This window comes from Aphelocoma coerulescens, chromosome 20 (genome assembly GCF_041296385.1).
Source record: "Aphelocoma coerulescens isolate FSJ_1873_10779 chromosome 20, UR_Acoe_1.0, whole genome shotgun sequence".
Lineage (NCBI taxonomy): Eukaryota > Metazoa > Chordata > Aves > Passeriformes > Corvidae > Aphelocoma > Aphelocoma coerulescens.
The window spans coordinates 13,536,814-13,604,150 of record NC_091033.1 but is presented as its reverse complement, the minus strand read 5'-3'; the positions used below and the strand labels follow the sequence as shown (position 1 = coordinate 13,604,150).

The 67,337-nt window shown below is 46.1% G+C and overlaps 6 protein-coding genes across 11 annotated transcripts; 4 read left to right on the top strand and 2 right to left on the bottom strand.

Moving 5' to 3' along the window:
• The first annotated feature begins 618 nt into the window (after nt 1-618).
• On the top strand, nt 619-5,618 carry FAM210B (family with sequence similarity 210 member B). Its single transcript, XM_069034134.1, has 3 exons — nt 619-779; nt 2,275-2,447; nt 3,498-5,618. The coding sequence occupies exons 1-3, from the start codon at nt 651-653 to the stop codon at nt 3,712-3,714; spliced, it is 519 nt and encodes a 172-aa protein (XP_068890235.1). The 5' UTR covers nt 619-650; the 3' UTR covers nt 3,715-5,618.
• A 422-nt stretch (nt 5,619-6,040) lies between these two features.
• Nucleotides 6,041-11,301, bottom strand: AURKA (aurora kinase A). Of its 2 annotated transcripts, none has more exons than XM_069034133.1 (9): nt 11,261-11,301; nt 11,023-11,110; nt 10,082-10,364; nt 9,450-9,549; nt 8,639-8,830; nt 8,278-8,416; nt 7,782-7,930; nt 7,035-7,209; nt 6,041-6,745 (listed from the first exon to the last, which is right to left on the bottom strand). In XM_069034133.1, the coding sequence occupies exons 2-9, from the start codon at nt 11,074-11,076 to the stop codon at nt 6,560-6,562; spliced, it is 1,278 nt and encodes a 425-aa protein (XP_068890234.1). In that variant the 5' UTR covers nt 11,077-11,110; nt 11,261-11,301; the 3' UTR covers nt 6,041-6,559. The 2 variants fall into 2 exon arrangements, with proteins under 2 accessions (XP_068890234.1, XP_068890232.1); XM_069034131.1 differs by having other exon boundaries at nt 11,239-11,296.
• Nucleotides 11,302-11,565: 264 nt separating this feature from the next.
• CSTF1 (cleavage stimulation factor subunit 1) lies at nt 11,566-20,374 on the top strand. 2 transcript variants are annotated; one of them, XM_069033998.1, is made up of 8 exons: nt 11,572-11,657; nt 11,939-12,370; nt 13,114-13,275; nt 13,970-14,165; nt 15,425-15,702; nt 16,539-16,736; nt 17,225-17,615; nt 18,898-20,374. In XM_069033998.1, the coding sequence occupies exons 2-8, from the start codon at nt 12,251-12,253 to the stop codon at nt 19,155-19,157; spliced, it is 1,605 nt and encodes a 534-aa protein (XP_068890099.1). In that variant the 5' UTR covers nt 11,572-11,657; nt 11,939-12,250; the 3' UTR covers nt 19,158-20,374. The 2 variants fall into 2 exon arrangements, with proteins under 2 accessions (XP_068890098.1, XP_068890099.1); XM_069033997.1 differs by having other exon boundaries at nt 11,566-12,370.
• Nucleotides 20,375-21,759: 1,385 nt separating this feature from the next.
• On the top strand, nt 21,760-40,695 carry CASS4 (Cas scaffold protein family member 4). The gene is made up of 6 exons (XM_069034088.1): nt 21,760-21,899; nt 31,763-32,170; nt 35,327-35,431; nt 36,368-36,517; nt 37,032-38,369; nt 39,825-40,695. Exons 1-6 carry the CDS (start codon nt 21,855-21,857, stop codon nt 40,236-40,238), a joined length of 2,460 nt encoding a protein of 819 aa, XP_068890189.1. The 5' UTR covers nt 21,760-21,854; the 3' UTR covers nt 40,239-40,695.
• A 1,055-nt stretch (nt 40,696-41,750) lies between these two features.
• RTF2 (replication termination factor 2) lies at nt 41,751-66,772 on the top strand. The gene is made up of 9 exons (XM_069034123.1): nt 41,751-41,856; nt 42,807-42,901; nt 43,000-43,093; nt 43,278-43,417; nt 44,556-44,634; nt 60,649-60,762; nt 63,658-63,712; nt 63,799-63,891; nt 65,571-66,772. The coding sequence occupies exons 1-9, from the start codon at nt 41,788-41,790 to the stop codon at nt 65,753-65,755; spliced, it is 924 nt and encodes a 307-aa protein (XP_068890224.1). The 5' UTR covers nt 41,751-41,787; the 3' UTR covers nt 65,756-66,772.
• Nucleotides 49,068-57,586, bottom strand: LOC138121095 (beta-1,3-galactosyl-O-glycosyl-glycoprotein beta-1,6-N-acetylglucosaminyltransferase 7-like). 4 transcript variants are annotated; one of them, XM_069034301.1, is made up of 6 exons: nt 56,670-57,586; nt 54,175-54,478; nt 53,579-53,674; nt 51,814-52,844; nt 51,289-51,384; nt 49,068-50,527 (listed from the first exon to the last, which is right to left on the bottom strand). In XM_069034301.1, the coding sequence occupies exons 4-6, from the start codon at nt 52,787-52,789 to the stop codon at nt 50,301-50,303; spliced, it is 1,299 nt and encodes a 432-aa protein (XP_068890402.1). In that variant the 5' UTR covers nt 52,790-52,844; nt 53,579-53,674; nt 54,175-54,478; nt 56,670-57,586; the 3' UTR covers nt 49,068-50,300. The 4 variants fall into 4 exon arrangements, with proteins under 4 accessions (XP_068890402.1, XP_068890403.1, XP_068890404.1 ...); XM_069034302.1 differs by having other exon boundaries at nt 54,378-54,478; XM_069034303.1 differs by lacking the exon at nt 54,175-54,478.
• Nucleotides 66,773-67,337: the final 565 nt, after the last annotated feature.

The following is a 67,337-nucleotide window of genomic DNA, read 5'->3' as shown; positions in this document are numbered from 1 at the left end:
GGTCAGGTTGGATATTGGGAAAGGTTCCTTCCTCAGAGGGTGCTGGGGCACTGCCCAGGCTTCCCAAGGAATGGGCACAGCCCCAAGGCTGGCAGAGCTCCAGGAGCATTTGGGAGCCCCCAGGAATGCCCAGGGTGGGATTGCTGGGGTGTGAATTTCTCCTCTCTCCGTTTAGAAGTGCTTCCCCCTCGCTGCATCACTCCAGTTCCTGAGGGAAGAATCCTTCTCCTTTGTAGGGGATTGCTGGGCTGTCCTGCGCTGAACATGATTCTGGCAGGTCCCTTCCAACCTAGAACAATCTGTGACTCTTGGGGCTATTTACAAGTGCCTGGAGTGACATGACATGGGGATAAAACTTCAAAATGAAAGAGAGAACGATTAGACTGGATATTAAGACGAAATTCTTGGCTGTGCGCGTGCGGACACCCTAGCACAGGTTGCCCAGAGGAGCTGTGGCGGCCGCATCCCTGGAAGTGTCCAAGGCCAGGTACCACAGAGCCGTGGACAGAATACATCCCTTCCTCACGGCCGGGACCGCTGCGGCTTTAAGGAGGCGGTCGGGGCGTGTGCCCGGCCCATCGTGCGCGCTCGGGAGGCCGGGCCGGTGCCGCCCCGGTGCCGCCCCGCTGCCGTGTGCCGGCGGTGCCGCCATGTATCGCCTGTGCCGCCTGTCCCCGCTGCTGTCCCCGCTGCTGGCCCCCGTCCCCCCGCGCTGCGCCCCCCGCCCCGCCTGGGCCGCGCTCCCGCCGGGGCCGGGCCCGCGCCGCGCCGCCGCCAAGGTACGTGTGAGGGCTGAGGGGCCGCCTGCCGCGGGGCTGCGCGGAACGGCACAGAACGCCCCGATCTGAAAGTGTTCCTCAGCTTTTTGGAGGTGTCTTTAAATTTTTTTGGAGGTGTCTTCACCTCTACTCCCTCGCATCCCCATGGGATCATTAAAAAATCGTGTTTATCCCGGGTTTCTGTGGGAGCTGGTTTGCACCTGCTGGTGGTCGCATTGTCAGTGTGAGCTCTCCGGGATGTCTCGTCTACAGTTTAATTTCTACGGCTTAATTTGCGGCGTGGTTTCTGCTGCCTCGTTGCGAAGCATCACGGGGTGTTTTAGATATGTTTTCATGCTTTAAATCGCATAAATGATGCGAATAAAATCGGCTTTTTAGCTGAAATATTGTAGCAGAGTGACATGGAAATAGGCAGCAGCTTTACTTGCTAAGCTGTACATTATTCCGTACATGACTCCCCTGGGTACTCCAAACAGTATCTGTTGAAGTGGTTCTTTTTTAACGTTTTGCTTCAATACCGTTCCTGGTGTGTGAGCCTGGGAACACGGGTGAATTGGAATGGACTTGGAAGATCAGAACAAGCGGGTTTTCAGTCCTTATGATCCATCCATAAGACCCAGAGCTCATGAGTCACAAAAGAAAAATCTAAAATTATCCATTATGCTTGAAAAATTTAGATACAAGAATCAGGAGATGTTTTATTGCTGTCAGTATTTCTTCTCTGGCGAGCATGGGGGGTTTCCAAGGGCTGCCTCATTGCTACCTTCCACTGATGTCTTTTCAGATTGCTTTGGCGTATGGTTTAGTATGAAGTTCTGCGCTTCAAATGTACCCAAATAAAAATCTGTCAATGACTTCTACTGTGACAAACATTTTCAGTGCAGTTGGACTCTTGACACCAGCCCTGGCATGTCCCTGCAGTTGTTGTCTACACTGTGGCAACAGAATTGCTTGTTCCTGTCATCGCTTGCAGTTCCCGGTTCTTCCTTTTATCAGCTCATCCATTAAGGGTGATTTATAGGAATTTAAACGTTGGATCACTTCCATCAGGGAGCTGTTACTAAGTGGTACCGGTTGGGCTTCCAGTGCCACTGGCTGCTTAGCCCTGGAACAAAAAGCTGTGCTCCAAGGAGTCGCTGGGTAAAGCTGAGCAGTGGGTGGAAGCAAATAGCTCTGACACCTCAGTCTCATGTCTCAAGCAGCTGTGTGGGTGTGCCTTGGCACACATTTGGATAAAATAATCTGGTTTTAATTATGAAACTTGAATTGTGTAAGAATTTATGCCAAGCTCAGTGCATCCCTTTGACAGGAATAGTTGGGAGAAGGGAGCTTGCCTGGGCTCTGCCGCAGCATCTGCTGTGCTGATGTGGAAGAGCAGAAGTGAGTTACTGTCTTCCCAAATCACTGTGTGCAAGACACTTCAGACTGGTTCAACTAACTGCAATATGATCTTGTGCTTAATGCTAATAAATACTTTTAATTGTTTTCTTTCTAGGATGCACGTGAACCCCTCAAAAAGACAGCCACTGATCCCAGTGCTGAAAACAAGAAACTCAACAAATCCCAGCAGCTGAAACAAGTTTTTAAAGAATATGGTGCTGTAGGAGTTTCCTTCCATGTTGGAATTTCATTAGTATCTCTGGGAATCTTCTACTTGGCTGTGTCAAGGTGAGGTTTGTATAGCTGTCTGCCACCTCTGGGTAATGGTAAAAGTAAAATACATTTACCGTTGTGCTTGTCTCTGGCAGGAGACAGGCACCTTATGCCTGCTAGATCTATAGTCACCTCCTGAATTTTGAGTATGGATGGGTCCATAAATGGACCTGATCTCCCATCAGGCATGAGACAAGAGAGCTGTACAAGGTCTTTTTGCACAGGTTCATCAGCCGTGAAAACAGCAGACACAGCACCAACATAACTGACTGGGCAGAGAATGTATTTGTTTTGCAGATATCTTTTGTTCTTGCTTGGTCTGGAGAGATAGAGCCATGCAAAAGTGCTGGGGCCTGGAGATAAACTTTTTTTTTCTGGGTGTTGAACACAGTTTGTGCAGTGGAACTGCAGAAAACAGCAGCCACTAGAACAAAATTACAGGGAAAATGTAACAGAACTGCACGGGAGTCAGGCGGGGAATTTTGTGTGGGGCTTTGTGGGAATGCATCAGTTACATGAGGTGTTCCAGCTGAGGAGACAGGGGAATGTGTTGTTTCTCCAAACATTCCCTGCTGCTTATTCCTGACTCCAGTGGGGAATATGTGAATGCCTGATTCCTCCTGCTCACTACATTGTGCCACAGGGTAATAACATTTTTTTTCCTTAAGGTATTGTTGAATCCCTGATGAAATCTGCTATGTCTATATTAATGAATCTGGTGGATAATGCTCATTGGAGATCTGTAACACTTCCTTCACTTGCTAGATTTTACATAATTTGTCATTTTGTGTTAGAACACTAGGCCTAACAAGAGGTACCTCGTTTGGTTTGCATTGGTCTGTGCTTAGGTGATAAATTTCCCCAAGACACAGAATAGAGTTGAACGTAAAATTTGGGAAGATGAAGTTCCAATAGAAATTCACAGTAACCTTTGAGAATCACTATGCAGAGAAATTTTCTCTCTAAAGGCTGAGTTGGAAGCATGATACATTAAATTCCCCGAACGAAAAACAAGCACTTTCTCTTTTCTATCTCAAACTAAAGCACTCTTCCCTCTTCCCGCAGCGGTGTGGACATGAGCGCAGTTCTGCTCAAGCTGGGCTTCACGGAGGCCTCGCTGCAGTCCCGGATGGCAGCTGGCACCAGCACCTTCGTGCTGGCCTATGCTGTGCACAAGCTCTTTGCCCCAGTGCGCATCAGCATCACCGTGGTGTCCGTGCCCTTCCTCGTCCGCTACTGCCGCAAGGTCGGCTTCTTCAAACCCCCTGCCTCCAACCCCTGAGCCCTGCCTGGCTTTTTGTTTTCCAGTGCTCCACATCCACGTAGCTCTTCAGGTGCGAAGTTTAAAGGACTTATTTGGGTTCAGGGTGACCTCGTTTTGCGTTTCTTACTTGGGCTTTCAGGTAATTGTGAGAAGTGCTGTCCTTGTCTCCCTTCCCTTTTGCCACTTACTCTTTGGAAAAACCTGTTCAAATGGGATCTGGTTTGCACTTCAAGTGGGAATATAAATGCTTGACAAAGAGCATAGTTCTGGGTTTTTATAATCCAGCTTTTTGAACCTTTTTTTTCCTTTTCAAAACAGAGTCATAGCACTCATTTATTACTGTGTAGCTGAGAAACAGTGAGATTCTCTTTCCAGTAGAATAAACAATATCTCACTACAGGGGTAGTTCTCTTGATAAGGGTATATATTGGAATCTAAAGTGGCAGGTGGGTGTTTTTTTGTTAGGAGAGGCTTTTATTATGGCCTCTCTTGCAGTATAACACAGGCACTGAACTCACTTAAGTAGGAATACCCATATGATGGATTATTGCACAGTCATAATTGGTTTAGTCACCAATAGGTGATGGACTGTTCTGAAACTACATGTAGTGCTTCCATATTCCAAGATTTTATTGTCTGAAAATGTGCTGGCTAGGAGCCAGCTTTACTAAAGTCCTTTTTTTTTCCTAAATGTCTATAGACTCAGAAGAAATCCTGAGTCTATTGAAGTCACTGTAACCAGAATTACCTATGTGAACATACTCCAAAGAGCATCAAGGCAGAGATAAGCTGGTGATGGTTTAACTTTGTACTGGAAACTTTTTTTTTTTTTTTTTAAATCTTAAAAGTAAGCCCAGCAGCTTTCTGCTCCTGTGGGTGAAACTCAAATTGCACCTGAAGTCCAAACATTCCAATTTGCAGCTTCCCAGGAAGAATTCCTGTGCTTTGGGTGAAGACTGGTGAATGCAGCAATGAGGGGGTTTTGCCTTTCCTTATGGGGACACTGTTATGTTAGAATGTATCATCCACCATCCACATTCCACCTTCCAGTTAACCCAAAGACTGATCCCAAAACAGATAAGTGAGTAACACTGGGCTAAGCCTGGGTTTTGGGCTCAGGCCTGTGCTGCTGTGAGTTTGAGCCAGACCTGGGGGTGTTTGGGACCTGCTGTCCACTCTTTTCACATTATCTTTGTGCTTGCACTTACCCCAAGGTGGGTCTGACACATCTGCTCATACAGAGCTGTGATTTAAGTAAAATAGCAGGAAGATAGCCTGATGCTTTTGATTTTTGCTAAAATTTAATGAAGAGAAAGGAAGGAATTGTGGAGTTTTGATGAGAGTTGGCTGAGGGAGGAAAGGAGGAGCAAATAAGCTCTTGTGATGAGCAGCTGCTTGCCTCCCCTCAGCCAGAACATTAAATTGCACCTTAACTCCTTCCCCCCACAGGAAGGCCCAGCTTTCCTGTGTACCAAGGGTAAGAATTCCTAAATAACTCTTGAGGCAGCCTTGTGTACTTCAGCTAGAATCATTTCTGAGAAGTTTTGTCATAAACTGGATAGAGAAGGAATATTCAGAGCTTCTTTTTTAAAATCCTGTGTAAAGCTGAACTCTTTCAAAATAAATGTACCTAAAAGTCAGTAGAAGGCACCAGCACTCAGCTAGAGTTTTCTTGCTGTAAAGAAACAGCTTCAGATAAATTATGGCCAGACTTCTGATTAGTTAAGATAGATATGGTTGTATAAACTACTGGCAGTTTGTTTAGATGAATTTTTTTGCAAAGTATATTTTAAATTAATTCAAGAATATATTTTGAATTCTGGAATCCTTACTTGTAGAAGGATCTTTTTTAAAATTGTTTATAAAATAGCCAAGTCTTATAATGAAAAGACAATAAATTGCTTTCTCTTAGTTTGCTTGAAGTGTTTTACTGGAAAAGAGTTGGTCTCATTATTTTGGTGGCAAGGGGCCTGACCCTTGGTCCAGTTTAAGGAATGTCTTACAACATCTGGTGTTGTTACTTCCTGTTACACAACATCTGAAAGGATTTCTGAAAGGGCTGGAAAATATTATCAGATGGGAGATCTTTGAATAAATTCTTTGGAAAAAGGACAAAGCAGGCCAAGCTCAATAAACCAACCAGGTTAAGTAGTAACACATTTGGTACTTACCTGGTAATCCTAAACTGGGCTTGTGGGATAGTAAATGAGTGTGTGGTACCAGCACTTTGAGCTTCTTTTTTGACAGGTGGGAATTACACTTGTGGGAATTCACCTCTGGCCCCAGGAGTAGTTCAGCTGTGCTAGTGCCAACCAGTGCCCACAAGGAACCTCACCCTGCTGGGTGCAGTATGAGAAGTCTTTATTTTACAAATTGAGTGCTCACATTTAAAACTAGAGACAAAAGCAATTGCCACATCATTTCAAGAACACTTGAGAAAGGCATTCACCTCGCTCAGTTTCAGGTTACACCACAGGTAGGAGACCCTGAGCAGCCCAGGGAGGGAGGAGCAGGCATCGCCAGGATATTGCACTGTTCAATAAGGCAGAACAACAACTTCTCTTGGTGGAACAACGAATCATTTTCAGCACAGACCACAGCACAGGAGCCTGCAACAGCTTCTTACGTACATCAACAAACCTGGCCCACATGGAACTGGATTTCAAGTACATTAAATATTCCCCAAGCTCCAGCTAGAAGTCAAATAATTTGATGCTGCAATTCAAGTGTAAGACATCAGCCAACCCAAGGATTTGCATCCCAATTGCCACTAGATTCCAAGACCTGCTTTTCCTATTGTAAGCATTACAGTAGTCAAAGTACAAGGCTCCTCTTGTTGATCCCACAAGTCACCCTCCTAAAACTATGTTTTGGATGGGGCAGCACCATCACTCTTCTTGCTGCTGGGAATCTTGGTAGAGTTTGCTATGATCCAGGGATGGAGAAGGACATCCTTCAGGGGCAGGCGATGGAAGGGGTTATGCTTCAGGAGCTTGGAAATTAAATCCCTTGCACCTTCTGTTACAAATGGAGGAAACTTGAATTCCACCTAAGGAGAAAGGACATTAAAAATTACACAGAAGTTCTTTAGCAATAACCAAACTATAGAACCAAAGGGCTCTAATCAACCTCCAAGTTACACCTTGAAAGCTTTGCCAGCCTTGCAGGCCGTGCATCTTCTGCTTATTAAGATGAGACCAAATAATTTCATCATAATCCTGGTTCCTCATAATTCACAGGTTGTAGAAGTATTTGTGTATTGTGTTTGTTTTCTTCATGCTTCAAACTTAAACATTTCTAGAACTAAAAGCACAACCCAGATAAGCACTGGCACTTACCCTGGAAATAGCTCTGTAGGTTTCCTGATAGGTTGCTGCTTCAAAAGGTGGTTTCCCTACAAGGAATTCATAGCACAGAACTCCAAGGCTCCAAACATCCACCTTTTCATCATGTGTTCTTCCCTCAATCATTTCAGGAGGCAGGTAGTCAAGTGTCCCACAGAGAGTTGTTCTCCTGAAGAAAAGTCCAAATTAATCATTGATGAAGATAATTATAGGATCTATTTCAAGAGCCAGATAAAGACTAATGCTGGCAATCATCTGCACCTCAGTGCACCCACCTGAATGGGCTCAGCACCACAACAGCTGGGAAAGAAAAGCCAGCAAGACATTTTCTACTTCTCCTGAAAGTATCTGTCCCTGCAACTAGTCTTAGCTCCTTTCTTCACCCCTTCAACACCTTCTTCAACTTGCTAGAAGAGATCTGTTCCTCCTTTGTCGGGTGCAATTTCACGCTCTCTAAGAAATAACCGAATTGCCAGTGTAATGTTTGAGTCCAAGTGCTGGTTTGTCGTCTCAGGGACCATGGTAACCCTGCAGTAAACTACATCTCTTTCAGGGTCAGCAAGGTTTGACCTAAAAGTCAGGATAACAACATTCCCACACCAGTTGACTGTTAGGACCTCTGTTGTAGCAGCATTTTTCACCAGTATTTTAAGAAGTTCACATGTACCTCCCTTCTACAACTGTGACACAAAAACTAACACTGGCTACAGGAGCTCACTGCACAAGAGACTGAATTCTCACCTAGAAGATGGAGCATGCACAGACCACCCAAAGTCAGCAATTTTTAACTCTCCATTTGATCCAAGCAGCAGGTTCTCTGGCTTGATGTCTCTGTGGATCACACTCTTGGAGTGACAGTACGAGAGGGCATCTGCAAGTTCTGTGATGTACTGGGTGCAGAAAGAACAATCTTTAAGCCACAATGGCATTGTCACCTGAGTTTATCTGGCTGCAGCACAGCCTTTTTGAGGCATAATTATTGTTTTAAGTTAAAGCAATTATTCCTTAACCCTTGAAGTCTGGCAATACAGGCTGTGCCTTGCAATATTAAACAATTCCGAACATAAATTCCTGCACAGCACTAAGTCTTCCCAATTATTCCCTGTCCCTATGCCAGCTAGCAGCTAAGGAATCTCAGTTTCTCCAGCAGAATACAGAACGTGATCTGAAGAGCTGGCACTATCCCACAGATATCCCAGATACACAGGGTAATGGATAGGAAGCTGGAACAACCTACAGTAGCAGTTCTTGGCTCATCAAACTTGGTGAGCTTCTGAAGTTCCCTGTAGACTTCTCCACGAGGTGCATGCTCCAGGATCAGGTAGACTCTTGTCACATCATGGAAGTAGCCATATAATCTGAGAATGTTGGGGTGCCTGCAAAGAGATTTCAATGTTCTTCTGAACCAGGTGTTTGTCCAAAACCTTTAATTTCCTTGTCCTGCTCCCCCCTTTCAAGGCAAGCATGGGAATTTCATCCCATAAGTGTTCCTTCACCTCACAACAAAGAAATCTTATCATAAAGGGGAAACCTTATCATAATCAAGGTTACTTTATTTGGATGCAAACAAAGCAGAGTATTTAGTCACTGCATTTTACCTAAGATGAGACTGTATTTCCACTTCTCTTCGTAGTTGATGTTCTACGCCAGCTTCCTCGAGTTGGGTTTTAAAGAGCACTTTCAGTGCAAGAATAAATTTGCTCTGTTTTTCACGCGCCAGGTACACATTCCCAAATTTTCCTTTCCCCAGAGGACGACCAATTTCAAAATCATCAAGAGACCATTGCCTTCTGCAAGAGGAAAGTTAAAAGCTGGATAGTTGTGTTGGCTTTGACTCAAATTTATAGTTTGTAACATTCCTGTTCAAAAGATGCTTAGGGCTCTAAACTAGACTTTAGTCTGTAAGAAAACACCAAGAGAATAAAGTAGGCATTGAGATTTTTCAGAAGGAAGTTCTGAAAGCTATTTTCCTTGTTCCTGAAGCTTTTGCAGACACTACACCAACCACACTACTACAAAATGAAATCGTGTTTGCCAAGCTGGGCTCCTTTAGATACTCTTAACCCAGACACATCACTAGGGCATGGCAAAACAATTTAAAGTTGCCATAAACAAATCCAGTTTCATCCCACATTAGACTCCAGCCTCCTGCCCAGATGAGGGAGGCTTTGTTTTCAGGAGTACCTCTCATGACTGGGGCAGCAGCTATCAGTGTTCTCCCATGGGAAGAGCTACTCTGCATTTTGCAAAGCTTTCTTTAGATTACAGCAAGTCCTTGTTCCTGACAAATTGCCAGGTCCAAGGCAGCTTTCCTTGTGTTGTGCCTGCAAAGCGTGAGGGTCACCAGGCTCCACAACCAAGGGAACTCCAGCAGGGCTCAGTTGTCTAGAATTTAAGCATAAAACTTACTTTTTAGTCTCTTCACTTTTCTTTTTAGGCTCTTCAGTTTTCTTCTTAGCAGGCTCTTCAGTTTTCTGTTCAGAGGTGCTCTCAGCTTCAGGGATTTTTGCTGTATGCAGAGAAATAAATCAGTTTATGAACCAGACCCACAAACACAACACAGACACACACAAAGGAGCAAATCAACCCCTGTGCATCATCTGAAGCAGCTTTTAGAATACATTCAATGACATTTTATGCAACCTATCATAACTGACTGCTAGGAAAGGAACAGCACTGGCAAAATGTAATTTTAAAAGCTTTCTGAAAATAAAAACCCATGAACTCTCCCCCCAGAAAAAAAAGTATTCTTGTACATGAATCTCAGAAAAACCTGTAAGGTCTGAGTGCCAATTATATTAACTCCCAGCTGGCTGCTGAGCACCTGGAAGTTTTTAACAGCATATTGGCTCTAAGTGGTTAATTTAGAGATAAATTCACAAGGATGGTGCAGTGGCACCGGAGGTGAACCATGTGCTGCTCTTCCGTTTGGGGGCACAACCAAGAACTTCCCTCCAGGCCTGTTCCCAGCTCAGCAGCAGCTTTAGGGAGTGTCCTGAGTGTCACAGCTGCACACACATGTAAATCATCCTCAGAATTACCAGGTCCTGCAGCCTGGGGAGGTTTTTCACTACTCTTGCTTGCAGCCTGAGGCCTCACAGGGGCTTGCTGGGGCAGTTTGGGTCGGAGCTGCTGCACTGTTTGGTTACTGGACAGTTTTTGGGTTGACAGTACAGGTTTTTGGGATTGTACAGGAACTCGCCGGACAAAGTTTGCAGGACACAGAACACGTTGTGCTGGAGCTCCACTGGTCAGTAACCGGCTCTGGGCTGAATGCTGGGACACAGGGACACGTTTGGGGCCATCCCCAATGGGATTTGCAACCTTCAAAGAGAAATGATAACATGTTAATTGTGCAATAGCACACCAGAACCTTTACAGCCCCATTCAGGATGGCAAAACCACACAAAGCATATTAACAGAAACACTAAAAATCACGTATTGATAGATTAATTAAAATGAAATTTTGTTTATACTGTTCCAAAACCTTACTAGCTCTACTTGGTTTTATGTTAAAATATTGAGAAAGCACCTCTGTTTCTAAATAGAAAAAATATATAATCAGGGTGATCTTGGACACTGCTGCACATGTGTGTCAATAGTGACATATGCACAGTGCTCGGTTTTAAAACCTGTATCTAAAATAATTTGATTATACACCCTTGCTTACTCTTTAAATGATCTTAAGTACTTAAATTATAAGGAGGCCTTCCCCATTTAATAAGACATACTAGTATTAATAATAGTAAATAAAGAAAGTCAGCTCTGGGCACTGTTTTGTCCAGGAGAAAGCTACTGAAAAATAAATTACTAATTTGAAACCTGTAGCGAATGTGCGATAGGGGAAACGCAAAAACCGCCACTCCCTGGAGAGACCAGGCCTACAGAATTCTAATGGCCAACTCCCGGGCATCGAGACCAACGATCCAGTAAAGGAAACTGCTTAGGAAGACGAACATAAACCGCGCATTTCAGGCTTTACCTTGGCAGCGCGGCTGGGGTACGCGGCATGGTTCTCTTTCATGTTCCTGTCCATAGCGCCCGAGCGGGAGCGGCACGCACGGCTCTGCCTGCGGGCGAGAGGGAGCCAACGGCGGTTAGTGGCCGGAGTACAGGAGGTCTCAGGCCCTTTATCAATCACCACCCTTTATCGACAGCGATCCCTTATCAACACCCCCTGCCCGCACGCCCATCGAACCAGGCCAGGCCGCGCCGCGCACCGCGGGCCCGCCACCTCAGGGCCGCTGGAGCTGTTTGAATTCAAACCGCCGCGCCTTAAGTACCCCTTTAAACCCCCGCCGCCCGCCATTGGCCGCCCTCCCGCGGTCCGCGCACGCTGATTGGCTCCTCCTGCGGGCGGCCCGCCCGCCCATTGGCTGCCGGGCGCGCTCCGCCGCGCCGCGAGGGGCGCACGCGCCGCGCCCGCCCGTCCGCCGGCGTTGTCGCCGCGCGGCGCGTTACGCACTTTGCGTAGCGCCGCGCCCCCCGGCGCGCGCCGCCCGCGCACTTCCCGCCGGCCGAGCCGCCGCTTCCGCTACGCAAATCGCGTAACGCGCCGCGCTCCCACCTGTGGCCGCCGCCGCCTCCGCTCCGCCCCGCACCCGGGAGCGCCGCCAGGTCAGTCCCGCTCCCGCCAGACCCCCCCCCGAGACACCCCCATCCACCCCCGGGCAAGGCCGGGGAGCCGCGGTGCTGCCACCGCGCGTGGGGCCGAGCGCGAGCGGGGCCATTGTGTGGGTGCCCCCCCGGACGGGCCGAGCAGGGCCGGAGCCTCCCGGTGCGTCCCGGCCGAGCGGCCCCGGGCAGCGCCACGTGCCGCCAGCGCTTGAGGGCGAGTGCCAAGTGCGAAGGCACCGCCCGGCCCGGCCCGAGCGACGCGCGGACCCCTCGCGTCGCAGCCCCCGACAGCGCCCAGACCCGCGCGGCTCCCGAGGAGACGCCGGGACAGCGGGAGCGCGGCCGGTCAGCGAACGCGGCCCGTGAGTAGCGCAGTGAGCGCGGCGTGAGGCGCTGCTGCCCCGCAGCCCGGAGCCCCCGGGTCCCTGCGAGGCGCCGCGGAGCGAGGAAACTCCAGTCGGCACTTGGGGCTTGTGAAGAACTGCGATCCAAGGCAACTTTTCACTGTCTCCGCGGTGCTGAAAACAAGAGCGAAGGAGACCCTGGTTGTGTGTGTTGGTGTTTACAAGTGGTTCAGGATAGGTAAAAAGAAGATGTCGGGTCGCCGTGTCGCTGCAGCGTGTGACAGACGACAGCTGCCCCGGGGCATGGGGAGCATGGCAGCCCCGCTGCTCGACCCGCGCCCGCTCCGGCTGCCCTTTCTCGAGGCTGACGTGAGTAGGACTCGGGGAGGGGACGGTTTGCGCTGGGGACGGGGCCGGGCCCGCCCGCAACGCTGGACAGCAGCGCCAGCAACTTAATTCCCAGCCCGTTCACGTCGCCGTGTTTGGGATCCGGGGTCTGGCGGAAGCGGCGCTTCGGAGCTTTGCGGCTGCGACACAAAAGAAGCCCCGGGCTCCCCCCGCGCCCGGTGGCGGCCGGGCCCGCGCCGCTGCCCCGCCCGCGATCCCGCCCCGAGCGCGGCTCTGCGGCCTCCGCCAAGGCCCTGCTGCTCCGGGAAGGGGGAATGGGAATGGGGAGAGGGATCCCCGGAAGGGGGAACGGGAGGATGGGCCCTCGGGATCCCCGGAAGGGGAGGAATGGGGAGAGCGACCCCCGGGATCCCTGGAAGGGAGAATGGGGAGCGGGACCCCTGGAAGGGGAGGAATGGGGAGAGCGGCCCCCGGGATCCCTGGAAGGGAGAATGGGGAGCGGGACGCCCAGAAGGGGAGGAATGGCCAAGAGGGACCCCTGGAAGGGGAGGACGGGGAGAAGGACCCCGGGATCCCCAGGAGGGGGGGAAAGGGGAGGGGGCGCCGGGACCCCCTGAAGCGGGGATGGGGATCGGGACCCCCGCGATGGGGGGGGGGGGGGGGGGGGGGGGGGGGGGGAACGCCCGCCTCCCCGTCACGTGATGCGCGGGGTGTGGCGGTCACGTGACGCCGCCCCGTTGTGTCGCCCCCCTCCCCCCCCCAAGAGCCGCCTCCCATCGATGTGCGGGCGCTCGATGCAGCAGCCTTCGCGGAGGAGCGTCCTGCGGGCCCGGCCGCCCCCGCCGCTGCCGCCGCCGCCGCTCGATGCGCTCCGCGCTCCCGCCGCCATCTTAGGGGCAGAGCGCGGGCGGCAGAAGGAAGGCTCGGTACGTACCGGGACCGGCGGGGCCGCGGCTCCGCCAGCGCCCGCCACAGGGCTGCGGGCCGCCCGCGGCCGGCGGGAGGGCGGGGAGGGCGCGGGGCCCCCGCAGGGAGGGCGGCGGGGCCGGCGCGGTGCTGTCCTGCGCGCCCCGTGCATCCATCCATCGGAGCCCGGGCCCGCCGGCAGCACCGGCTGGGTCGTTTCGCTCGTGCCGCAGCTCCGCTGCCGGCTCTGGTGCTGCTTAGCAGAGTCCGGGGCGGTTTATGGCGGAGATGTTCATTTACATAGCCAGCAAGCGCAACAGGTTTTTCCTCCTCTTTTCCTTCCCTTTCCCCTCTCTTTTCCTCCCCCGTTCCCTCTTCCTTTCCTCTCTTTTCTGCTCTCTTTTCCTTTCCTTTTCTTCCTCTTTCTCTTGCCCTTTCCTCCCCTTTCTCCCCTCTTTTCCTTCCCTTTTTTCCTCCCCTTTCTCCTGCCTCTTCCTGCCCCTTCTCCCTTTTCCTCTCTTTTCTCCCACCTTTTCCTCCCTGTTTCCTCCCCTTTCTCTCCCCTTTTCCTCCTCTTTCCCCCCCAGTTTCCTCTCTCCATCTCTGCTTTTCACCAAAACCACAGCAACATTTGGTGCCTGTACTGAGATTTGTTCCAAGGTTCTGGTGGTTTCATGCAACTCTCTTGTATGTGATTTTTGTTCTTCATTCCAGGCCCCCCCAAGGCAGTCCCTGCTCACAATGTATAGGACAAAAGTCAGTTTGAAAGACCGTCAGCAACTTTACAAACTGATAATTAGTCAGCTGCTCTATGATGGATACATCAACATTGCCAATGGCTTGATAAATGAGATCAAACCACAGTCTGTCTGTGCACCCTCTGAACAACTGCTGCACCTAATTAAGTTAGGTAAGCTGGAATCAAAAGCTGACATAAAAGTCTAGTTTCTAAATCCCCAGTGAATTAACAGTTGGTGTCACTGGAAAGACACCTTTGATGCAAAGGTGGTGTCTGGTAATAGCACAACACTTGTGCATTTGGGTACAGCCTTTGCTTCTGTGGGGGTTTTTGAAGGGCATTCCTGTTTCTTTAGAAGCAAACCAGATCCCCGAGTGTTGCCCAAATCTGCTTGAACTCCTCTAAGGACACTCAGTGTCCTGGGTGAGTGGCAGCTTTCTCAAAACATCCCAGTAAATGGGAACACTGAGCCCACAGATCTGAGGGAAAGCGTTACCTTCACAGTTCTGCTGACTTTAGAAGTAATTATTTCTATCTGGTTGTTCCTGACAGGGTTGGAAAGGGAGCAGGTCCTTCCATTGGCAATCTTTGCTGGCTTTTATCAGTCCCCAGGAAAGAACTTCACAGTCTGGGGCCTCAGCAGGGCTGTCACCTGTTCTCTCCCTGTACTCCCTCTGGAAGTGCTGCAGTGTAGGGAAATCAGGGAAAACCCCTGAGCTGCTGTTGGAACAAGCTGACCAAGTCCTGGAAGAGCTCTGGCCATGACACTGTGCGTAACTCAGCTGGTTCTGCTGCCTGAGCTAGCTGAGTTCTGAGGGTATAAATCTGTGAAGCCTTGTGTCTGTTTGAAATATAAGTTTTAGACTTGAAATGAGCAGATGAAAGCAGCAAAAACATCAGCACTGGGCTGAAAACTCTCAGTGTCTGCCCTGTTGCCACTTCCAGTGCTGAACTCTCTGGTCTGTGGCTGCATCCTGGAAATAAAGATAAAAATCTCTAAAGTGGGTTTGAAGAACAGCAACATTTTTCCCTTGCAGTGCTGGGATAGTTTGGCTTCAGTGCCATAAAATAGGAAAAGAATCAGTAATTGCCTTTGGGTTTTTTGCTTTAAAACTCAGGTAATGATGTTGGGGCTTGTTGCTCCCCTGTGAAAAGCTGACCAGAAGCCTGTCCACAGCCAGTGACTGATTCTCAGTGCATTTATCAGCACTTTCCAGTCTCACTGGGGTATTCCCACAGTTAAGGAGGAGCTGTGCCTGCCCCAGCGCAGCCCAGCTCCCATTCATTCCTCCCCAGTGCTGTGTGACCAAACCTGCTCTGCCAGCTCAGCTTCACCCTCAGGGCTGCCTTTCCCAGAACCTTCCCTGGAGCCGTGGCAGGGGCTGAGGAGAAGGGTCCCTGCCCTGAAGGCGTGCCCTGTGTGTCCCCAGGCATGGAGAACGATGACAGCGCTGTCCAGTACGCCATCGGCCGCTCGGACACCGTGGCACCGGGCACCGGCATCGACCTGGAGTTCGACGCCGACGTGCAGACCATGTCCCCCGAGGCGTCCGAGTACGAGACCTGCTACGTGACATCCCACAAAGGGCCCTGCCGGGTGGCCACCTACAGCAGGGATGGACAGTTAATAGCCACAGGGTCAGCGGATGCCTCCATCAAAATCCTGGACACCGAGAGGATGCTGGCCAAGAGTGCCATGCCCATTGAGGTAAGGGATTGGAACCACTCTGGGAGTTGTGTTCATGGCATGCCCAGCAAGGTAAGGGATTGTCATACTGGGAATTCTGTCCATGCCATGCCCATTGGGATAACTCGGGAAATGTAACCACTCCGGGAGTTCTCTCCATGCCATGCCTGTACCTTGTGGCTGCCTCAGTGGGTTGGACTAAATACCTGTCTCAACATATTCCCTACTCCAGCAGCTGCTTGTAAAGTCCTGTTGAAAGAAGAGGAACCAGGGCAGGGACACTGGTGTCACTCCTGGCAGCAGGGAGAGAACTGAGCCAGAAGTGGCTTCTCCTGGTATTGTCTGACCACAGTTTATGCTGAACCCACCTGTGGCCTCTGCAGCCCCCACGGCCACCCATGTTTCCACTGGGTATTTCAGAGCTGTTTCACACACTGATTTGCTTCATCTTTCTCCAAGGCAGTTAGCAGGTGGCAATGAAAAGTGGGATTTTTTTTTGCTCGGAGCACACACCAAATGGTCAGCAAAGAGCTGCAGTTTCAGTGCAGCTTCTCTTGATTGTTCCAGCAGTCAGTGTTTTGCTTTGGGCTCTTTATGAAGGTGATGTTTTCTTGCACCAGTTCTCTGCCACTGAAACTGCTTTGTCCTTGAGCTAAGTAGTTTTGACCTTCATAAAGACACAGGGATCTTACTTGTTGACATGTAAAGGGCCTTCATATAATGAAGGGAACAGACTCTGTGCCTGGTCGTGTCAGAAAGGAGCTGCTGTTCATTCACTCTGGCAAGCCTAAAACCTACTTTTCTTGTCAAAAACCTGCTCTATTTTCCAACAGCAAGATGTTAAATGTTCTTTGTAGGTCATGATGAATGAGACAGCCCAGCAGAACATGGAAAACCACCCGGTGATCCGGACTCTGTACGATCACGTGGATGAAGTGACGTGTTTGGCTTTCCATCCAACAGAACAGATCCTGGCATCTGGGTCGAGGGACTACACACTTAAATTGTTTGATTATTCAAAACCTTCTGCTAAAAGAGCCTTCAAATATATCCAGGTGAGATACTGTTCAGAGCAGCCACAGCTCAGATGTTTGAGTGCTGAGGTGTTGTGAGCTGACCGGTGCCTCAGGGGTTAGGGGTGCAGGGGGACACAGGTACAACAATGGCAGACATCACAGACATTGTGTCTTGAGTTTGTGCATCATGGACACCTGTATTTAAATTCGTGCCAGTCAGCTTTTTGTTCATTAGACCAACTCTAGTATTAATAACTTGGAAGTTAATTTTATTATCTTTGTTTTGGAGGAGCATTTGGGATTAGGTGCTGGTGGGCTGGGGCGATGTGATAGCCCAAAAATGAGGGGGCACTGCAGGCTGCTCTAGGACAAAAGCTACAATGCAGCCACAGGCAGCCTGTCCTTTCAATCCCATTATTTTTGCTGATAATTTCAGTAGTATTTTAGCATTTTAACACCACCAGCACTGACCCTTCCATTTCAGATTTTCTCCTCCCTCACCCCACTGTGCATATTTAATCCAACAGGAAGCAGAGATGTTACGCTCCATTTCTTTCCACCCTTCTGGGGATTTCATCCTGGTGGGGACCCAGCACCCAACATTACGCCTGTATGACATCAACACCTTCCAGTGCTTCGTGTCCTGCAACCCCCAGGACCAGCACACGGACGCCATCTGCTCCGTCAGCTACAACGCCAGCGCCAACATGTACGTGACGGGCAGCAAGGACGGCTGCATCAAACTCTGGGATGGGGTCTCCAACCGCTGCATCACCACCTTTGAGAAGGCACACGATGGAGCTGAAGTCTGCTCTGCCATTTTTTCCAAAAATTCCAAGTATATCTTGTCCAGTGGGAAAGACTCTGTAGCTAAGCTCTGGGAGATATCCACTGGTCGGACGCTGGTGAAGTACACAGGTATGTAGCAGGTGACCTTCCAGCCTCCTTTTCCAGGTGCTGAGCCATGGCAGGGCTGGAAATGTCAGAACAATAATGATTCCTAAAGGCAATGGAGAAACTGCTGCTTTGAGGATAAATTACCCCAGATTTTTGAAAACACTTCCTGTAGACTAATTCCAGAAGAGAAGCTGTGCTTCTGTGTGTCAGTGTAAACGTATTTAGTCTGGAGAAGTTTCTGACATCATTACTCCATTGTTTTGGAGGGAAGTTACCACTGAATTAGGGAAAAATAAGAAACACTGAACCTACTTCAGGGCAGTTGATTTAACCATTAACTCTTGTGGCTCTATAGCCATTGCAATACTCTGAAATGTACCTACAGCTGGTTTGTTCCCTTTTTAGTGTATTTTTTTCAAGTTCGCAGTTGTGTGCGAGGTAGTCATCCTTGGAGCATGCTGACAGTGCCATGCTTGGATCTCATCAGGATTTAGGGAATAATGAAGGCTGTGGAAGCTTTGCATGTGACAGCAGCTGTGGAGAGCCTTTGGGGTCAAGCACTGATGTGCTTAAGCAGTAGGAGCACAAAAGATGCCCAAGATTGGTGTGTGTCCGCTTTGGGGTTTGTAGCTCTCTTTGCACTCCTGCTCCCGGCCAGCAGGGAGCAGCACTTTCCCGGGAAACCTGTGCGGGATCCCAGGTAGGATTTGGTGTGTGCGGTGCACTGTCAGTGTCTGCATAGGAAGCACATTTTATCTGAGGGTATGGCCAGGGCAGGTCATACAACGTGTGCCATGTGATAATACACTGGAAATTCCTCAAGGATCACCAGATTCTGTGGGTTCTCCTCTCTGTGCTCTTTCCCCTTGGTCACAGCTGAAAGCCTCAGGCAAAAATATGAGGCAAAAATGCTCTTAAAGGCTTGGACTTGGCACAGCTGCAGTAGGTAGTTTTAGAATATATACATGGACACCAGGAGGAATTTCCTCATGCAGAAGGTGGTCAGGCCTTAGCAGGAGCTGCCCAGGGAGGTTTGGAGTCCCCATCCCAGGAGGTGTCCAAGGAGGGGCTGGATGTGGCACTCAGTGCTCTGGGCTGGGTGGGGATGGGTCACAGGTTGGACTCAAATCTTTCTGGTCCTGTAACTACAAAAGAATATTCATCCCTGCATCACTTGTTGCTTGTGGAAGTGGTTGGAGAGCAGAGAAAATACAGCTCCTTGGTAGAAAGTTGATATTTACAGAAAATTATTCTTAGGCATTGAAAACTTCCTAAAAGTCACTATTTTGCTGCCTTTATTTAGGTGCTGGCTTGAGTGGCCGCCAAGTACACAGGACTCAGGCTGTGTTCAACCACACAGAAGATTACGTGCTGCTCCCAGATGAAAGGACCATAAGTCTGTGCTGCTGGGATTCCAGAACTGCCGAGCGCAGGAACCTCCTGTCCCTGGGGCACAACAGCATCGTGCGCTGCATCGTGCACTCGCCCACCAACCCCGGCTTCATGACCTGCAGTGACGACTACAGGGCCAGGTTCTGGTACAGGAGGTCCACGACAGACTGAGGAGAGCTTTGCAAGCAGAGCTGCTGCAGCCCTGTGGGACTGTACTGCCAACAGCTGCCTCCGGGGAAGCCGCGCTGGGCCCGGGCTGAATTCTGTCAGACGTGGCAGGAGATAACAAAATACTGACGCTCTTCACCCCACACTAATTTTTTTATTAGTGTGCGTGGTTTAATTTTTTAAGTCATCTCTAATTGTACTGAAGGGAGGGGGGTGGAGAATAAAATGATTCTGGCAGGAAGGGCTAAGCTTGTTCCCCTGCCTTTCTGAATCACACAAGGGATAATGGGACTGTGTCTTGCTCAAACTGGGCAGAAGGAGCCAGTTCTGCTCTGAGTTGTGTTTGTGCAATCCCACTGAACTGTGCTGGAGATCACACAAAGAGCAGCAGAACTTGGTGCAGATACGTTAATGAAGCCTTAAGCTGCCTTCAGCCACAATTCATTGTTTGTAAAGCTCTGGTTTGTATCTTTCAGTCTGGGGTTTTGGTGAATTCTTTTTTGTGTTTTTTGTTTATTGGCCAAGTGGTCCTTCAGTTCTGAGTTGTGCCATAAGAATTCAAACAGGATTTTAAACTGTTTAGATGAATTCAAGAAATGGTCTTCTAGTTCTGGTGTTAAAACTCAGATTTCATCTCATTTTGAATTTACCTTAACAAGTGGGACCTCAGAGTGAATTTCTAATCGTTTTAAGGAATATCCACATTGCAACTAAAATGTGACAGTGCTGCTGCAGGTGAAAATGAGAATAATTTTGCCTTAGAGACCTTTAGTATCCTCTCAAAGAAAGAAACTTGTGCATCTGAATTTTTGTGTATGTACCTCAGAAATGTCACTGTTCCATTTGACTGAGAAACATTCATCTATATCTGTTACACAGCACTTGAATTACATTCTTTTTTAATTAGTCACAAACCCAGTGCCCATCGTTAAGAAACTGTGCTTAAAACTTCTCTAAGTTGGAAAATTCATTACTTATTCTCCCAGAGATCTGCCTGAGCAGAGCCTTAAACTTGTTCTTGGAGGCCTCCTCGTGCAGAGCTTTTGGGCATCACAGCTGGGAGCTCCTTTGCTCAGAGCTCAGCACTTGCCTTCAGGAGGGAATTTAAATGTGAGGTGGTTCTTGCTGCTGGATTAACTTCCCATCACACTGAGGAATTGTCAAGGGCTGGTGAGGGTACAGGTTTTGTCTGTATTTAAATAAAGATTGCTTTTTAAAAAGCTCTTTGATACATAAAGAAGGGATTGTATTTGTTTTCTATATAACAAAAGAGAAGTGGATCAAATATGGGAGGCTGGGGCTTTGGGGACTTGGGAATGATGAATTTGTTGTGTTACACCTGAATCAGGTGCAATTACAAACTCCAAGTGGAGAATGTGGGATGTTCTTTTTAAAAGAATGAAATTTCATTTTCTCTTGAAAAGCTCCCTGTATGCAAAACATTTCTGAGGCTCAGTCCTCTTTGCTCCTCTGCCTCTGAGTTTCTGACTCTTCAGAAGCGGTGGTGGCAAGAGATAGTGGTGCTGGTGGCTTTTTTGCTGGAGAAACAAGGAGAAGCAGAGCTGGAGGGAGAGAAAAGGGTAAGTCCTGACACAGTCACTGAGGTGATGTGGGGTGGGTGACAGCAGTGCCTTTTTTTCTTTTTTTTTTTTTTTTTTTGGTGCCACCTTTTTTAATTCTGCTGAAGCACCTGTCCATAATTAATGCACTTGTTCTTGGTGTTTGGAATCTACTTTTAGAACCCTCTTTTGGTGGTTTACGTGTTTTCAAGCACGGCTGTGGTTGTGAACAGTGTGTGAGCTCTCACCTCAAGCTTCCTCAGTTCTGTGGGCTGTAACTTGCAGTGCAAGTGCAGAAAGCTCCTTTGTTAACACAAAACCATCCTGCCCTTGGCACCCTGCTGCCTTTCCATGTCCTGGACATCTTCTGAGGCCAGAAGGCCGGTGGGTTTCTGTTGGAGAAAGAAGGGCTGGGAAAAACTGAACTCATCCTATTGAGGGAGGAAATGCAACCCTGGGGTGAAATTTAATGTCCAAGGCCATGTTGGAGGGGGCTTGGAGCAACCTGGTCCGGTGGAAGGTGTCCCTGCCCATGGAATGAAGTGGTCCCTAAGGTCCCTTCCAACCCAAACCATTCCATGACTCTCTGGAATCATCTTTCCCTGTGGAAGTCTGGAGGTGCCTTGAGTGCCCATTCTTGATGGGCTCCTGCTTCCTGCTGCCCTCAGGGCCGTGAAAGCTGAGACCACTTTGAAAGCCAGGAAAGCCTGGCTGCAAAATCCTGCGCTGATGGGACTGTGGCAGTGGTGTCTTATCAAGCCCGTGCAGCTCCTTCTTGTGCCATAGCCCTGAGCTCACTGTGAAAGAGGAAACACAGGAGCACGAGCAGAGGGCTCAGACTTCCCACTGCTTCACTGCAACAAGCTGGTGGCACACAGACCAAGGAAAATCCCACTTGCGCACATCGTTTTTCTCACTTCTAGTCGCCAAAAGGGCTTTTTTTTGGGTTTTATTCTGTCCTCTCATCTTCTGTTGTCACAGATATTATCTTGCATGATACCTTGTTTGCAACTTGTCGGTGCTGTTAGGGGCAGAGCTGTCAGATGGACTTTGCTGAGGCGGAGTTCCCAACACGCAGTGCCTGTGCAAGGCTGAAGTGTCCCCATCCCACTGTGATTCTCTGTCTTACTCCAAGTGGGGAATGACAGCAATGGATGCAAAGCCAAGGAGCAGCACAACTGCACAGGTAGGTCTGTTTTTTTGGGTAGGGAAGGGTTTGATGTTTGAATTCAGTGGGATGCTTCGTGATGTTGGAAGTAGCTCTGATGAGGCCCTTCCAGTTCTGGCCCTTCATGCCAAGAGAGACCTTGAGGGGCTGGAGCGTGTCCAGGACAGGGAACGGAGCTGGGAAGGGGCTGGAGCCCCAGGAGTGGCTGAGGGAGCTGGGAAAGGGGCTCAGCCTGGAGCAAAGGAGGCTCAGGGGGGACCTTGTGGCTCTGCACAAGTCCCTGACAGGAGGGGGCAGCCGGGGGGGTCGGGCTCTGCTCCCAGGGAACAGGGACAGGAGGAGAGGGAACGGCCTCAGGCTGGGCCAGGGGAGGCTCAGGGTGGGCAGCAGCAGGAATTTCCCCATGGAAAGGGTGCTCAGGCCTTGGCAGGGGCTGCCCAGGGAGCTTTGCAGTGCCCATGCCTGGAGGTGTCCAAGGAAGGGCTGGAGGTGGCACTCAGTGCTCTGGGTTGGGGACAAGGTGGGGATGGGGCACAGCTTGGATTCAGTGGTCTCAGAGCTCTTTCCCAGCCTCAGTGGTTCTGTGACTCTGTGAAGTGTTTGGGGGACAGAAGGCCCTTGTACCTGATGTCCCGCTGTGCTTTTCATTGTGACAAAACCATTGACTGGGGAAAATGTCTTCCTGGGGAAGATCCTGAATAAAGCGGGATTCAAAATGAACAGGTACCTGGAAATGACCACATTTGTGAAATTATAAAGATAAAATGTCAAGGTTCCACCTTACTGCTATGCTGCAGTGACATTAGAGACACAGATCCTTTGGCAGAGACTTTCAGTGGCAGCCCTGGTGACCTCTTGCATGACATAATTCCTTTGTTACATGCAAACCAGAAAGCCTTTTGAAACACTATGTATTCCTATTTTGAAAGACTTGAACCAGAGTATAAGGTTTGTTACATTTATTTCTGTATTCATATTCCATCTAGATTAATTTTATACGGATAAGAGGCCCTGCTGCAGCTGTAAGGGTTGGAGCATGCTGAAATCTTGATTCAAAGTCAGTGCCTTGCTGTCCTGCTGTCTGCAAGTCTAACAAGTGTAATGGAATTAAGATTTTCATCCTGGATTATGATCTCAGTGTTTACCATAAATAAACTGCCTCCTGGAAATCTGATAGAAAATGTGGGGGGAAACCTTAACAGGACCTCAATGAGTCATTGTTTTACACTCAAAATTTTCCATTGAGGCTTGTAAAGATTAGGGGGCTACTTTTCACACTGAGTCATCAGTAATTGAGGCAGGACATCTTTCATCTCTGTAGAGGAATTTGCTATTTCTAGATATATTTCCAGTTCTCTTCGGTGGATTGCTAATAAATCAATGTAATGGTAGCAAACCCATTCCCTGTTCTGCTGTGAGCATTTTAGACATGGCCAGAGCAACCCAGTCAACTTCAGCTGAGTAATAAAAAGCCAAACTCATTTCTGAACTGTTTATAAGGCCCCTACTGGCCTGGCAGTATCATATATTTGAATAATATAAAAATACAAAGGGGTTTTTTTTGTACTCTCTGCACTCCTTGAGGCACCGGCCCTCGGCAGCGTTACTGTGACAGGAAATGCTCTGCAATTATCCCTGTGCCCTAGTGTAGTGGTTTGGTCTAAAATACTCATTACAACAATGAGTACAATACACCAACTATTGCACCTGCACAGGGAAAACACTTCTGAACATGATTTCAGTGTGAGTTTAGCCAGAAAAAGGTGTTGTTTGTTTGTTGTTGCGTATCCAGTGGCAGCACAGGAAGCGTTGCACCCACCCCTTGGTGCAACTTCAAACCCCGTGAGCTCCACGGGCTCCTGCTGTGTGACAGCTTTGGCTGAGCTGCTGCCCCAGGAAAACAGGAGTGTGTTTGGATGTGCATAACGTGGATGTGGAGTTTCTCTCTCCTAAAATGCCCAGATTCACATCTTCCCTTCTCACCCACAAACATGAGTGGGGAATGACAGAGATTCTGTCCCTGTGTCCCACTCAGGTGAGACCCCACCTGCAGAGCTGCCCCAGCCCTGGGGCCAACAGCAGAAGGACGTGGAGCTGCTGGAGAGAGGCCAAAGGAGGCACCAGGATGAGCAGAGGGATGGAGCAGCTCTGCTGGGAGAGCTGGGATTGTTCAGCCTGGAGAGGAGAAGCTTTGGGGTGACCTCACTGTGGCCTTGCAGGGCCTGAAGGAGCTGCAGGAGCAATGGAGAGAGAGGATTTCCAAGGGCTGGAGGGACAGGACACAGGGAATGGCTTCAAGCTGACAGAGAGGAAGTTTAGATTGGATATTAGGAAAAAATCATTCCCTGTGAGAGTGGGGAGGCCCTGGCACAGGGTGCCCAGAGCAGCTGTGGCTGCCCCTGGATCCCTGGAAGCACCCAATGCCAGGCTGGATTGGGCTTGGAGCAGCCTGGGACAGTGGGAGGTGTCCCTGCATAGCAGGAATTCCCTCTGGGGTTCCTTCATGGGAACATTTAATTGTATTTGAAAGTAGTTCTGTCACCACTAGATGTGGGTTTGTTGCTGATATTTCTCCATCTTTTCAAATGCTGGAGCACCTGAAAAACTCCCGGGTAGCAAGGGAATGGCTCTTTATCACCTGCATGAAGTGTCTGAAGGGGTCAAACTGCTGCTTCTAATGTTAAAAAAAGAAAGAAGAGAAAGACCATGCAGGCATTGAAATGGGCTGCTTTTGCCAGGAATCCTTTCTCCTTTGGACAGCAGCTGGTTTGCTCCCAGCCCAGAGCTGTAGATTCTGTTGAGGAAGCTTTTCAATTCAGCATTTTCTAGTCAAGACACTCAAGGCTTTTCTAGCTACATGATTGTGGCTTTGGGAGTCAGTGTCTAATTTAATCTTGAAGCTGCTGTGGAAAGAGGAAGGAAGAAGCTTTTACCAGAGAAAAGCTAGCCCCCCGTACAAAGGCAAAACCAGTAAAAATTTGCAAGATACCACAAGTCCAAAGTGGTAAAACCTGTGCACCAGCATGACCTGGACTCAGGTGGGCAAATAGCAACCATGAATAATTTAAATAACACTATAGCTTAATAACATTCAAGGATTTTTAGAATAGCCCAAGAAACAAAACCCTTCCGCTGCAGGTCATATTTGGCTTTCCTCCTCAGGTTTTCTGCCTCTGCAGGGTGAAGTCGTTTTGCAGGGGGTTAATAACCACAAAGGAGATCCGTTCAGTTTTCTAGAGACAGGTTGAAAGTGTATCCAACCTCATACTACTGTTAATCAAAACAAAACAAAACAAAAAATAACAAACCAGGAGTAAAAATTGCTGCTGCAAAAATGTTTCTAAATCCAATCCTTTTCCTGGTCCAGCCCTGCTGCCCTGGCTGTTCTGTTCAGAGCAGGGCAGACACTCCCTGCAGGGGGGTCTGTGTGTCCTGCACATCACCAGCTGCAGCCCAGTGGCTCCCTGGAGAGAATTCTGCTATGTAATGAGCTCCCCCCATTCCCAAAGCTGCTTTCCTGGGGCTCCCAGCGAGCAGGAGGTGGCAGAGGCTGAGCCTTCCCTCTCCAGCTTCCAGCCAGACCCTCCAGAGCTGCCTGATCCGCTGACAGGGTTGGGGAGATCCTCCTCCTCCTCCTCCTCAGGCGATGGACTAACAGGGAAACAGGCAGCAAAATGAAGGTCAGTGTAAATACTGTTTTTTTTCTTTCTGCTGCAGTTAATTCGATGACTTTCCTGATTTCATTTGTAGTGTTCAGAGGGTAAAATCTGCATTTGGCAGGGTCCCTTTGCAGTGTGTGTGCTCAGCTGATTTGCACATCACTAACAGAGCACGTGGTGCCGATTTTTAAAATATAATCCAAATGAATCCTTTCTCAAGAACAGCAGTGTGGCTGAGGAGGGTGAGGGTCGGTTCTGTGTACATTGAGTAATAACAAGCTTATTAAAAATGATCATGAGTGACCCAGACCAGCCACTTCCACATTCTCTTGGAAAAAATGAGCGTAACAGTTGAGCTGTATACTACCTCAAAAAAGATGTTTTTGCATTGATTCCTAGAAAATGGGTAATGGAAATGTTGAAAGAATTGAGGTCACTCTGTGACGAGGAAAATGCCAAGTAATTTCAGTCTGAGTTCTGCCAGCCTGGGAAAGCCTTTGCACTCCAGGGTAAGGACTGGCCCCGTCCTGCGAGCTGTCTGCAAGGAGAACTGAGGCTCAGAAGAGGAAAGGAGTGCTCTTTTTCAGGAAATACTGTTTTCTCTGCTGGTGGAGGGGAATCCGTGAGGGATCAAATCCATTTTCCAGCCGCTTGTCACCGTTTCTGCCCCCGGCCCCCAGGCTGGGCTTTGTGCTGAGCAGGGGGCTTTGGCTGTGACACAAGTGAGGGGCTCAGCGGGTCCCAGCTGATCCCTGGCAGCCGGGCAGGGCAGGCTGTGCTGTCACCATGTGTCCTGTGCTAATGACAGGGAAGGAGCAGTGTCCAGCTGCTGCCTGCACGTGGGGATTCACGCCACTGATTAGGGCAGGTGGAAAACCCACTTTGCCCGGAGAAATATTACAGTTTCGGTGATACTTCTTCAGAAACCATCCATTTGTCAATTTATTCTATGCATTTAATTCATTTGCTCAGAAGCACGAGCTTTGCAGGGCTGTCCAGAGGGCAGGGTTAAAACAAGAGCTGTTTGTGGGGGCTGATAAGAGCAGCCAGAGAGCCCCAGGAAGCCGCAGCTTTGGGACTTGTGGTGCTGCTGCTGATTCGTTGTGAATCAGAAACCCCCACCCTGACCTCGTCCTCTCCACTGCTGCCACAGCCATGGAAAAAGGGCACGGCCTGCAGGGACAGCACCCGGCCACTCCAGCAGCAGGAACCCGCAGCAGGAATTCCTGCCGAGGAAAGATGTGCCTTTTGCTCCTGCCGAGGAAAGATGTGCCTTTTGCTCCTGCCGAGGAAAGATGTGCCTTTTGCTCCTGCCCAGCTGCCCTGGCAGTGTTTCACCTGATGCACAGGCAGGGAGAGCAGGGAAGGTGAGGACCCTGCTCTGAGGAGGACGCTTGCACCCATCAGGGCTTTCCGTATCTGTAAAGCCACGTTTAGAAATGAACCTGCTCAGATGTAATTATGATCCTAAAAGGTTTAAAAAAGTCAAAAGAAACCCAAAGTGATTGGATGCATATGGGGAAAAGAAGTTTGAGGACCCAAGCCCCAGGAATGCACCCAGGGAGAGAGGTTGGAACGTGGGCATGAGAGCACTCGTGTAAAAGTGAACTGAGTGGTGTGAAATCCTGGCTGCACTTGCCACTTCTGGAGATTTTAACACAGCTAGGATTTGATTAACTTTATTTGTGGAGAAAAGAGCGTTTGGGGAAAATTAACACAACTCCAGCTTGTAATTCCCACCTCTGCAGCACTGCCTTGTGTGAAGCTGCAGGAGTTGTAAGCTTGAATTTTTAAAGCGGTGATTCTGAATTTGATCAAGACTGATCTGACCATTTAGAATTCAAAACCTGCTGATCAGCACCTGCTTCCACCCCCACAAAGCAATTAAAGCAATAAAAGCAAGTCCTGATGTTCATTCCTCCTTGAAGCTCACACAAAACTTCTGTATGAGCTGAACATTTCTTTTCCAAAATACATAAAACAAAACAAAAAAAAAGCAGAAGGACCTTCTGCAAATCACAGGAAATGCTGCACATGCAGGTAGAGAATGATGTGAGCTTTCAAGGTAAATTCTCCTTTTCCCTGGGGATGTTGATGTGAACTCTCTACAATTAACTGGGCAAAATTTAAGTGACTCAGCGTGGTCTGGGGTTTAGAAGGGAATTCTCATGGAAGCCTGTTCCCAGCTAATGGATGATGGAGAATGTTTATTTCTCCAGCTATGTTGGGAGGTGAAGAGATTAACTGGAAGCTGCTCTGTAAACATGTCAGAGGTGCCACTGATGCATGAGCAGCACTGTTTAGCAAACACAGGACACTGCTGTATCTCTTCCTCCTCAAATATTTTAAGTCCCACTTTCCTGCAGTAAAATGCTCACACGTGTATTGATGTGCAACAAGAGAAATATTTCTCTTGATCCACGAAAACTCCCAGGATTTAAACCGTCTCTTTATTTACATGATGTCAGTAGGAGTTTTTAAGAAGCAAATTGAAGACAATAAATGAAAAAATATCTTTTTTATTTGAAATGCTGTGAAATAGTGCAGTACCCATTCACATGAAATAATACAAGGGTAGTAAATTGAGATTTCCAAACACAAACTGAGTGGGAAGGGAGCATAGAGAAATTATTTTGTGAGGCTTGTGGGCAAGATGCTCAAATTATCACGTGCTCTAAATCACTGGGTATCACCTGGATTTTTCTAGCAATGTTTGTGTATATTTTATAAGGTTATTTTTTCCTCTTGCATAGTCCTGTAGGCTGAGGATAAGGCTTGGCATAGGGAGGGATCAGGAGATTTTAGTAACAGTGGGATGTTTTTTCCTTAGCATCAGTATCTATTGTGTACACAGAGCACAGATGTCAGTCTGAGGGTGTAGAATTTGACATTATAGAACTGTGCCCTCATCAGCTTTACTGCTCTTAATTACAATTTCGCCATTAATAAACATGAGGTAGCAGCTTTCATTCCTATGACTCCCAAGGGCTGTCAGGTTTTATAGAGGGACCAGTGCTGGATAAGGACATGCAAACAACAAAGATGTGAAAAGTCCAGTTTGGGGGGGAATTACTCTCTCCACATCTGAGCCACACACCAGTAAAGGAGATGCACTTCCAGCTACATGAGAGCTTTTGAAGTGAAGCTGTTCCAGAGACCCTGCTCTGTAAATCCCTCCAGTGTGTGACCCACTTGCTTTGCCCTCGGGTGGCTGTGGGCTCGGGGGGTCCCGGTGCCTCGGGGAGGGGCTGCAGGGGACACTTTTTTCCTCTTTTCTAGGTCTGTGCTCTGTCACCAGCTCGTTAAAACCCTCTCAGTGAGAGCAGAGTCCCAGCACTGCCTCTCAAGGTGCTTTTTGTGGGGCTTTTAGGATGTTCTTTGTCTTAGGAAAAGTTTTACAAGGCTGCTGCTGGGGATGAAGCAGCAAGCAAATAAGGAAAATCACTTTGACCTGTGTTGCTTTAGTGCTTTTTACACGTTTGTTATTTAAGGGCACAACACACAAAGCACCAGAGAGCTCCACAAGCCCTGGCCGGGGAGGACACACTGGGCAGCCAGAAATGCAGCTCCCACTGCCCTCCCAGCACAGCCCCCTCCTCCCGAGCATCCCTCAGGGCTCTGCCATCCTGGGAATGCAGCGCTTGTTTACAGTCACGGGCAGGTCAGGGAGGCTTCTGCTCACAGACAGGAAGGGGCTGCCACAGCGATCCCTCACACACGTCCCGGGGAGCCGGGAGTGCAGGCAGAGCCTGGCTCATCGCCCCACGCTGGGCGATGCAGAGCCGGCAGTGCAGATAACCTCACCCTGCAGACAGACGTGGTGGGAGCAGGCACCCACCTCCTGCAGCTTCTGCCTGGGTGCTGTGCACTTTGCTGAAATACTGAAATGCCAGGAGTGGATGGCAAAGATGTGCTCTCCAGCTCCAGAGTATTGGCTCTTTGTCCTGAAACATGGTATTTAATTAAGCCCTGCCTTAGCTGGAAAAAACTTTGGGGGTTGGGTTTTTTTTTTATTTTTCTTTTTAACCTCTTCTTTTTGAGAGCTCCGCTGACCCTGCTTGTCAGAGGTCTGACAATCTCTCAGTTCATTCGTGTTCTACTGGAATTTGGGGCTTGTCTCCATCACTTCTCTAGTCAAAGTCTTCATTTTTCCATTCCAGCCCTCTTGATGGGATGTGAGATGATCCATGAACAGATCTGTTTTCTAGCTAGGTCAGGTTCTCCAGAATGCCCTATGAATTAATTGCTTCATTCATTAATCTATCTCCTGCTTGGCTTGATTTGGGATGATTTTAGAGGTCCCTGGGTTCGTGTTCAACACATACTCCAGTGTGAGCTCTAGAAATGCAAAATCTGAGGCACCGTGTTCTGCCTTGGCCTGGCCTCTGGCTGGGGGCTGCTGGCCCTGGGATTTGCACACCTTTACTGGCCAAACCCAAGGAATGTGTGTTGTGCCCTGAGTGAGGGACCCCTCTGATGGAAAGGTTTGTGTCTCTGGTTACAAAATTAGGCTCAGCAGCATTTTGAGTGTGCTGCTGTCACAGGAAAAACTTGTCTGGTGAAGTGTCAATATTGAGATGCCTTCTAAAACCACAGTGTGAACCAAATGCTCCTCTCAGCTGTGTGGATGTGAGTAGGAAGGGCAGCCTTGCTGTGTGTGCCCCAGCCAGGCTCAGATCCTCCCTTCAGGCTTCCTGGCCCTTCACCCATTTCCTGCATGTGCCTGGATAAGGCTCTTCATGTTGGAAAAGGGGGAGAGTCTTCCTCTGCCCACCCTCCTCAGGGCTGAAGAAGAGGGTCTGTCCTTCAGAAGCGTGTCTGTGCAGCATCCAAACCCAAGGATCAAGCAGGATTGATGAATAACAGGAAAAGTTGGCTGTTCTCCCTTTTTATTTTAATATGTGGAGCCCAGGCCTGCCCCAGGGTGGGATTCCTGACTCCAACATTTGGCGTTGTCCAAATCAGAAGTGGACTTCCATGTTCAAGGCAAAAGCCAGGTTGGGCCATGAGGCCCAAGGGGCTGTTGTCCACCCCTGGCAGCTGCCCTTGTCCCACAAAAACTCCATTGTTCACGGCCACCCCGACCACGAAACGCCCGCAGCCAACAGTGGGCCCTTGTCACCAGCTGAGCTGACAAATTGGGTTTCCTCTGCTGCAGCTTCAAGCCAGCTGCTGCTTCACAGCAAATGCTCTAGACAAAAATACAAGGCATCACGTTTCCTATTTGGGTGCTATCTCTCTGGACATTAGTTGCACTTTCTGGTAAGAAATTCATGCTGAGACACAGCCAGTGTCCCACTGACTGGGAAGCAGACTGTCCCGTTTTGAAGCTGAAAGCAAAACCTATCTGGTCCTGAAAAAACCCTACAAATTGCATCCACAGCTTTCTCTACCCTTTGCGCAAACGCCTGGGGTGACTAAAGCTACCTGCAGGCTCTGGCTGCCCCATCCCTGGAAGCATCCAAGGCCAGGTTGGACGGGGCTTGGAGCAACCTGGGATAGTGGAAGGTGTCCCTGCCCGTTGCAGGGGTGGGATGAGATGATCTTTAAAGTCCCTTCCCACCCAAACCATTCCATGATTCTATGATCTTGTAATGAGTAAGTGTGAGACAAAGAATTCACAGGATGACAGTGGGAAAGCCACCTATTTTTCATATAGGGATGTTCATAAGTAATCACAGAATCATCAGGATTGAAAAGGACCTCTGGACACCACTCAGTCCAACCGTACTGCTTAGGCAGGGCCATCTGGAGCAGGTGACACGGGAATGCATCCAGGTGGGTTTGGGATGTCTCCAGAGAGGGAAACTCTACACCCTCCCTGGGCAGCTGTTCCAGGGCTTTGCCACCCCCATGGAAAGAGGCTCTTCCTCATGCTGATGTGGGACTTCTTGTGTTTTAGCTCCTAAATCTAATATAATGAATCTAAATAATGAACATTAGCAGTGCTCTTCAAGAGCCTCAGGGGGGAAAAGGTGAAGAAATATATCACAGTAATATTATTATTATCTATTGCTTTAGTGCACTGAACGTAGCAGACATAAAGGGCAACAGTTTAACTCTGGCATCAAGGCTCCAGAGAGGTTGTTCAGTGTGAAAAGGGGTGGGTGAATTAAATGCAGATCGAGGTGGAAAGCGGATCTCAGCAAGGTGGAAACACCAAGCTGGAAAGTAAAGAGCCCTTGTGTGGGTGTGACAATGTCGGTGTCCTCGTGTCCCCAGCACAGCCTGGCCAAGGCGCTGTACGACAACAAGGCCGAGTGCTCGGACGAGCTGGCGTTCCGCAGGGGGGACATCCTGACGGTGCTGGAGCGGCACGTGCTGGGCAGCGAGGGCTGGTGGCGGTGCTCCCTGCACGGCCGCCACGGCCTGGCCCCCGCCAACCGCCTGCAGCTCCTGCCGGCCACCCCGGCCCAGAGTGACCAGCCCACGGAGCCGCCAGCCGGACACAACATCTACCAGGTGCCCTCCGTGCCCAAGGCCACGGTGCTGTCGGCCACCTACGAGAAGATGGAGGGCTGGGTGCAGGCCCCGGCCAGGGGCTCGGCCGCTGCGGCCCAGGCCGTGTACCAGGTGCCGGCCCTGGCGGCGCAGCTGCTCAGCGAGAGGACCAAGCGCGCCGTACACCAGGTGAGAATAGAGACAGCTCTGCAAATAACAGACGTTGTTGTTAAAACAATCGTTGGGAGTGGGAAATGAGAAAGCTTGAGATTTACAGTGGAATTTGCAGCGAAAGAATGATGGTGTTTAGGAAACTCCCATCGATTTATAGCATCACGCGGGAAATGCTGCTCTGGGCAACAGATGAGAGCCTCGATATTCTGTACTCCCTCACCTTTCTGGCAGTTTAAAAAAGCTGTAAAATAGGGCAGGAAGTAAAAAATATACCATTTGTTTGGGAGAATCTATAAATGATTTACAAAGTTAAAATAACAAGACAGAACTTTCTCCTCTAATGGGTCACAGCATGCGGCCATCCAGAGTCCTCTGGGCACATGTAGGGTCTTTGCATCCATCTGCACAGGAACATGATTCATAATTTTTTTTTAAATCACCCTTTGGTGTGTGATTGCTGGGTTTGGTCTGGTTTTTAGCGTCTCCAGCAGCTCAGCAAGCTCAGAGTGCTGCTGCCTCTCTCTTGTGCTGCTCGAGGCAGTCACTAGGCTTGCACAAAGTAGCAGCCCCTGTCAGACACGCAGGACACAAAGTTTTGTTGTGTGTCCTCAACCAGTTTCTCTCCCAGCCCATTTTTGCTGCTGCTGAGACGGTGACCAGAGTGTGCAGGATGAGAGCAGCCACCAGTGCCCCCAGTCACAGAGGAGAACAACCCAATTTTCCAGGGTTTCATTACAGCTCCCTGGCCTGGCTCTTCTTTCTCCCAGCTCCTCGTGTTTGACATTCAAATGGAACACGTACATGGAACATTTTGATTACATGCTGCATCAAGTGTCTTAAGATCGAAACCTTGTGCTTTCTTCAGGAAAAAATGAATGGGGAATGTTTCATAATGAAAGGGAAATAGAGCAGGTGGGGATGGAGTTCAAGTGCAAGGTTTTGTTCCGTAAGCTCTCCAGCCCTGCGTGGCTCTTTAGTCTGTGTATAGAAATCACATTAGAAATTCTAATTGGAAAAGGAAAAGGAAGAAAATTCAGCTTTCCAGTGTTTTAGGCTGATTTAATGATCATTTGATTTATGGGGCTCACTCAGCCACCTTTCCTCCTGCTGTGTGGAAGGCGAATCATGGAAACCTCGCTGCTGCTTCCTGCTGGGTGGCAGGTGGGTGCTGGAAAACAACAAACTCAGGGCATCCCTGGTGACCAAAACCTCATTTTCAGCTCTGCAGCTGCAGTGCACAGCCATAAACTCAAACTGAGTACAGCTACAAGACTCCTGCACTTGCTGTGAACTGATTTCGCCACATTCCTGACACTAAAGGAGCCATTTGCAAACTGAATCAGAGATTGGCATGAATTTTCCATGTTGTGCCAGCAAATCAGGTGGAAAATATCATCTGTTCATTATGTGGATGAGTGGTCTGGCAGAAGAGCTCCTTGGCTCTCCCTGTCTCATTTCATGAATTTATCCACCTAAGCTGTGTCTAGTCTAAGACTGAAAAAGAAATGTCCCAGGCTCGGATTATTATCCAGAAGTTCAGAGCGGGGCTGCCTGTGGCACAGTGTCCCAGCTGTCCCCACACCAGCTGCACCCTGGTGGTCACCAGCCGTCCCCGAGGCCGGGGAGCTCAGGGAGCACAGAACGATCCAGACCATCCCACAGAGATCCTGTGGCACAACTGGCAAAGCTCCTGGCATACTCAGCTGTCCTCTGAGCAGCTGGGAAAAGCCACTCCAAGTCTTTGAGGTAGCTGATTGAAAGCAATGAAACAAAAAGAAATCCCTCAGAGCCTGGGTGTTTTCACCCCACAGAGAAGCCCCCTCTTCTGCCTCACACACAGGGCACCTTCTGGTTCTACTGTCACTGAAAGGACTCCAAAAAGGAGTAAGATGTGATATCCAGTGAGTTTCCTTCTTGCTATATTCTCAGATTTGTCCATCTGGAAGCAGACCTGGGCTAAGAATGGCTTTCCTGACACCTTTCATGTTTTGCCCTTTCACTCAGGGAAGTCGTGCCTGTGTTGGCAAGTAAGATGCTCGTATTCAGGCACAGGTTGCCCAGGGTGCCCCATCCCTGGAAGTGTTCCAGGCCAGGTTGAACGGGCTTTGGAGCAACCTGCTCTAATGGAGGGTGTCCCTGCCCATGGCAGGGGGTGGGACTCATGGTCTTTAAGATCCCTCCCAACCCAAACCATTTGTGATTCTGTGATTCTTTATCACAGAGCGCTATGGGGATTTGTCTTCACTCCTCATTCCCTGTTTCCAGATGAGAGCTGAAGCAGGCAGAGTGAAGCTGCAGTCTTCCTCCTCTACCATATTTCCCCTAAGTTTATGATGGACATCACTCCCTGCAGTCTGAAATCATTTTCTGTAATATCTCACCCCAGCAGTGTTTCTGGAGGTCAGTGGTTTGCAATGGCCCATTTATAAATTAGCTGAGGGCAGCCAGGCTAAGGACAGGCTGGATGAAGAAAATTCCATGTTTTGGTGGTTGATTTTAAAAAATAAAAGTCCTAACCCAGCATTCATACTTTGTGACATTAATTAAATGTCCCACAGATCTGGTCACGGCTGCTCAAATTATGTTTTAATCAAACAAGAGAATCTGACTGCAGATGAAAATATAATGCCCATTTTGGACTCCCCTGCTTATGGAGCTGGACAGGACATCAAGGTTTACTCCTTCTAAATGAGTCAGTCTTTCATAACTACAGAATAATGCTCAGCCTGCACATTTTTGCTGCTCTTACATTAAATTGGCTTGACCCAATGACTCTGTGGGCTTAGAGAAGTCGAAATTTCCCCACTTCCTTTTTTAAGTGGTTCTGCTTTTTGGCAGTCTAAAGATTTCAGTGATAACTGCAGCTGGATTTTCTCCAAATCTTTTCTGTCCCACAGTTAGTAAGGCAGATTGTCTTTGGTATGCATGTCCCAGTAATGATCTTATCTAAAATGTATCAGAAATGCTGGCAAAGGAGAATTATTTGGGAATAAACATCCTATTGCTTGTAAGGTCACTTTCTGTCTCTCACCTTCAGTGAAGACCTGAAGGTTTTTACCACTTAAGAGTGATTACTCTAACAGTGGATTATCCAGCTACATGACTTTTCAGAGCTATCCTGAGCTCCCTGCCAATGCAGTTTTATTATAATTGTTTTTGCTCCCCTCCAAGCACCTGTTCACTCTGCCGAGAGCCTGCCGGGCTTCAGCCCCAAACATCAGGGGTGAGGTGTACGATGTCCCCTCCGCACAGCGCCGCGGCTCCCTGCTCACACAGGTGAGTCCTGCCCCGCTCCCTCCCTGCAGCTGGCACCCCAGAGCACCTCAGAAGAGATCTGGAGGTCAATTCTACTGTCACCCTGCTGGCTCTTTGTAAAATTGGGAAGAAAATCATCTATTTTTAGCTCAAAACCTCAGTTCTCCTGAGCTTCTTAGAAATTTAGAGCAATGTGTCTTAAATCTGGTCCGTTTCCCATAAACATTTCCATTTTTTCTGTTAGTAAAGCATTTCCCCGTGGATTCCAAGGCAGAGAGGTTGACAGTACTGATGTCTTACTGAATTCTCAGTATTAGAGTGCAAACCTCTCTGCCTTGGAATCCACGAGGAAATGTGGGGTGTCATTTGGGTGGGATGATTTGGGGATGTTTAGAGAAGAGTCACAAGTGCATGTTCAAAAAGAAATTAAATGTCACCCCCACCACCCACCTCCTGGGAAAAACATGCCCTGGATTTGGTAATGTCACCGTGACGTGTCCTGTTACACAATCTTGCCCTTGGTACTGTCCCACTCCCCTGGAGACAGTGAATGTCACATTTTCTCCACCCCTCAGCCTCTGCAGGTCACCAGGATGGGACAGGGCAGTGAATGTCACATCTCCTCCACTTCTGAGCCTGTGTAGCTCACCAGGATGGGGCAGGCACCCGCCCCCAGTACTGTGCTGGCACCTCCCACACAAAGGTGTGCGTGGGACTGGAGCATGTCCAGGAAGCCTCCCCACACCCCTGCTGATCCCTGGCAGTGCAGGGTTGAGCCCAGTCCATTATTATCAAGTTATCCACAGATTTCCTGGAGTCACCTGCCTTGTGTGAGGGGCTGATCCCTGCTCAGACCCAAACCTACTCAAGTATGGCCCAAAGCCTTTGATCCCACTCAAGGCCCCAGTGGGCTCTAAAAAGGATCAAAATAAACCTTTTTTTCTTCTCGCTGAGCAGAGCGGTGCCACTCCCCCCAGCACACAGAAGGGCTCCGTGCTGGGCAGATCCACTGAGAGCTTCCAGGAGGAGCAGAAGCAGCTTTACAACATCCCATCCAACCCAGAAAAAGCAGGAGCTGGCAGCCAGAAGGACTCAGCAGCAGGCAATGTGAGTAAGGCTTGGTGGACACAGGAGAATAATCTGTCACTGCGGGGATGCCTGGCTTGGAGCAGGGGCAGGTTTCCCATCCCTTCCCCACTGTTTCTTATACAACAAATGGTCCTGAACTTTCCTTTTCCAGCTTGGACTCCAGCTGTACACACACAGATCTGTATCAAGTCAAAATTTAAATTCATTGAAGGTGTTTGAGCAGAGTCAGTGGTGTCTGTTGGTGATTTATTGTTTTCCAGGGTGTGCATGTGAATGGGAAAAAATCAAGTGTCTACAGATTTCACTGGCTGGGGACTCTGCTGTATGATCTAATCACCTGTGCTCCAAATATTTTACCTTTCATATGTGCAGATTGTGCATTTTAGAAAATAAAAAATAGAGGTAGCCTTTTCATGGTGCTGTTCCATTGACATCAGGGGAGTTGCACACATTTAAGTGCTCTGAGAATTGAGTTCTGTTTCTCATTCTTGTTTAAAAAGATGGTTTCTAAGCCCTCTGTGCTCTATTGCAGTTATATGATGTCCCTCCCAAAAGAGAACTCAATGACTCAGAAAATAAATCTCAGAAAAAGTGCCGGGGCCATTACAACACTTTGCCAAACCCTCGGAAGTCTGAATGGATCTACGATATTCCGGTATCCCCTGAAAATTCCGGATTCAAAGCAAACCCTCCTGGCCAGTCTGTGGAGAAGCAGGTGCTGTATGACATACCCCCAGCCAGGTACAAGGCTCCAGCCACAACCACGGAAGCCAAGGCTGGAAATCCACAGTTATACGACATTCCACCGAGCCAGCGGAAATTAACCCTTCCAGAAATCCCCCTTTACGACGTTCCATCCTCACGGGATGCGCTCCTCTTGCCACAGAACGGCAGCTGTGAGGTGCCCCTGAGTCTCCTGGCCCCCAAGGCTGAGAATCAGATCTCTGGGGAGAATGTTTATGACATTCCCAAAGGTTTGCCCAGCGCTGGGCACCCCAAGAAAGAGATGGAAAACAACAGCGATGGCTCTGGAGACCAAGCACACGGCGCTTCTCCACAGCTCTCTGGGGACACCAAGTCAGAAAATGACCCTTTTTGTGTCTCTAGTGTGGACAGCAGAAGCAGCACTCTCTCCTCATCCTCCAGCTCTTCTGCTGAGTTGTTTTCTACTCTGTCACCATTGCCAGAGCCTGTCGAAGAAATTAAACTGGAGCTGGAAGCAGCCATCGAGACCCTGACTCGGCTGCAGCACGGCGTGTCCAGCTCCATTGCCAGCTTAATGATCTTTGTGAGCAGCAAGTGGAGGTTGCAGGAGCACCTGGAGAAAAGCCTGGAGGAGATCCACAGAGCAGTGGACCACATAAAGGTGTCACTGGGAGAGTTCCTGGCCTTCGCTCAAGCCCTGAAGGGAAATGCCTCCAACCTCACTGATAACAACCTGCAGGCCAGGATTAAAAAACAGCTTGAAATCCTCATGAACTCCTACAAAATATTGACAGAAACAAGGGAAGCTCTCAACAACTGCAGCTGGTCCCTGGAGGCTTTGGTGCTCAGGAAGCCCCAGAACAACCCTGATGACCTGGATCGCTTCGTTATGGTGGCCCGGACAATTCCAGACGATATCAAGAGGTTTGTGTCCATCATCATCGCCAACGGGAAGCTGCTCTTCAGGAAGAGTGCGAAGGAGCAAGAAACGAAGCAACCAAAAGTGAACCCAGAATGCAAAATGGCAAAACAAATCCCAGTGCCAAGAAGAGTAGAAATAGAGTCACTCCAGAGAAATGCTCCTGATAAAACCGTTCAAAGCCAGGCCCCTTTGGAGAAACCAGAAGAAAATTGCACCGAGGATTGTGATTATGTCCAGTTACAGGTCAGTGAAACTGGGATTTGCCCTCTGTATTCTTCACCCTGTGCAGATATTAGGCTATATCTGCACTATTTTACCTTTGCACCAGTGCCACATTCAGTCTGCACTATGTCCCGTTTTCCAGACTTTACATGGACCCAGCATTTTGTGGCAGTGCTGGATGGCACGTGTACAATGAGCAGTAATTTTAATCAACAGAGAAAATAAAACATTTTTATCATCTTGCCAGTTTAGATTCATTTGGGAAACAGGATTTCTCTGGGAGTTAGCAAGTCCTCACTTCTCTTTTCCCTCACAGTTCTCTTCCTGCCACTACATTGTGTTTGGCTCTGGCACGACAAGAGATGTTCCTTCCTAACTTGAGGTGTCATGAAAATCCTGCTTGCATAGAAATCAAACTCTGTGAATTATCACATTTATTTGTTAGAATAATTCTGGGTGATTTTTAGAATCTCCTTAGAATTACTAAAATACCTACTAAGAATACCTCCCTTGGTTTCCCAAAGAAATGCTGGCTTGTCCTTAAAATTTAGGGAATGTTATGTTGAAATGTTTTGTTGATGTTGGTTTCAGTCTTAAATCTTGCAGGATCAGGCACATTTTTAGTAGGAAAAAACCTACATCTCCTTCTAATAAATTGTAGTGATGTATATTGCTGTCTGTAATGTGAAGGCTGCAGAGCAAGTAGTTGTTTCCCCATGAAAGAAGAACACATTTATATTTAAATACTTTATGTAGTTGTTTCAACTTTGCTTTCATTTTAATTTGTAACAGGCACAGAAAGTCATTTCAGGTAAAGAAGTAGCAACGAAGAGTACAGAGTCAAACCTGAAGGTATTTTTGACTTTGAAAATATTACTTATGAGGGCTTTCAGTCCCTGATTTCTGTGCTTGCTAAAATTCAGAGTAATTTGCACTCAGACACACACCTCTACAAAGAGACTATTTGCTTCTCAGAGATCATTTTCCCAGAATTGCTGCTGAAAACCTGTGACAAACATTTATTTCCAACCAAACATCTCCAGTTTAAAGTCATACTGTTTATTTTATTGCCTTTCAGCATCATTTGGGATAAGGCTGTGAGAATCAGTATTTCAAAATATCTTGTCATGCACTGGCACAAAATTGCTTCTTGTTTTGTGCATTTTTATCATTCATAACCCTGATTAAGTCCATTAAAGATCAATGTTTTCTATTATTTTAAAGCTTCAAGCCCAGATCGTGTAAAGGATTGGTGTTTGGCTGCAGCACTTTGTGTGCTATCCATTATTAAAACTGTATTTAGGGGAAAAAAGGCAATCAGGAGAATTTCCAACACTTTATGGAAAGACAAATTACTGTAAAGGCTCCAGAATGGGGCAATTTGGAGACCACAAGAATTTAGGGTAGAGTGACCAAAAGAAACAACCAGTGTGTGACACCAGGCTGAATCTGTTTTTATTTTAACCCTTTCTCCAGGTTTTGCCATGTGCAAAAAAGACTCTGAATCCCAGCAGGCAGGACCTTGGCAGGAAAATCCCCCTCCCAGAGCACTGCAGGCTGTGCTTCGCTGCCCTGCACAAGGCCATCGGGGTGTTCACCACCAGCCTCCGCAACCAGCAGCCCCCCGAAATCTTCATCTCCCACAGCAAACTCATCATCATGGTGGGGCAGAAGCTGGTGGATTCTCTGTGCCAGGAGACCCAGGAGAGGGATGCCCGCAGCGACGTCCTGCACAGCAGCAGCCGCTTCTGCAGCCTCCTCAAGAACCTGGCCCTGGCCACCAAAACCGCAGCCCTCAAATATCCCAACGCAGAGGCCACCAGGGAGCTGTGGGAGCAGGCGGAGGAGCTGGCCAAGTACATCCAGCAGTTCAGAGCCATGATGGACTGAGGGACCTGGTTTTGCTCCTTTGGACACCAGTTTGCACTCAGAATTCCTCCCAGGAATTCGCTGGGTGCTGGTGCACTGTTAGCAGGTGAAGATCCCCACAGCAGCTGGTGCAGAAGAATTCAATCTGCATTTTCTTCTCCACTGTTCACGTCCCACCTGGAAATGTCATTGTCACAGTGACTGGGCGGGAATGTTTGCTGTGTATTGGAGCAAAAGTTGTTGATTATCGGACTGATTTCTTCTTTTTTTGTTCTCTGTGTATGTCAGATAAGTGTATTTTCCTTTTTTATTTCTTTTTCTATTCATGTAAAGTCTCTCTTTAAATGTAGCTGCACAATGTTTTGTAACTTATGATATCCCAGTATCGACTGTTTCCTGAGGAGTTTACTCAAAATTTGTAATTACAGGGTTTTTTTACACAGCTGCAAAGCTAATTTTTGGGTTTAATATACAAATACAACACAGTACAAAATCTCGCCAAGGTGTCAATGGGAAATGCTCCAGGCTGGTACTTGAGCATAGAGGAAAACTCTGGGACAAGGCCTGGCTCCTGATAAATCTACAGGGAGCACATCAGCCTCTGTCACAGCCCAGAGCTGCTGGAGCATTTCTCCAGCAGGGAAAATATTTATTTCAGTCACTGAATGTGCAGAGGCTTTGGACAAGCTCTTCCTACAGCTGGAGAGGTGATGTTATTCCCTGCTGGAATCCCAGCAAGTTACACTCAGCGCTGGGGAGGCTCCCAAGGCTCCATCCCAGCCCTCGGTGCCTTGGGCAGAGCGGCTTTTTAACTTTATCCCCCAATTTTCTAGATGTGAAAAAATTTCTGGGTGTGGCAAAGACCCTGCGGCGGCACGGGCAGAGCACGGCCACATCGTGTCAATTGTAGCTCTCTTCATTAATTTAAGTCACGGTTTGCACCCGAAACGCCAAGGCCTGGCGGTGGTTGGCGATGTTCGCCCTCAGAAGGGACAAAGAACGCCCTGAGCAGCCGCGGGGCCCCGCTCCCCTCTCAGCATCCCCTCGCTGCAGCTTTCCTTGTCACCCCCGTGTTTCTGGCGTGATTAATCGCCGACATGAGTCACTGTCACTATCGCTGTTCGCTGGCTCAGTGCAGCCTTTGCATCCCGGCTGAATTTGTGTGCGTGGGTTAAACTCGCTCCCGGTACCACCCGTGTCCGTGACACCGCTGAGGGCGGGACGCGCCTCCTCAGTGCCCCCGCCAGCCCGAACCGCCTCGGCAGCGCCTCGTTTGGCCGTAAATCCTCCCAAAATGGGTGTCTCGGGGAACTTCCTCATGAAAACAAGGAATAAACCTGCGGGAAAGGGGCGGGAAGGGCGATGAGAAATCCCCCTGCCCCCTTACTCCCGTCCCCCCCCCGTGCTCGCTTGGTACGCTCCGATCGCCCCCGCTCCCGGCGCGATGGAATCGCCCGGCCCCCCGTGCCGGTGGCCGCGCCCCCAGCTCCCGTTGCTAACCAACGATGCGGTGCGCCGGAAGTGGAGCGGCGTAGCCGGAAGTACGCCGGGAGGAGAACCCGGAAGCGCGATGGGGTGCGATGGCGGCACCATCCCCAAGCGGCACGAGCTGGTCAAGGGGCCCCGCAAAGTCGAGAAGGTGCGAAGGGGCCCCGTGGTGGCTGGGGGGGCTGCGAGGAGAGGGAGGCCCGTCCCGTCCCGCGGTGCTGCGAGCCGGACATGGCGCTCCTGGCGCTGCAGCGGCGGGGGCCGGCCTGCTGGGCTGTGTGTGCTGTGGCGCTGGTGGCGGCTGCAGTGCGGGTTCTTTGTCTTGTGGAGGAGTTTGGACATGAACTTCAGCAATTTTAAGGGCCGGGTCCTGAACTGCGGTCCCAACAGCCCCCGGAGCGCTCCGGGCTGGGGAAGGAGGGGCTGGGAGGCCGGGAATGGACCCGGGCGTGCCGGTGACAGCGGCGGGACAGGAGGCCAGCGGGACAGGAGGCCAGTGGCACCCGGCCTGTCCCAGCCGTGGTGTGGCAGCAGGAGCAGTGAGGTCCCTTATCCTAGCCCTGCTTGAGGGACCTCGAGTGCTGTGTCCAGTTCTGGCCCCTCACTGCAGGAGGGGCTGGAGCGTGTCCAAGGAAGGGAACGGAGCTGGGAAGGGGCTGGAGCCCCAGGAGGGGCTGAGGGAGCTAGGAAAGGGGCTCAGGCTGGAGCAAAGGAGGCTCAGGGGGGACCTTGTGGCTCTGCACAAGTCCCTGACAGGAGGGGGCAGCCGGGGGGGTCGGGCTCTGCTGCCAGGGAACAGGGACAGGAGGAGAGGGAACGGCCTCAGGCTGGGCCAGGGGAGGCTCAGGGTGGACAGCAGCAGGAATTTCCCCATGGAAAGGGTGCTCAGGCCTTGGCAGGGGCTGCCAGGGAGGTGGTAGAGAACTGATCATTAATTTTGCCAAAAACTTTAGGTGAAGTTATTTCATTAATTAACTTTGAGTGCAGAAAGCAGGTTTGGTAAGAAACCCGGGGATTTGATGAATGCTTCAAGTATGATGGGATTTTATGCTTAAATAATTTACAAATGTTTTAAAGTAATGAGAGTTTCTTGCCTTCCAGGTTGACAAAGTTGCAGAATTGGTGGCCAGGTGGTTCTACTGTGCCCTGAGCCAGGAGAAGCTACGTCGGCCCATCGTGGCCTGTGAGCTGGGCAGGTGGGAATGTTTCCACAGACACCTGAGGAGTAAAAATAAATGATAAATACAGAACATTATGGCAATCCAATGTAACCATTGCAACTTTCGTGTTACAGGTTGTACAACAAAGATGCCATCATTGAATTTTTGTTGGACAAATCCCCTGATAAAACCCCCATGGAATCTGCATCCCATATCAAGAGCATCAAGGTAACCAGGTTGTGTCTGACATGAGAAGTTAAAATAAAAGGTTAAAATCGTGAGTGGAAGTTCAGTCATGCTGTAAAATCTCCATTTCCTTGTGCTCTCACTGCATATTAAAAGGTTTAAAACAGCAAAACACAATCAAAATCAGTGGGGAAAAAAGCTTAAGGTTTGCATTCTTATTTTTCAGAATGTGACCGAGCTGAACCTGGTGGATAACCCAGCCTGGAGTGGGGACAAGGAGAGCATCAAGGGGGACAAGTACGATGACCTGCAGTGTGCACGGTTCATCTGCCCCGTGGTGGGGCTGGAGATGAACGGCAGGCACAGGTCAGCCTTTCAGGCCTGGAAAGTGGCCACTGGGCAAACTGAGCACACAGCAGGGCAAATTGAGTGGGTAATGGTGTAAATCAGGTGCTAACCCAGGCCTTGGTGGGGAATCTCTGTGTGTCTTTCAGCAGGGAGTTCAAGGGAAAGATAAAAGTTAACCTTTTCTTGCATGAGTTTAGATGTATAATAAAGGAGTAGACAGAGGGCAATGTTGGTAGAAAAAAGTGATTAAATGTTGTTTGGGGGCTGAACCACAGGAGATGGGATGTGACCTCCCTGTGAGTCACATCAAGCAGTTGGAATCATGGAATGGTTGAGTGGGAAGGGACCTTAAAGCCCCTTCAGTGCCACCCCTGCCATGGCAGGGACACCTCCCACTGTCCCAGGCTGCTCCAAGCCCCAATGTCCAACCTGGCCTTGGGCACTGCCAGGGATCCAGGGGCAGCCACAGCTGCTCTGGGCACCCTGTGCCAGGGCCTCCCCACCCTCACAGGGAGGAATTTTTTCATAATATCCCATCCATCCCTGCCCTCTGGCAGTGGGAAGCCATTCCCTGTGTCCTCTCCTTCCATTCTTTGTAAATCCTCTCTCTCCATCTCTCCTGCAGCTCCTTCAGGCCCTGCAAGGCCACAGTGAGGTCATTCCAAAGCTTCCCTTCTCCAGGCTGAACAATCCCAGCTCTTTCAGCCTCTCCTCACATTCTCACCCCTCCCTGTATTAGGATCAGAATGGAGATGGGCTGTCTGTTCCAACCCTGCAATATCTCTATTTTATTGCTCTGGGACAGGGAATTTCCTCACACCCAGGTTACTTCTTTGCCACCTGATGTATGAGAAGAGGATGAGTTCACAGCTTAATGGTTCACAGCCAGTTCTTCCTCCAGAGAGGGATTAGCCAGGAGATACTCCAGATAAAAAAACAAAATACATGTTGTGCTTTAATGTACTCAATATTTTTCATTGAATTCTTACACTGTGCAGTTTAATAATTAATTAATTACCTATTTTAATGTGCTGATAGTTTGATTAAGGGCAAGAACTGTAAAGAAGGTGAGCTGTGACCTGCCAGCCCAGTCAGCACTGCACAGATCTCTCTTAGTTTTCTTAAAATCACTGTGTGTTTTATCTTTTCTTTGAAGGTTTTGCTTCCTGAGAAACTGTGGCTGTGTGTTCTCTGAGCGTGCTCTCAAAGAAATCAAATCAGAAGTTTGTCACAAGGTGAGTTTTTCCAGCTGCAGAAGCAGTGGGGCTCTGTGTGTGTAGATACAATTGCAGTCACTGCTCTAAAGAGGGACTTTTAATCTGAATGTGCAAATTGAAATGGAACTTGTAAAAGCTCTGTTCTGTGATGGTCTCAAGTACTTCTACATGGCCTTTTTTTAATAACACAATGTTTTTAAATAATTGTAAAAGTAAGTATTTTTGTTCTCAGAGTTGGATTTTGCAGTAGCTACTTTAGAATTTCCATTTTTTTCCCCAATATTTGGTTCTAATTTCAGTTTTTAAAACAGTGATTGCTTTGGTTGTGGGGGTTTTGTTTGATGGGTTATTTTTGATTCCTGAATCCACATGGCTTGTGTCTTACAGTGTCTGTTCTGTGTTTAAACTGGTTGTATTTTCAGGATATGTTTTGACCCCTGTATTTTTAAAGGACATTTGCTGCTGCTTTTTTACATTTTTCAGTGGGCCAACTTTGTAGAATTCTCAGCAGTTCCATGATTTATTGTAGAAAATACAGACTTCATTTCATGCTGATCTCATTGTGCAGGTTTCTGTGTAGCTAAGGACAATGATGAAATTAGCAAATACTCTTTTTTCCTATCACTGCTTTCATTATCAGCAAGATTTGTGCTGAGAGTTGCCACACTTGAGCAGTTATTTTTCTGTGAACACCCTGATGTTGGATGAAATATGGAGTATATTTATATTAAACAAGACCTGTGAAGGGAAAACTTTTGTGTTGGTAAATTGTTGGCTATTGGATAGAAGGTTTATTCTCATGTTGCTGCTTGCAGTGCTTATTCTGTTCTGTCCTAATGGCTTCGTTTCCTCTTGGCAGATACTCATTTATTATTTATTTTTAATGAGGGATTGTTTATTTTTTTTTTTTGCATCCAGATTTTTGTTGATGGATGGGTGTAACGAGAGCAGTAGATGCAGGAATGAGATATTTTGTCCATGGTTTGGCCAGACTGATAATCTTATAAAAACCAAATGAATCCCACATGTTTTTCAGTATTTAGCTTTTTTCAGTATTTAGCACAGCCACATTTCCATGAAGCTGGTTTCACCTACATGGGAATTCTTCACAATATTCAGAAAGATTCTTCTAGAAATAATTAAAGGGATATAATATTTAGTCTGTCATCTTCTCATTAGTGGATTTTGATGCACAAAGACAGTGGTATCCAGCTGAGAGAACACACTGATTAAGGTCAAAGAGTGATTTGGTCGATTTTTGGGTGTATTCTGATACTGTTCTCCTTCAGAATCAAGGAGGAGAATAGAAGTCTTGTAAACAGGATCAGAGAGAAGTGGTTGCTGTGCTTTGTGGCACCTAACAATTGGTTTATGTCCAAAGCACTAATTAGCAGCACATTCTGCATTGATGCAGCAATGGGACATACAGGAAAATGAACCAGAACTAATGAAATGATGAAGGAAAAGTGAAGTGTTGTGCATTGTATCTGCTCAGATTAGAACCTGTTATCAATTAATACAGTCCACTTCTGATACATGCTAAAAGAATTCAAAGTACAGAATGTTAGAATGTTATGGGTTGTCTCATAGATGTTTTGCTGCTGTTAACTGCTGAGTTTTAAGAGTTGCAAAGGTTTTGGAGCAAAATCCAGCCTAGGTGAGCCACAGCATTTTCTTTTTCCTGGCCTTGCCACTGTCTGTGTCCAGCCTGTGCCCATCTCACTTGTGTGTGCCGAGAGTGACATGAGGAAGGTTCAAAAAGGATAATCCTGTCTCACTGTGGGACTCTGTTCAGTTCTCAGCCAGCAGAATCTGTGTTTTGGCCTCATCCCAGAGGTTTGCAATGGGTGTAAAACTGGAGAAGTGTCAGTGCTGGAGCTCTGTGGCCATTCCCATTCCCCACAAGTGTGGAATTCAGGAGAGCTCTTCCAAAACTCTCAAGGAGCTCTTTCAAAGCTCTTTTCTGAGTGTGCCCTTCTCCTGTGAGCCCCCAGAGCAGCCTCCCCACTCTGCTCCCTCGTAAACAGCACTGACTTCCCACAGGACTTTGGACAGAGATGCTGTAATGGTGCACTGAAAACATTCAAAACTGAATGCAGGTATCCAGCAGACCTCTCACTGCTCAGTTTTGAGCTCAGTTTTTACTGTGGCAGCTCACACAAGAAACAGAGAAATCCTTTTGCCCAGTGGTGTGCAGGTCACCAAATCAGTGTTCAGGACAAACAGGATGCACGTGCAGATTTTGTCTGATCCAAGGAAATGGGAAACACCAAGACGATGAAGGATTGAGCATTCCTTGGCTTCTCTCAGCAGCCTTTGCCACAGTACTGGATTTGAAGGAGTTTATGGAGCCTAGGGAGGAGGAACCAGGCTTTCAGAGTTCTCTTTCTTTTGCCTCAAAGAAACTTTACTTGAAGAGCTGGCAATATAAAATACATGCATTATCTGCTCTACTGGAATTGTTAAGAAGACTGTAGTGGTAGCAGAGGAAAGCACAGGAATGGGAGAGGAAACTGGCATGGGTGGGGGCCCATTAGTAAAGCAACTGTGATAAATGTGTGAGACCATTCTTGAAGTGCTTTACCTTGAAAAGAAGCTGTTCTTTCTTCACATCTTAAGTAGCATTTTGAAGGATTCACCTAAAAACTAACATTCAAATGTGAAAACTCTAAGCCAAAGGACCAGCCAGACACTGGAGCAGTGTTGAGAAAGATTGTCTCTCATTGCCTGCAGGGTAAATGCTTTGAACTGTCTTGCCAAGATATAAAACTTCTTGGGTTTGAAAGATTTGTTGAAAGAGCAATGAGAATTTTTTAGTGCTGGTCTAAGTTAGAGAGCAGGCTCGGTAGATGAAATGCTTGGGACAAATTTTATAGCTTCTACTTAGGCTTAAAAGAGTTGGAAAAGAGCTTTTGTCTGAAACAGAGCAACTTAGGAGTGCAAATACATCTTGTAATACATTTTTACACAGAAGTGGATTTTGTTTGAGCCATATTTTTGAGCTTTTGATCAGTAAGAAGGGGAAATTTAAACTCTTAACACTGTCACATGCTAAAATGTGACTTAGTCACATTTCAGTCAGCAGGAAGAGAAATAACTTTGCTTCCAGATGTGGATTCTGTAGCAGCAGCTCTGCAGATTGGGATTACTGCTGCCTCCTGCTTCCTGTTCCTCAGGAAGAATTATTTGTGATGGAATCTGTCAGTTTAAAATTTGCACTTTGGAGCAAGCTGGTTAATTCACCAACAGCCTAAAATCAAAAGAACAAGCAAGACTGTCTCTGCTCCCTCTTTTTGTATCTGATGGGATGTTGGAGATTTCAAGTTTGTAGTGATCTGTGGATTTTGGTGGTGCCCAAATATTTTGGAATTTTTGTGGTTCCCAGGTTCTTGCATGGGCAGTTTTTGGTGCCTGCTAACTGGGAGGCTGCTATTTGACAGAAATTATGCTTTAATCTGGAAGCTTGCTCTCTTAAGAAGTTCCTATGGATGTAAAAGTATGCTAGAAGTGGTTTGGAGACAGGACAGAGGTCATGGAATTGGTGGTGGAAGTCCTGGGAGTCACTTTGAAAGTTAAGGACAAGATTACATTTAAAATGTACTTTCTTGGATCACTTCAAAGTTTATTTTGGACTTACTAAATACACACTTGAAATGGTGCCCTAACTATGAAGCTCTGTGCCATATCAAACACTTCATGCCATGTTTAATTTAGATAGAAAGCTTTTTAAAACAGAATTTATGCACGTGGCTGTCAGATCCAGAGCTGTGTGTGCAGCAGTGGTTCCTGGAACCAAGGTCACTTTGGCACTTTCTGCTCTTAGGGCACCAAAATTAGCAAACATTTGCTGAGGTCTAAGTTGTGATTGATCTACTCTTAACATAATAACACAGAATTCATGAAGGCTTTTCATGTGTGTTTCAAGGAGGTAATGTGGTCATGGTAATCACAGTACTGAGTTGAATACTATTTCTTACTGATTGAGAATGGTTCAACGATGATTTCCCTAAAATTCTGTTTCAAGTACAAAATCCTTTAAGCAAAGAGGGTCATGCTGCAGAGATTTTCCTAGATTGACATGGGTAAAGTCATGCCAAAATGGTCTTTTAAGAGGCCTTTTTGTGTAGGGTTTTTGCCTGGTTCAATTTCTGCAAAAGGAGCCCGTGATATATAGTGCCTGGCTATTGAATATTTAATTTTAATTCAATTTGGAAGTGATGCACAATTGTTCTGTGTGGTGGTGCCAGGGTGAAAGCTGGGGACTGGATTTGCTGCAATGATGGCAATAAGGAACGTTCCATTCCCGTTTTAAAAGACATCATGGAGAGGATAAATGCTGGCAGTGCCCTTGAGTGGACTGGAGAGAAATTAATTATGAATATTGCTATGATTAATACATGCCAGAGACCCATTAGCTTCAGTAATGGTTTGGAGAGAGACTCTGAACAAGCTCAGTGTGAACATGTGCGTGCCTTTTATTTTCCTTTTCTTTTTTAGCTTTATTTCCCTCCATAAAAAGCATCTCCAGCAATATTTAGCCACAAGATAAGTCCTGGATTATCCATGGAACTGAGCACACGCCTTTGGGTTGAGTTTGTAAATAAATAGGGACCAGATGGCCTTTCCTTAGGTTAAAGTTCATTTGCAAGAAATGATGTTTCCAATAAACTTGTGTGGGAAAATGAGGAGTAAAGGCCCTGCAACCTGGGAATAAGTTTGTAACAAGAAACTTTCATGTCCTGTTGTTGGGTCATTTGATTTTTCTGGGAATAGGCTCATCTGTAGCCAGTTTTCTTGTAAAAACTCAGCGATGTTTTGGGTGCATATTGAAGATTACATTGAAATTGCTCCTTTTTAAAATGTATTTGCATTTATTTATTTTATTTTTATTTATGATTTGTAGTTCTTAAGCAAGTGAGTTTTCCTGGTCCCTGCCATGTGTTACTGCACTTGCTGCAGGCTCTCTGCTTCCCTCAGTCAGGTACACTGACATGGAAAAATGATTGAAAAATGGCTTTTTGCTCAGTTTTCCTGCAATCCTTGGCCTCAAATTTTCCCTGTCTCCTTGCCCTAAACTCCTGCAGAGACTTAGAACAGTGACTTTAAGATAAACATGCATTGCAGGATCCCTCTGTTGTTGGGAGCAAAGCCTGGGAAGGGCAGCAGTGATGTTGCCATGCTACAAAATGAAATTAGGGATGCAGCTGGCCATGGGAAATAAAAACAAACCCACACCCCCCAGTGGCATGGGCTGTGTCAGAAACTGGTTTTCACTTATGTACAAGCTCGGAAATTTTAGCATCAGCTTCATTATTCAAAACATTTCATAAGACATTCAGTGGCCGTGACTTTAATTTGTTATTTCTCCATATTTTGTCTTTGTTCAGTCACTGCTTCCATTTTATTACTTTCTTGCCAGTTAGTCATGCTTTGGCTGTGAATGTGAGGAACATTGACTTTTCCAGCTAAAGAAGTCATTTAAAGGATTATGAACTTCCCCCCCTCGTCTTCAGCATAGATTCAGACATTCTTTGGGAATGAACCCATTGCTACTGGAATAAAGAAAACCTGTTTATTTCTCTGGGAGTACAGCATTGTGCTTTACCCTTCGAGTGAAGCCTATGGCTGTAAAGGTCCGTGTTTTCTGCCAGGATGCTGCACATCCGTTTGGGAGTGGGTTAAGCTCACACATCCAGCTGCATGTTGAAGTGGCTGTGCTCCTGCAGGCGCCAGTGCTCCTCGATGGGCGCCTGAGCCTGGCGCAGCGCCTTGAGCCGCAGCCGCCTCTCCAGGCACTCCATCGCCAGCGGGTTCCGTGCAGGCTCGAATTTGTTGGCAAACAAATGAGGGGACTCAATAATCCACTGCAGGTCCCCCAGGCCGTAGATGCAGATGTCTCTGATGTAATGACCTGCAGAGACAAACGGGAGGGAGGTGGCAGCAGCAGGAAGATGAACTGAAGCTTTTTTTTTTTTTTAAAAAGAGTTTTTTCACCTTTTGGTTTCTGCTAGAGCATCATGGAAATGGAGCTGGAGGATAATGCTACAGTATTATAAAGACAAGGGTTTGGGTTTATGTTTTTTATGTTTGTTACCTCCAGCTGCTTCCCTGCCATGTTGCTCTGCTTAATAACATCTTGTAGTTGGGCATCAGATGTTCTGATCTCTGTATTGGGATTCCCTGCACAATCACACCTGTGCTCAGCTTGCACACTTAGAGATTTTAATTATTTCTGCATGCTTTCCATGTGCTCAGCACTATTCTTTTTTATTGTTGTTCAAATTGAAGGGATTTAACCCAATGTTGATGGAAGTACCTGACAAACATCCTTGTCAGGTAAAGCCCCTCCACTGACAACTGCTCAGTCAAATCAGTGCCCTGGTAATTAGGGGCTGCAGGAAGGGTTGTCAGTGTATGGATATTGTGTTCATCTCCAAATATCAGTAATATTTTATTATAGAAAATATGTAACTAACATATTAATATAATGTATATCTCCTTCAATGGATATGGTGCAATAATTTATAGGGTGCCTTGTTTTATTCAATACTTCCAAAATAAATTATATATGACCACTGAGGCACATTTAATAGCTGGTTTAAATAATATGTAATCACCAATTAATGCTCATCAGTGAATCAAGCTTGAGTTCACGATCAAAATTCACATCACCTTTGCAGCCCTTGTGTGAGGCTCCTTCTTGATCTTTCCATTTAATGGCTCTTAGGTCTCCTTGCCAGCCTGCATTGGGTGTAGCCCCTGGAGCATCTTTAAAAACAAAAGGCTCTGATAAGATTCTTTTTTACTTATTACAGGGAAAATTTTCACTGCTGAAGACATTTAACTGTAGTCAGATTATGGCTTTATTTGCAGATATTTATGTTGTAAGAACAGAGATCATTGTCAGTATTACTGCTCTTTTTATTCCTTGAGAGCAAAAGCTTTCATGCAGCAAAGAAACTTTTTAGCCAGCGTTTTTCTAGCTCATGGTCTGCACTGCAGCAGCACTTCCCTGCAATCAAGCTTTGTTTCTCAGCCACCAGATGTGACTTTTCAAAAGGGCAGCACCAAAGCTGAAGAAATTACTTTATTTCTGCAATTCAGCGCTGTTAAGCTCCGAGTTGGAGCTCAAAGCCTCTCCCTGCCCGAGGCCTTGCCCTGCTGGGGTTATTTGTGGCAGAAATGACAAACTCTTACCAGGTAAACGATTGAGGGTGACCCAGTAGTGCTCATCAGGGCTGTAGGTGTCCCTTGACCACTCCAGCAGAGCTTTTGCCCGGGCATCACTCAGTGTGAACTCCACAAAGTCTTTAGTGAGGATGTAATAGGCACTGCCAAAATATATTGTCAGGTTATGAGGAGGTTGAGCTTTCCTGATCTTTGCTGGATACACGTATGGCACTCCAGAATGGATGTATTCCCTGTAGCTGACCTCTGTCCTGTGTTTCATGTGAAGTGGTTGGACTATCCCAGGAGTGATATTTTTACCATTCCACTTACTTTTTATGTATTGTATAATTTCTTTATTTGTTTTCAGGGGGTAATCTTGACCACACAGGTTAATAACATAATTCCACTGAACTTTGGAGTTAATGAGGTCTCTCATGCAGTTAATATCAGCTTGTAATCTTGAAAACCCTGCATAAACAACACGTTCTCTTTTTGAGGAAATAAAAATATTTTCAAAGCAGTTAACGATGTTCTGTACAGCAGTTTTATAATCTCTGGGTGACTTTTCATCAATATGGATGCAGTAAATATTCTGAGGCATATAAATAGCTCTTAGCAGCCTCACAAACATTTCCAGCTCCTTGTGAATTGTAATAATGTACGCCAAGGAGAAATTTCCTTCTTCATCTGACAGGGGTCTGGTGATGAAATGCAGAGTCTTCAGGACTGTGGAGCAGCTGCAGGAAGTGTGAATGCAGCTGAGTGGTTTGGGCTGGTAGGACTTCTGACAAAAGTTTCCAATTCTAAAGGCTGCAGGTTTCCCCACAAAAAGAGCTGAGCAAAGCTCATCTGGGTAAAAACCACACTCCGCTTTTTTGACTCGGAATTTTTGGCCATTTGGCTCTTCATAAAGTGGAACCTTTAGGTAGAAGAAGGTGTAGATGAATGTACAGACAGCAATGCACACTAAAAATCTTGATTTCTTTGCATGAAGTGGGTTCATCTTTTATTTCCAGATCCTGTCTTCTTAGCATAGTCCAATTAAACATTCAGATCATCTGCAAGGAAAAGCGAGATAGAGCGAGCAAGAGAACCTTTCTGTTTATTTTTTTTAATGGATGCCATGTTAGTGCTGCATTTAGAAATGCTGGGATTACTACCAGGAGCATCTGTGTGTGCCCATGCTAAGTGCACTCAGCCCCTGGGAATGCACAGCCGTGAGGTAGGAATTTTGTCTTTCCAGGACAAAACTATCTCAAAATGATAGAAAAGAACCCAAAACGGCTTTTTTGAATTCTTCACTGCTTGCCCAAGGCAGGGCTCAGCCCATCAGGTGGGAGTTTTCTGTGCTCTGAGGTTGTGGGTGAGCCCAGGGCCCCAGGGAAGAAGTGAGCTCTGAGTGCTGAGGAACAGCTGCTGCTGAGATTTCCTCAAGGCTTGGGAAACCTGAAGTTCCGCCAGAGGATCAGAATTCAGTAAATTAAATCAACAGAAAACTTATTAAATAAACAGAAGGAAGAGACTAAAACGTAATCCACAAAATACACTGGATTTTATCCTTATAAAGTCAGCAAATGTTTCTGACTCTGAGATTTTTTTTTTTTTTCCCTCTGACATCTTTGTGTTAGTGCTTTGGAAAACTGAACATGGGGACAACTCTCATTTCTTATTTTTGGCATATGTGCATAGCCTGAGCTAAAGACACAACTGCCAGTACTGGCATTCAGAAATAACCAATTTACAGTATATTGGCACAGGAGTTTTTCCATTGTGGTTTTTTCCTTACTTTTACCTTGTTGAAAAGTCAGAAGAATGAGAGTGCAGCAGTCCTGAATCCCACAGCAATTACATGAAGTCTTTGTCCTTGAAGCATTTGGTATCAAAATTCCTAGAGAAAAATACCAAGGAGAAGGTCCATCGACTGCCATTAAGCTTAATAGTTAAATTCTAACAGATTTTCATTTTATTTTAAAGGTAATTAATTTTCTCTTCTTTTAGTCAATGATTTTTTAAACAAAATTCTCATTTCACCTTGAAATATTTTGCATTTTGCAGCTGTCAAAATCATGTCGTATTTGGCTTTACATGGGAACAGAGAAACATAGATTCTTATAAAGGTAGTTCCATTAAAGGAATGCTGCTGTGGTTAGAAGCCTCAAGGTTTTCATTAGAAAGAAGTGGAAAATACTTCTTTTTATTAAAAAATCAGTATCTCCCTTAAAAGCTTGAAAATAAAGAGGGCATTGTAGTTAAAGTAGCAACAAGACATAAAATTTCAAGAAATTTAAGAACACAAATTGAACCAAGCAAAGGGATACTCCATATTCCCACATTTTTAAGATCCTTTTAGGCTTATGGGAAAGAATGTATTTATCTTTTGGTCCATACTGGTATGCACTGGATTTCATGCTGGAATGGTGCCTCTTTTCCACTGAGCATTCCAGAAAGGGGAGTTGTATGTTAGGTGGAGGACTCGTCCATTTTCCCGGGATGTTCTGTCAGCAGCTCAAAGAAAAACATGAGGAAATCAGCTCCCAGGAGAATATTTTTGCCTTCGAGCTCCTCAGGGATCCATTTACTGGGTAAACAACCTTGATGGGAGCGTTCCATCCATCTGAACAAAAAGCTGCAGCAAATCCAGTCCGTGTCAACCTTTCGATGCTGTGCAGAAAGCAGCAGAACAGGGATGCCACTGCAAGGTGAAAAGCAGGAGTTTTGCAGTAAAAATGAAATACATCCTGTGCCTGAGCCCAGGGAGGGTTTCCAGGAGGACCATTACATACCCAGGGGCTGGAATTGGGGAAACACTGATTTCTGTGGAGCTGGACTCGGACAAACTCTTTATTCTGAGGGAATAATTGCAGGAGGAACATTGAGATTCCTCTGAATTAGTGAATGTTACGAGATCTCTGGGATGTCACAGGGAAGGTTCATTCTGCATGTAAGAATTACACTAAAGACAGTGGGCAGCTGTAGAAATATTTGGCGTTTTATACCTGCTAAAATATAAAACAACACCAAGATTGTGGGTTCAGTCCCTCTACAGATCATTGACTTGAGAGCTGGACTCAGTGATCCTTGTGGGTGCTTTCCAACTTGGAATATTCTCTGAATCTGTCCAGAATGAGGGTGCTTGGCAGGTTTTTTCCTTAAATACAGGTTGCAAAGTGTAGTTCTAGGGAGCCAAGCTGGAACCTGCTTGTTTCATACACTTGAATTTTTATTACCCTTCAAGTAATAGCTTCTGGGGCTGTTTCGGGCTGTTAAGTGTTTACTATGGATTTTTTCCTACTGGACTGTGTGACATCTAGAAACTGTATTTTTATGGCAGCATAAAGTACACAAACACCCCATAATCAGGTAAGAGGCAGCAATTCCTCTGCAGTGTGAACATGTTTATGGGGAATGGCTGAATGATGAAGCCTGGCCTGCAGCAACAGAATTTGACATCTTTCAGCCTCAGGGGATATTATGGAATGAAAGCAGTGGCGTTGTGGTAGTGTTTTACCAGATTTAGGGCTGGAATTGCAGCTCTCAGTGCCACTGGATATGAAATTTGTTGTTTAGGAGGATCCTCTCACCCCTGTCTGCTGGCAAGGATTATTATCCCAGGTTTCCTTCTGCCCTTGAGGAGCAAGAGATCCCGTTGGGAATGTCCACTGTCCATAACCCAGTCTGGGACTATCTTGCCCTTGAGTCTTATTATGCAAGAGTGCCATGATAGGTATTTTATGTTAGCAGAATGTCTTTGAAACTCAGCATTTCTTATGTTACGCACAGGTTTTCTAAATCTGGAGGATGAAGTTGTAGGAATTTTTTTTAACAAATAGGGATTTTCAAGCACCTTCGTGGATGCTTTTAAGGATATTACTTAACAGAAAATTGTTGTAAGCCTAAGATAGTCCATCTCAATTAACAAAGTAAACTCTAGAGGAAAGGGGAATTATGATGATGCCTGGAAAAAGCCTGTGAAATGTCAGCTCAGCTCACTGAGACCCCATTAGCACATACTTGGCTGTGCATTTTGTTGTAACAACTCGTTTTGCTTTTTGCTGTTTCTTCCTGCCATTGCATTTAGGACTGCATCAGTGCACCTCTAAACGTTCTGTTTGCCCTGTGCTCTTTGCATTTGCTTAATATTAAAGTTTAGATAAAGTTTGTTTCGTATGACCTCGTGATTTAGTGAGACAAATGACTTGGGAATGCTTCATCTTCTAATAATATGCTGAAAAAGCATTAAATACTTAATTCAACTGTTTTTTTATATGTTTTTTTTTGTTTGAAAGGTATTTATGCAGACATAAATGTAGACATTTTATAAACGGGGAGGACTGATTCAATCCTTAAAAAATGTTAAAATCAATGTTTTTAAGTGCTTTTTCCATTGTTTTGTTTTTTGTTTAAATGGGTGTCAGGATACAGAGTCTGCTTCTGGGTTTTGAGATGCATTGAGTAAAAACATTTCTCCATCAAACCCAGTTATTTAAATCATTCTTATTTTAAAACACTGCATTAGAATTGACATATTCAACAAATTTATGGAGTTTTAGTGTTCATGTTTGCTATTTTTCCTGTTTTCCTGTTACGTTTTTCTTTCTCCTCGTGTATTTGACATCATAGTAATTTAAAACAAACACTGTGAAAGCTATTTAAACCCTTAAGTTACAGGGCTGTAAAAAATTAAGTTGCATAAATACTGTGAGTTTTAGAATACAAACAATTAGAAGTAATGATCTCCATCCCTTTGTGCATCCGTGACAAGGTGAAGAAGGGAAAAACCATTAACCTTACTGCAGATTTGAGTATTTTCTAAGTAAAATTGCCGCTTTACATAAGGAAAAAGGAAAAAACGAAATGCTGCGATGCAATTGATGCAGCCTTACCTCGTCCAGAATTAGCCAGGAGACGGCAGCATAATAAAGATAAATCCAGGGTCTCATTGTCCTTCAGCAGGAGCCGGTGTCCCTCATCCCGATCCCAGTTAACCATTAAACGGCAATGTTTTCACCCCGCCTTCCCTGCAATGTTTAGCATATTTATCCCGCAGGAATTCTCGGTGCCTTCATGAAGCGGGGAAACTTCTCCGGCCGAGGCAGCCTGGAAAGGGCTGGAAGCAGCCGGGTGGATGCGGAGGAGGAGGATTGCCGAGGATCAGGAATAATTGCTGTGCCCCCGAGCCTTTAACCTGTGCCCCTGGGCTGCGGCAGCGGAGCCCGCTGGCTGGGAAAACTGGGAACCTGCCTCCTCCTCCTCCTCCTCTTCCTCCTCCTCCGCCTGCCCTTAACTATTCGCCTGCCGAAACTTTCCAGTTCGGAGCCAAGAATTCCAGCAGGGAATTGCTGCTGCCGGGCATTTGCAGTGGCTGGAGGCTGAAATGAGAATAAATGGAAACACAGACCTCGCTTGGGATGAGCTCCTTAGCATAAGTTAGCGAAGGAATTGAAAGTGTAAGTTAGCGAAAGAATTAAGGGTGAGTGCCTCTATAAATGTAACCACTTCTGCAAAACACGGATGAAGCCCTGAGTGGGCTCAGGAGGTAAAAAAGGAAGGGATTGAATGTAACTGCTGTCACTTCTGCAAAATAGGGTCTAACCCTGGTGGGGTAAGGAAACAAGGAGGAGGCTTAAGTGTGACTGCTCTGTCTATAAACGCTTCTGTGAGCAAAGGTCCAGCCCTGGTGGGCCAGGAAAATAACAAAGGGAACTGATACAAAAGGCTAGAAAAACAAATTGTGTTGTAATGGATAGGAAACAATATAATCAATAAAGCATAGCTATATACAGAATAAAAGTCTTCTAACAGTAAAGTTAGGTGTGTGTGATGAATCTGTGTGATAGGACCGTGTGCTGTGTTTGTAACCCTGAGATAAAGAGACCACAAATTGTGTAAGACCCCAGCCCTTACAGCTCTTAACTTTTAGGTAAGCAAACAAACAAGGCACGTGCCAGAATTGTAAAATTATAAAAGTCTGTGTAAAATGAACCACAGGCAGACACGAACATGGAGGTGTTGAGCCCTGCATGTTCTCTGGTGCCAATAAAGGTGTGCTTTACTTTACGGTCCCTGCTGTGGAGCAGATTGCTTTGGATCATCCTTGACACGCAGAGGGTTTGCTGTTACAGCCTTTTAAAGGTTCTTAGGGGGTTTAATAAGTTGAAAGCTGAGCTTAAACGTACTGGGATTGGGAGGAAACTTTCTGATAAAAATACCATGTTGTTCAGAAATAAATGGAGAGAAAACCTCGAAGTAAGTTACAGCACAGCTGCAGGTTTGACAGGTACAAAATTATCACTGATTTTAAGAGAAACTCTGTAAATTGAGGCTTTTTCTTGGACTGGTTTTGAAGTAGATGCTGCAGCTCCTGAGTGGAAGTTCACGTTCTGTGAATCAGTAGGTGGGAAATTTCCACTGCTCCCAGGTTGTCCTTTACTCTCTGACCCCTTGCATGTCTGGGTAGGGTGACAATGTAAAAAAACATGTTCTGCAAATCTGACACTACTGAACTTTTAATGGCTAAACCTCTGGAAAATTCTTTCTCCTAAAACTTGTTTAGTTAACTGTGGCAAGCAACAATAATCTTTAATACACAAGTTTGTGTGGCTGGGTGATGAACAGTGAGATGATCTGTGATGTTCAGTCCTTTTCCTAAATACCTGCTCTGTTTAAAGAGGGACAGTCAGGTTTTGGCCATCCATGTCCCATATCCTGGTGGGAATTGTGCATTTCCTAGTAATGGTCATGTTCAGGAGTGCTGTAGGAACTCAGTGTTAAAATTTGGGAAAGAGTCTTTAGGTTTCTCTGAAAACATTAAACTGTAGCATTGGTGTAAACATTTAGATATGAAAACATATTTGCCTGTTGTTTATTTGTATTAAGACTGGAGTAGTCATGCATAGAACTACATTTTAGATGCTATGAAAAAATCAGTGTGTCAATGTAATTTACACAAAGAAATAATATACAACTCTTGTCTTAGGCAGCCAAAACTGTAAACTCTAGAATTCAGGAAGTTATCTTAAATAAAGAGTTCATTATTTCTTCAAAAATTCCGTGTTTTATACTTTAAGAAAGATAAGAACTATCTCATTTAGGAATGTCCTCTATTCAAGGTGCTGAGAACTACAGCAAGTACCTTCATATATGTTTAAAGTCCCAAAATAAACAAGGTACAGCAAAGGAGACCCTGTGATATCATAAAACAAACATCTACCCCAAGACCTTAATTAATCTGAAGGAGCAAACATCTGAATTTGCAAAACCGAAATTTCTTTCTGCTTTTTATCTCATTATTAAAACACTAAGATGTTTGGAAGGATATGGTCTCTGATATAATCCAATGTTGTCATGGCAAAAAATTACCTGCTTCAGGGAATGGAAAGAGAACACTGTCTTTATTTCCTTGTTTCTTGTAAATACTTTTCAGTTTTGAACAATTCCACTTGTGTTTTCCAGATGGGAACCTGGATTTGGTTGCTCTTTCAAAATGCAACATTTAATAAAATTAGAGTCTACTGACAAAATAGGTTTGAAAAATGCAGTATTAGGAAACACCCTAGAAAAGAAATTGTGGGGCTTCTAGAACTGAATTTGTGGGGTTTCTTGAGAATCAGGTCAGCTGCCAGCTCCTGCCTCAGAATAAAGACTGAAATTCTTGATTTTGGAGCCTTCTCACTCCCAAGTGTGAGATCACACCAGGCCAAGATTTCTCATTGAGTAGAAATGAAAAAATATTTCTTGTGTGTGACTTCTCTTCCTGCCTGCCCTCCTGTGCCTCTCTCTAACCCTTGCTTCTCCTCTCAGTCTGACCACTTGGGTTCAGGTTCATTTTTGAAGCTGTGCTCAGCTCTTGAGCAAAGTCCTGCCCATATGTCCTTTCATTTGTTTAATTCCTACTGCAAATACAGGAGTAACCTTTCTAAACCTTTGTTTAGAAAAAGAAGAGTAATAGCAGAGGCAGGATTATAAATTAATCTTGCAGATTAGCAGAAAGCTTCTGCATTTAACAAAATAACCCCCCCTCAAAAAAAAACCCAAAACCAACCAAATAACCAAAAAAAAAAGAAAAAAACCCAACCAAAATGAGATCTTAGACAAGAAAACATCATGGTCAAATGTGCTCATACATCAAATGATTGCAAATGGGCACAGGGAAACATCTGTGCCTTCAACCATGAAACAAATGTGGAAGTACACAGAGCACATTACAGCCATTATCCAGATTAATTTATGAAAGTAGTTGGAAACTTGGGAGTGTTTGATAAATCAGATAAGGGTCTGGTCTCTGTGGTACGATCCAATGAGACAGCAAGGCAAGGGTAATGAATTATTCTGCTTTTATGACCCCTTTTTATCCCCACAGTATAGAAATAATAATAATAATAATAATAATAATAATAATAATAATAATAATAATAATAATAATAATAGTATAGAACAACACCTTCACGTTTCCCTGTCTACCAGCTGAAGAGACAAACTTGCAGTCTGTTCCAGATGTACAGGAATAACACCAAAGGTGTTGTCCCTGGTCAGTGTAAAGGAACTTCTCCCACCAGTTTTTGTTTCTTATCTCACTAAGTTGAAAGACAAATTCTAGAGCAGAATGGCATCAAGGTCTTAAATGCATTCATGACTAAAAATCAGAAAGGGCTTTTGGGTTTTGGCTGTGAGGTTCAGAAAATTGAGTAGATTCTAATTAGGAATACTTTTAAGTACATTTGTGCCAGTAATGCAAGGAACTCATGAACAGAAAATACACTAAGGGACCTTACTTTTCATGAAAAAAAAAGAAGAATTAGTTCAGAGTGTTGTTTATAGGAGACAGAAAAATAAATACGCAATTTTGTCCTTTTTTTCATCAAGTGTGGTGTTCCCTTTCAAGAGGAAGATGTGATTATCCTTAATGGTAATAAAGAAGATGTGGAAATCCTGAAGAAGAGGATGGAGGCGAGAAGACTTAAAAGTAAATTAGAAAAGGTAAGATTTTTATACATTATTTATTACAGAATTGGAAGAATTCTTGTCTGCAATGAATCTGCTCTTAGATTTGCTGATCTTTATGCAGATGGAGGCATTTACTCTGTGAGCTGTGTTGTATTTAACTTTGAAAAGCAGTGGGGTTTTTTGTGTGTATTTTGCCAAGAACATCCTGAAGTTGTACATCCTCAACTTTCTTCTGCCCAGCAGGCAGTGCCCTGTGCTCTCAAAATGGGCAAAATGGACTCTGTGCCAGCAATACTCCAGGGTTTTCTTGAAATTAATTAACTCTAGTAATGAGCTACGTCATCCCTGTAGTTCTTGTAGCAGTTCCTGATGATGGCATCAGTTTTTTTGATCTTATAAAATAAGATGTCTTTTATTGGCCTCTACCAGAAACAGGATGTTGGGATCTGTGCATTCCTGGGCTGATGATGTAAGTGTGGAAATTTACCATGTTTTGTGGTTTTCACAGTCCTCAGCAATTACTGCACTGCCAATTCCCACCATGCTGTTGAGGCCTTTGCATTCTTTTATCCGACCAGGTAAAATGAGGTGGAAATCAAGTCCTTGCAGCTCTGCTGCACTGCCCTGTGAGGTGGGAGCTGTTCCGTGGTGCTGAGCTGTCAGATGACACTTCTGCATGTGGGAAGTTTTTCAGTACTGCTGTTTTTCCCTGAACTGCTTCCTGGAGGATGCCAAAGCAAGCAAACCTTTAGTGCTGACTCAGGCCAGGGTGCTCAGACTTAGCTGGATCTTAGGAACGTGAGCCATTGTCTGATGCTTTCAGCATCTGAGACTTGAGATGGAGGTTTCATCCCTTGATTTTGCCATGCAAATATTTCCCTAGTTTGTTTTAAAACAAATCCTTGTTTCCTTGCCAGGGAGCATATGATTCCTGCTCCTCACAGGGCCTTTATTCATCTGGGCCAGTACAGCATTGCTGGGTCTGGGCAATACATCAAAAGGATGGTTTTCCATAAAAATCCTGCTGTTCTGTTTCCTGTTTTTCATAGTCTCTGCATGTCATGTCTTATAGCTTCTGGCATAAGAGTGATAATCTCATGGTGTCTATTCAGATGGGTTTTCTTCCCCCCCCCCCCCCCCAGTACTCAGTAGTTAAAAGTTTGGGAAAAAAAAATTATAATTTGATGCTAGACTATTGCAGATCTTGGCAGATGAGTGCTCAGCCCCAAAAGCAGGGGTTGGTTGCACTTGGTTTTCTTTAGGAACAGGGCCCTAGCAAAGCACCTGTAGCTTTGGGTCAAATAATTTTGGATAATCTGAAAGTTGATGCTGTCCCCAACTTCTGCACAGCAGAGAAGTACCTGAATGTCCAAGGCAGTTGTGGCTTTTAGGGTGACAGCACAAAAGGACACCATGCCCTGGTCTTGGGGCTCTGTGCTGTGGGGGAACATGCAAATGGGATTTGTTTGGTTAGATGAGAATTATAGGACAGGATTTGCAAATCTCTCAGCAGCCTCAGGTGGTGACCTTGGTGCCCCAGCTGGTCCCTGCAGCTGGAACCAGCCCCTGCTGTCACTGGCACCATCTGAGACCTGGGAGCTCCAGTCCCAGTGTCAACACAATTCCCAGTTTGTTATTTCCTCCTCAGTTCCTTCTGAGCAGGCTCAGCACACCTGCTGTGTTTGGAGCAGGAAGCACAAACTCCTTTTCTTTATCCCCACGAGACAAATCATCAGGAAGATGCAGCATTAATACAAAAATTAATTTATTCAAGCTCAACTCTGTGCCCACAGTGAAACACCTCTATAAATGCACGGTGAATACACACATCCATAGAGCTACAGACATCTGGGATGGGACTTTTCTTTGGAAATCTACCCGTAACAAAAGGTGGAAATCCCCTGCACTGAGGTTTTCCAGGTACCTGAAGGCCAGGTTGGATGGGAATGGTCTGTGGAAGGTGTGTGTGCCCGTGGCAGGGGTGGAATGGGGAGCTTTAAGGTCCTGCCAACCCAAAACCATTGCGTGGATTTCTTACACCAGGAGAGCAGCGTTTGCAGGCAGAGCCATGATCCTCTGTCACCACCTCCTGGCTCAGCTTTGCAGCAACATTTGCTGTGGCGTTTTTTCCCTCGAGCATTAATCCTTTGCTTCACAGCAGGGATTCTCCTGAGTTTTAGAACAGAATTAAATATATTTATTTTCTTTGAGGTTGTGCAGCTGTCTTAAAACATGTTCACAATTCAGAATGTATCCGGTGAGAATAATGCTAATGACTGTTCTAGTACATCTTTCCTTTTCAGCTTGGCATTTATGTAATCAAAGCCAGTAGTGGGATTCTTCTTGGTTTTTTCTGTGTTTTTTAATCTGTACAAACATAAATTAATTTGGAAAATCTGCTGCACAGATGCTTTTAAAAAATTTAGATTAACTACATGCATCCTTTTTTCCCAAGCAATGCTGCAGCAGAGGGTCCAGTTATTGGCTGGTACCCAGGAGAAATTTTTGTATGGACTAAACAAAATTTAGTGAATATGAGATTCAGGATTCTCCTGAATTTTTTCTTGAAAATCATCTTTATTGATTACAATTAATTGTGTCCTATTAATGTTGTACAATTTGCTGTCCTGCTGTGTGGGTTCAGATTATCAGTTAATGATAATAACGCACCCACCTTTCAAAGTATGCAAAGCAAAATATTAAATCCAGACAAATCCAGTTTTGTCCTGCAGTTTTCTTTACTGTAACTGCAGGGTTCCCAAGAGTATTAATTTTTCCACATAGAAATAATACAAAAAATGTGGGAAGAAAAGCTCCACTGGGTAAGAGATAAAAATGTACTGAATTCAATTGTGTGTTTATCAAATATGAGTTGGGAGTTTTACCTCCTTTCAGTCCCTTACCAGGTTTCTGCTTGTGTTGTTTCAGAAATCAAAGAAATCTAAGTCAGCAGGAGCAGCTTCTCAGCAAGAGACCTCTGCAGGTAATACAGCTCCCAATTCTGTGTCACCTTCTGAGTCTTGAAGCTGATTCAGGATTTCATTCTTTTGGCTTTTTTTATTCTTTTAGATTCTCCAGGTCCCTCAAAAGCTAAGAATGGAAAGGATTGTGTCAATTCTGGCTCTGGAGAAAACAGGCAGATTGTCTTCACCAAAAGTTCAGGTTGGTGGTTAATCCTAATGTGAAAAATGGCACCAGATATGCTTGTTTATGTCATTCTAATACTGCTTTAGTTTGGGAACTTGAATGGATGAGCTTAGAAATTCTGTTTACATGGTCCAGGGTTTGGTGTGTCTCTTTTGTTGGCTGCGAGGTGGTGGAGGAGAATTTGCAGTTTCCTGATGTACAGTTGGTCAAAAACTATGTTATGGCACTTTATTTGGATGAACTGTGTTAAAAATCCCTGATTATTTAACTTTTACTCCTCGTTTTATCTGCTAATTTGCTATGTGTCCTTGGGAGCACTGGAACAGAACTTCAGGATGCACTGATGAACCTACAGCAGCCTCGAAACTTGGAGTAAACTTGGCAGCCCTTAAACCCAAAGGGTGGTGCCCTCTCTTTATTTAATATTCATTCTGCTATTTAATGTCCCCATACTGATATTTTCACACAGAATGGGTACATTTTTAAGGTCAGTCTGAGGTTTCTGTGGGAAGTATTAAATCCTCTACGTTAAAAAAATCAGAATAATTTGAAGAATCTGACAGTGATGATCCATAGATAAACTGGGAGAAGCTGAAATTCTGTCAGCAATGCCTGACCTGCCCTCTGCTGTCTGCTTTTATACAGGAGAGATTTTTAAAAATACTTCATCCTAGATGATGATAATTGCTCCTGGATGTTGAGCAGCCTCATAATTGTAATAATGTAAATGAATTCGTTATTTTCTGAGGGTGTAAAAGAAAAAAAAAGTGCCTTTTGAAACTGCTGTTTCTGGCTGCTGTTATATTGACCAGCAAGAGATTAAAAAGAGGAGAGAGAGGAAAAGAAAGGAAAATCCATGAGGAATGGCAGTAGCATGGGAGTCAATTTGTGAACACGGCACCCTGAGGTTTCTGGGCTTGTATTCTTCCAAATCCAGGGTTTGGCAGCGCTTTCCAGACAACTGCTGGTGGCATTGCAAACATTCTGCAAAGCTGAACAGGGTCTGGTCTGTGAGGATTTGGGGTTGCCCACACAATTCTGTGAGGATTTGGGGTCGCACACACAATTCCGTGAGGATTTGGGATTGCACACACAATTGTGAGGATTTGGGATTGCACACACAATTCTTTTTCAAATACCCTTCTGCAGCTTGGGAGATGAAATAGTCAAAAAAAAAAACCCCTTTTTTTTATGTAGCAGTAGATAAAATACACTGAGAAAAACAGTATCAGAAACAGAGGGTGGGCATTTCCCTACTAGGAATATAAAATGATGCAGACCTTTGTTGTTGGTCATAACTTTGCAAAGAATAAGGGGAGCAGAGGGATTCCCTGGGGAAGGTGTGGCACAAGTTCTGCTTTTGGCATTTGATAGCTGATTTCTAAACAATACTGCAGGCTGCTGGGGGCTTTCATGTTGCTTCAGACCAGAGCTCAGAGCCAGTTTTCACACAGAGGAATAAATGTTGTTTATTGAATTGCAGTTCAAGGGATTTACAGAATTCCTCTCTCAAGATTTCTAAATGCATTTTGAGTATGGATTCTAAAAGCTGTTGAGTCCAGTTATGGGAGCTATTTGTGAGAGACCTGAAAAATGTGTATGTTTTAATTTTCAAACACTGTTTTTCATCTTTGTTTAAATACCTTTGTACTCTGTAAGCTGTCATGCTTCATTCTATTCCTTCTTCCCCTCAGAGAATGGAAATCCATCAGTCCCAGGAAAAGTCAATAAAGCTTCTTCCACCACCACCAAGAGATCCATTGCAGACAGCGAGGACAAGTCTGAGGCTTACAAATCTATTTTTACAACTCACAGCTCAGCAAAACGTTCCAAGGAGGAGTGTTCCAACTGGGTTACTCACACAGCTTACTATTTCTGAAACCATGAGGAGCCTCAGTGGAGCAGCCCCTGCTCTTTTCCTCCCCCAGGGCTCTCTGTGCAACTCTGATACAGAACTTTTGTGGTGGTCTCATCCTATCTGGAGTTACTCTCTTTGTAAGTTGGCTGCAAACCTGTTCACAGCTGATGAACCTGTGTTAGCTGGATGGCTAACACATTCTGTTAAATAAGAAGTAGACAGCAGAATCCATGTTGTAGCAGCAGATCTCATTCTGAAATGTTGGATTTTTTGCACAAAAATTCTCTTTTCTCCTCCCAGTTGGATGTTGTGATCCTCAGTCACGGGGCTGTGTCCTCAGGAGGAGCAGGGAGGGGGAAGTTCCTGCTCTCCTCTTCTGTTGACTTGTGCCACCACTTTAATTACAGTTTTCAGTGTATAACTACAGAATTCAAACCCTCTGAAACTTTCTGGCAGCAAAAAGAGAAATAATGGGTTTTTTTGTCAAGCCAACTGTGCCCTCAGTAGAACTATACGTTTCTGAAAGGTGTGTTGGTATTTTCAAATAATTTACCTTTTGACAGAATAGATGAGAGCAGAGTCATGAAAATGTTTGTGCAACATTCTTGTCCATATTGCTGTAGCCAGTTTTTAACAGCAGAATATTCCCTTGTCAATGCTTGAATCCCATAATACCTACATGGAATGACCAGAGGGAAGGTTGGAAGTTTTTCACTTTCCTCTCTCCCTCTTTTAAAATTGAAATCTGCTTTTTAAATCTTGGCACAAACTAACCAGAAGAGACATGCAGAAAGGAGGAGGCTTTTAAAACCACTGCATGAAGTTACCTTGTTACCTTTGTGTGTGAAAATGATTCATTATCCTTGTAATTTATTTTTAAAAGTGTCCCCATTTATAATTGGCAGTAGTTACCTGGAGATTCAAATGCTGTGTTGGTATTTGCATAGGTGGTCTCCATGATTCAAACAGGTTGAATGAAACTGCTGGGATTTTATTATTATTTTGATGGGTATAATTAAAAATTGGCTTGCTGTAGAATTTGTGTGGTGGTAAGAATTTTTGTTTTCCAGAGATGTGAGCACATCAAACAGTTTGAGGTTTGCTGGAGCTTCCAGGGAGCATTCAGGCACATTTTGTATGCATAGCTAAGAATCAACTTTGTTCTCCTTGTTCTGGATTCTTTTCCTTATTATCCTTTATTATTAGTTGCTTACAGATAATGAAATTTCTGCACTAGAGGTGTCCCATAGTAAGGCTTTTATTTGCAGTCTAATTCTGTTTGACAATACATGTTAAAATCCTATTAGTGTTTTATAGGACTGCACTTTTCTTCTACTTACAGCAGTTATAAATCCTAAAGGGAATTAATTTAAAGCTTTTGATTTAGTTTTTACTTTGCTCAAAAAATACACAGGGAAACACAATATTTAGTTTTGCTTCTCTTTTCTTAGTGACATCAGGCAGAATCCAAGCTGTTGGTCCCAGGTTTTCCTGCCCACTGGGCCATAATAGTGACTCCTTTTCTGAGTCTGATCTGCTCATCTATTAAAACAAATTCCTGGCTCATAAGTTGGTTAATGTGTAGATTCTTCCTGTACCCCTG

What these genes read in the sequence shown, in the direction of transcription:
- CSTF1 (XM_069033997.1), top strand. Translation starts at nt 12,251, where the DNA reads ATGTCGGGTCGCCGTGTCGCTGCAGCGTGTGACAGACGACAGCTGCCC. An exon ending in GGCGGCAGAAGGAAGGCTCG is followed by an intron (nt 13,276 to 13,969) that starts GTACGTACCGGG and finishes TCTTCATTCCAG; the next exon opens with GCCCCCCCAAGGCAGTCCCT. An exon ending in AGAGTGCCATGCCCATTGAG is followed by an intron (nt 15,703 to 16,538) that starts GTAAGGGATTGG and finishes TGTTCTTTGTAG; the next exon opens with GTCATGATGAATGAGACAGC.
- LOC138121095 (XM_069034301.1), bottom strand. Translation starts at nt 52,789, where the DNA reads ATGAACCCACTTCATGCAAAGAAATCAAGATTTTTAGTGTGCATTGCT. An exon ending in CACCCTCAATCGTTTACCTG is followed by an intron (nt 51,385 to 51,813) that starts GTAAGAGTTTGT and finishes TTGTTTTTAAAG; the next exon opens with ATGCTCCAGGGGCTACACCC. An exon ending in CTCACACAAGGGCTGCAAAG is followed by an intron (nt 50,528 to 51,288) that starts GTGATGTGAATT and finishes TTGTCTCTGCAG; the next exon opens with GTCATTACATCAGAGACATC.
- RTF2 (XM_069034123.1), top strand. Translation starts at nt 41,788, where the DNA reads ATGGGGTGCGATGGCGGCACCATCCCCAAGCGGCACGAGCTGGTCAAG. An exon ending in GGCCCCGCAAAGTCGAGAAG is followed by an intron (nt 41,857 to 42,806) that starts GTGCGAAGGGGC and finishes CTTGCCTTCCAG; the next exon opens with GTTGACAAAGTTGCAGAATT. An exon ending in GAGATGAACGGCAGGCACAG is followed by an intron (nt 43,418 to 44,555) that starts GTCAGCCTTTCA and finishes TTTTCTTTGAAG; the next exon opens with GTTTTGCTTCCTGAGAAACT.
- FAM210B (XM_069034134.1), top strand. Translation starts at nt 651, where the DNA reads ATGTATCGCCTGTGCCGCCTGTCCCCGCTGCTGTCCCCGCTGCTGGCC. An exon ending in CGCGCCGCGCCGCCGCCAAG is followed by an intron (nt 780 to 2,274) that starts GTACGTGTGAGG and finishes TTTTCTTTCTAG; the next exon opens with GATGCACGTGAACCCCTCAA. An exon ending in TTCTACTTGGCTGTGTCAAG is followed by an intron (nt 2,448 to 3,497) that starts GTGAGGTTTGTA and finishes CTCTTCCCGCAG; the next exon opens with CGGTGTGGACATGAGCGCAG.
- AURKA (XM_069034133.1), bottom strand. Translation starts at nt 11,076, where the DNA reads ATGGACAGGAACATGAAAGAGAACCATGCCGCGTACCCCAGCCGCGCT. An exon ending in TCCCCAGGCTGCAGGACCTG is followed by an intron (nt 9,550 to 10,081) that starts GTAATTCTGAGG and finishes CTCTGCATACAG; the next exon opens with CAAAAATCCCTGAAGCTGAG. An exon ending in CCTACAGAGCTATTTCCAGG is followed by an intron (nt 6,746 to 7,034) that starts GTAAGTGCCAGT and finishes CTTTCTCCTTAG; the next exon opens with GTGGAATTCAAGTTTCCTCC.
- CASS4 (XM_069034088.1), top strand. Translation starts at nt 21,855, where the DNA reads ATGACAGCAATGGATGCAAAGCCAAGGAGCAGCACAACTGCACAG. An exon ending in AGGACTCAGCAGCAGGCAAT is followed by an intron (nt 36,518 to 37,031) that starts GTGAGTAAGGCT and finishes GCTCTATTGCAG; the next exon opens with TTATATGATGTCCCTCCCAA. An exon ending in GTGATTATGTCCAGTTACAG is followed by an intron (nt 38,370 to 39,824) that starts GTCAGTGAAACT and finishes CCCTTTCTCCAG; the next exon opens with GTTTTGCCATGTGCAAAAAA.